The 70541-nt window shown below is 31.7% G+C and overlaps 1 protein-coding gene and 2 long non-coding RNA genes across 4 annotated transcripts in view; 1 reads left to right on the plus strand and 2 right to left on the minus strand.

The window, feature by feature from the left end:
* LOC143067761 (uncharacterized) overlaps window positions 1–6427 on the minus strand; it is a 6860-nt gene extending 433 nt beyond the window's left edge. Inside the window, exons 1-3 of one of the 2 annotated variants that reach the window (XR_012976020.1) lie at window positions 6239–6427; window positions 3118–3207; window positions 1–469 (exon numbers count right to left, since the gene is read on the minus strand). The exon at window positions 1–469 is cut by the window's left edge and continues 433 nt beyond it. This is a non-coding gene — a long non-coding RNA (uncharacterized LOC143067761). The remainder of the gene's footprint in view (window positions 470–3117; window positions 3208–6238) is intronic. The other variant, XR_012976019.1, reaches the window with a different exon arrangement.
* Window positions 6428–10004: 3577 nt separating this feature from the next.
* Window positions 10005–13673, plus strand: LOC143067762 (uncharacterized). The gene is made up of 3 exons (XR_012976021.1): window positions 10005–10364; window positions 11989–12200; window positions 13418–13673. It is a non-coding gene; the product is annotated as an uncharacterized LOC143067762 (long non-coding RNA).
* An 11469-nt stretch (window positions 13674–25142) lies between these two features.
* On the minus strand, window positions 25143–57826 carry LOC143066245 (uncharacterized). The gene is made up of 7 exons (XM_076239236.1): window positions 57789–57826; window positions 56361–56398; window positions 54190–54391; window positions 39917–40225; window positions 39035–39095; window positions 28703–28755; window positions 25143–25171 (listed from the first exon to the last, which is right to left on the minus strand). Exons 1-7 carry the CDS (start codon window positions 57811–57813, stop codon window positions 25143–25145), a joined length of 717 nt encoding a protein of 238 aa, XP_076095351.1. The 5' UTR covers window positions 57814–57826.
* Between the last annotated feature and the right edge of the window lie 12715 nt (window positions 57827–70541).

Below are 70541 nucleotides of genomic sequence, written 5' to 3' on the forward strand. Positions count from 1 at the left end.
CTGCTTGCTATGTACAATTATTCAGTCCACTATATAAGAGTCAAGTCAATAAATTATTTCATCCACTAGAATATTCCTGCAATTCTTAGACAAAACATTTTTCAATCTGTTCTTCAAAGATCCTCCTCGGTACATCTTTATTGGATGGAGCGATTCAAATGAGAAGACAAAGCAGGTTTATTTGGACAACAACATACTAATATTTTTTTCATTCGTTCCTTCTTTCAATTGATAATTACATTGTTGCATTTACATGATCAAGTTCTTGAGCATCTATGATCGTGATGATATGACTCCTTTTTGTTTATAGTCATTATGTTGAAATTTCCTTTTTCTATTAAATGTAGAAAAAAACATTCCATTTCAAATTAATAAAAAAAGTCGCACTGTTGAGAAAAATATCATCTTCCAAGTTTTCTGTTCAGTATTGATCTGTTGAATGATGACCATGAAAACCGAGATGTCTGACCTACAAATACACAAAACTCAAAAATTATCAGTGAAGAGAAATACAGCAATAAAATGACTATTTTATCATGTTTATGAACATTTTAATAAACTTTCATTTAAATATCTATTGTTAGTACTCTTATTTCAGTGCTTTGTGTCTATGATTTACATATTACTGGTTATTGTTTGGTTCCTTGTTGCAGTCTTTTGAGTTAAGCCCATTGCAATAAATTTTTACAATTTGTTCAAATGTTGTGCTGTTATTAAAACCACTGTCTGGTATAGCGTTTGCTCATTGTCAATGGCTGTACAGTGAACTATTTTTGTTAAATTAAGAGGGCTCACAGGTTTCAATCAATTTTTTTTCTTAATACATGTAATAAAAGGTTACGCTATATTTTTCTATAAATGAACTTTATCTTATACTTTATAGAAAAATAGAAAAATTAAATTAAAACTAGAGGCTCTAAAGAGCCTGTGTCGCTCACCTTGGTCTATGTGCATATTAAACAAAGGACACAAATGGATTCATGACAAAATTGTATTTTGGTGATGGTGATGTGTTTGAAGTTCTTACTTTACTGAACAATTTTGCTTCTTACAATTATATCTATAATGAACTTTGCCCATTAGTAACAGAGAACTATATTTGGTAAAAATTTACATAAATTTACCAAATTAATGAAAATTGTTAAAAATTGACTATAAAGGGCAATAACTCCTTAAGGGGTCAATTGACCATTCAGGTCATGTTGACTTATTTGTAAATCTTACTTTGCTGAACATTATAGCTGTTTACTGTTTATCTCTATCTATAATAATATTCAAGATAATAACCAAAAACAGTAAAATTTCCTTAAAATTACTAATTCAGGGCAGCAACCCAACTACGGGTTATCCGATTAATCTGAAAATTTTAAGGCAGATAGATCTTCACCTGTTTAACAATTCTACCCCATGTCAGATTTGCTCTAAATGCTTTGGTTTTTGAGTTATAAGCCAAAAACTGCATTTTACCCCTATGTTCTATTTTTAGCCATGGTGGCCATCTTGGTTGGTTGACCAGGTCACGCCACACATTTTTTAAACATGATAACCCAAAGATGATTGTGGCCAAGTTTGGATTAATTTGGCCCAGTAGTTTCAGAGGAGAAGATTTTTGTAAAAGATTAATTTACGAAAAATGGTTAAAAATTGAGTATAAAGGGCAATAACTCCTAAACAGGTCAACTGACCATTTTTGTCATGCTGACTTATTTATAGATCTTACTTTGCTGAACATTATTGCTGTTTACAGTTTATCTCTATCTATAATAATATTCAAGATAATAACCAAAAACAGCAAAATTTCCTCAAAATAACCAATTCAGGGGCAGCAACCCAACAACCGATTGACCAATTCATCTGAAAATTTCAGGGCAGATAGATCTTGACCTGATAAACATTTATACCCCGTCAGATTTGTTCTAAATGCTTTGGTTTTTGAGTTATAAGCCAAAAACTGCATTTTACCCCTATGTTCTATTTTTAGCCGAGGCGGCCATCTTGGTTGGTTGACCGGGTCACACCACACATTTTTTTAAACTAGATACCCCAATGATGATTGTGGTCAAGTTTGGTTCAATTTGGCCCAGTAGTTTCAGAGGAGAAGATTTTTGTAACAGTTAACGACGACGGAGGACGCCGGACGCCAAGTGATGAGAAAAGCTCACTTGGCCCTTTGGGCCAGGTGAGCTAAAAATGGGGACACCATTCAATCACACTCACAATCCACCTTTGAAAGAAGCATATATATACATTTTTGTAAAGGTACTTTTTTTTCAGTTTAACTAATAGGAGAAATAGAGGTAATTTTGAAATGAAAAAAGAACTTAATTACAGAAATCGCTTAAATTTTACAATTGTTTAGTTTAAGTATTAAAGTTAGTTGAAAATGATAATAAAAAATATAGGTCACTGATGAGCTAAAAAAGATATTACAATTCTCATGCCAAAAAATGGCATTTTCTGAACCAAAGGGAGATAATTTGGAGCTTTTTCAATGATATATACATTTTAAAAGTTGTATGGGGCCAAAACGATTTGATTTTTTAGAATGATTTCTGTACCATATGAAAAGGTAAAAACTAATAAAGTTATAAATAAAATTAGTTATGAAAAAAAAATATTTAATATTTTTCTGAAATTTTTATACCCTCGAGCCTCCTTAAACATTGTTTAATGTCATTTTATCTCTATTGGAGAAAAGTCTTATTTGAAATCAGACTGCTTCTTATTTTTATATCAACCCAGCCATATTATGCCTGTCCAATATCAGGAGCTTGTACATAGTTCAGTGGTTGATGTTGGTTCATATCCGTCATTTTTGTTTTTCATAATATTTTGTTTTTTTATAAATTAGTCTGGTATATTTGAAGTTTGAATTGATGCTTTGTTTCAAATTTTGTTAGCGTTGTCTTTTATAAGATTACTATATCATGTATAGGGTATGAGTTTTTTCATTACTAACAGGTCATCATTGGCCTCTAATAAGTAATTACAATGCTTACATCCACTTAATTGAACTCTGATGGATAGTTTTCTCATTTATCGTACCACATCTTTAATATTTTAATAAATATTTAATCATTACTCAAGGGCTAAAACTTTTTTCAACAGTGGACTTACCATTTAGGCTTTGTTGACCTTTGTAAATCTATTTTTGTTGATAATTTCTTCTGTTTATAGTTTCCCTTTTATATCTTTAATATTCTTGCCCTACACATAAAAGGGTAAACAATATCATTTAATGACAAAAATAACTTCTTATACATAAAAAGTAGGCAATTGAAAATTTTGCCTCATTTGTATATAACTTTGACTTGATTCTCATTCTTGCTGTTTAATATTATCATTGTTTTATGAAAATGAGGTCTTAGTAAAATTAACCTTGGCAAACAGATATCTTCTTTTTTTATATGACACCTTGCATTCATTTCGTACAACAAGTAGACCTATGCTTATAATATCTGATAAAATGACAAAACCAAGAAAACTTAGCATTGACCAAAGAACCATAAAATGCGGTCATGGTTTTATGAATCTGCCAGAGAGACATGCACACCTTACAATTGTTACATATCCTACAAATATAATCTACCTGTAACTTTAAGCATAATTATGATAAACAATGCAGTGTTTCATTGACCAATGAAAATGAGGTCACGGTCATATAAAATATGACAGACAGACATGTGCATCTTACAATCATTCCGTTCACTAAATAAAGTGACCTTATTGCTTACAGTATCTGGAAAATAAACCAAACCACAAAAGCTAAACATTTTCATAGTTCCTTATACCCTGTCACATTCATAATATATGTGCCTGTTCCAAGTCAGGAGCCTATAATGAAGTGATTGTCCTTTGTTTATGTGTAACATTTAACTGTTTTTCCATTTTTTGTACATAAATTAGGTTGTTAGTTTTCTGGTTTGAATTGTTTTCGTTGTCATTTCTGGACCTTTTATAGCTGACTATGCAGTATAACTGGGAGTACTCTCAGATCTGTTCATTGTGTCTTTTTGTGTAGGGATGTACAAGTACCCGGCCACGTCCACTTGTATTTTTGTCCATCTGATGAGTTAAGCCTTTTTCAACTGATTTTTATAGTTTATTCTTATGTTGCACTGTTATACCACTGTCGCAGGTTAGGGGGAGGGTTGGGATCCCGCTAACATGTTTAACCCCGCCACATTATTTATGTATGTGCCTGTCCCAAGTCAGGAGCCTGTAATTCAGTGGTTGTCGTTTGTTTATGTGTTACATATTTGTTTTTCGTTCATTTATTTATATAAATAAGGCCGTTAGTTTTCTCGTTTGAGTTGTGTTACATTGTCTTATCGGGGCCTTTTATAGCTGACTATGCGGTATGGGCTTTGCTCATTGTTGAAGGCCGTAGGGCGACATTTAGTTGTTAATGTCTGAGTCATTTTGGTCTCTTGTGGACAGTAGTCTCATTGGCAATCATCATGATCATACCACATCTTCTTTTTTATATTTGTTCATTGTTAAGGCTGTAGGATGACCTTGAGTTGTTAATTTCTGTTTCATTTGGTCTCTCATGGGGAGTTGTCCAATCATACCCCATCTTCTTTTTTTTTATTGTCCTATGTACTATGAAAATAAAGTAAGATGAAACTTCTCAGTCAGACATATGCACCTAGTTGACCTTTTGCTAATTTGAAAATAATAAAATAGAGAAACTGGCCAAAAAAAACCAAAAAGGTAACATTAAGCAATGAACCATAAAAATGAGGTCAAGATTAAATAAAACATGCCAGTCTAACATGTACATCCCTAAAAATTTTCATACAACAAATATACTTGACATGTTGCATACAATATTAGAAAACCCGACCAAAACACAAAAACTTAACAATAACCACTGAACCATGAAAATGAGGTCAGAGGATAGAAAACCAGATAAATTGACACAAATCCCTGTGGTAAGACAAAATGTGCCATAATATTAGTCCAAATGATAATAAAGTCTTGCATGGCTATTCTGTTCTGTTCTGGTTTAGAAAATCCCTCCTTCAAAGGAGCACTTTGCACAATGACGAATAAATGTTTACATATATATATACCTAAAAAGACATACTAGGTACGCCTCGTGAGATAAGTGTTGGTTACTGTCAAAGACCCTTACGCTTGCTTGGCGGAAGGTTTTTAATTATGAAGACGAGTTCGTACTCCATGAAGAGCAAAGCAAAGCTTCCTTAAATAATTGTTATGTATTCTACAGTGTAGCAGGCATCCATGCATTTACATTTGCAACCACAAGCACATATAAAGTTACTAGGGTCCAATATAAAGTTAGTGTCTAGCTATTTCAACTTTTTTCTTGGACGCCGTCATAGTAAAAAAAAATCCTTTCAAGGTGTAATAATTGTTTGTATTACAAAAAGAAGAAACCTAAATCTTACTTGTTAGTTGTTATGGGCTAACAAAAAAAATTTATTTAAAGTTGGTTATACATGTACATACAATACAACATAAGCTCTAGAGATTTTATCCAACATATATATATATGACAAGCACAATACATAAAACATTAAGTTCATCACTGAGATAGTAGTCTCAGATAGAGGGAGACAGGGTCAACCAAACCCCTATTCAATCTGAATGTAGGACAGAAAGTCACAGGACAAAAAGTCACAGGACAAAAAGTCACGGTCAACAAGTCCCAGACAAAAAGTCACAATTCAGTTTAGAGATTATTTTTCTTTGAACAAGAAAACACTTTTCTTTGTATTTTTCCTGAAGTTTTATTTAAGAAGCAACTTAGTAATTAAAATTTATTCAATAAATATCAATAATAATCAAATAATTGTTATGAAAACAAAATTTCAAAGTGGCTTGGTACTTAAATGGCTTCAATTTGCCAATAAATATGGCCCCATAAATATATCCTTTGCAAGATTAAAATCTAATACATTTCCATTTATCGTGTTTATCAAGCTCTATGAGCAATTTCCTTAAATTGAAAATGAATATATGTAATAAAAAGAAAATATTTCAAGATCTTTTTCATATATATTCAAACCAATTGTCAACAATTTGTTTGTGACTTTTTGTCCTATCAAATTTGTGACTTCATATCCTGTGACTTTTTGTCCTGCGACTTTCTGTCCGTTTACCTTCCATCTAAATCTGACAGTAAACTGAATAATTGTTTTTTTTGCAGTAGTCCGGGTAACGAGTCGATATCTGTTATTAATCATGCAAATTGCGAGTCAACACTTACACACCTTTTTTCAGAATGTCAGCTAAAAACAAAGAATCACTGGTGATAGGGGAGTGTAACCGATGAATTGATCCTGAATCAGATAAGATTTTCCAAGTATTACGGAGTCGGAGAACCTCTTTATTTGATCACACTCACCGGGAGATTTAATAATGAGGCTACTAAAAACATTTCATTTTCCCATATAGTTTTTCGCTATAATTATTTAAAGCTGAATAAAGCTATTTGAAAAATACATTAATTTGTGTTTTTTACTGCTACAAGATATTTGAATAAAATCACGTGAAAAAAATGCTAATTACGCACCAGTTGCTGAGCAGAGATTCATTTTAAGCCAGGAACAGTATATACTAACTGTAAGAATAGAAATTCCCTGTAAAAAGGCAGTCAAATCTTAACAGAATTGTAACTTAATGATACATGTATATCAAGTTCCAACACCTCACCCAGCACCCTGGCCCAGCACACTGAGTTAGCAAAGTGGTGTGTGTCAGTCTTATAATATAAAACTGCGTAGGTTCATATCGTTAGATTTATCGTTTGTTTGGATATTTTTAGGATCGTTGTAAAATTATATATCTTGAACCAGAGACATATATATACAACGTATATATGTCTCTGCTTGAACTTTGTTAAAATACTATTTCAGGCGCGGATCCAGAGGGGGGGTTCCGGGGGTTGGAACCCCCCCTTTTTTGGACGATCAATGCATTTGAATGGGGACATGTAATTGGAACCCCCCCTTTGTCCTGGGTTAGGAACCCCCCCTTTTTAAAATGGCTGGATCCGCCCCTGTATTTTAAATTGTTCAATTCCTTATATTTCATAATTTTGTCAAAGTGTACTTTTTAAAGTTTTAAATTTTAAAGATATAAAAACGAATTGAGGGAAATCTGTTTGAACTGTAATGACATGGTCAGTCAACTGATTTGTTGCAAAGCTGATTACAGGTAATTATAACATACAGCAAATTTCCATTACGACAGTGCGTGTACTCTCCGGTGTGTATAACGTAAAGTTTCTAGAGAACATCCTGTCTACGTGTAATACAGATTGATGACATTACACAAAATTTCTTTTGTTAAATGTGCTTAGGTTTCTGTGTCTATTCCCTATTTCAACACCACAAATTTTTCGAAGAAAAAAAATCAAAAAATCAATTATATGAAATAAAGAAGAAAAGTAGCTAATATCAACTTCAGTAACTAGTAACTGCGCATTGAGTAATCATAATTTCAATATTGCATGAACCAACAAATGGAAGTTTTTAACGACCTTGACTGGCTATACAGCCCTTGCACGGTCGGTAATGAACCAACCCTTGACAAAACGTATACATGTAGGCCTATGTAAAAGTGTTTAAAAAGACCAATTCCTATTGGTTATATTTCACACTAGGACCTTAGATAACTAGAACTAAGCAGTGGTAGATCCAGAAATTTTCATAAGTGGGGACCCATTGACTGCCTAAGAGGGGGTCCCTGCCAGTCATGCTTCAGTGATTCCCTATATAATCTCCCATTTTCCAAGATTAGTGTGTGGGGGTGGGGCTGGAAAAAAACCTAAATCCGCCTCTGCTAATTGGGAAGTCATTTTGTCTGATACACACATATAAATACCTATAAAGTACAAAATGCTTCAAATATATGCGTAAATAATAATGGTACGTCTAAAAACCGTTAAGGATCTCCTCGGTGCATGCAAGACATAAAAAGTCACTTAGGACATGTATTTTAGTGTTGAGGGTATTCATTCGATTCATAACTTATTTCATAATCTTGTAATTTTTGTTTTGATAAAATTTGAGACATAAATACATGTATTGAGACATATAATACATGTATTATATGTCTCTGATAAAATAAAACCAACTTTAAAGAAGTTATTCAAGTTTGAATCGGCTGTCACCTGTGTTTTGCATTGGGATGCCAAAACATTAATGTTATTTACAAAAATGCCAAAACCTGCAAATATATTTTAGGCAAAAAGAGACATTTATAAATCGATGATTTTTACACTTAAACGTTTTTATAATTTGTATAGAAATATTAATAAGTACATGTACATAGTTTTATCAGAGACATATAATATAACTGTATTATATGTCTCTGGTTTTATCAAGGATTTGTATAGTAACTATACACATCCTTGGTTTTATAAAGTCCTTCTTTGCTTCAACCCCCTTGGTGAAATTTAAATGGCGAGACGATAATTAATAAACTATCTATCTATCGACATGCGCCGTTATTTAGGATTTTAGAATACGTCACGGATGACCGATGATCATTTTCAATACCAATCATCATTTGAATTTTGTCAATTGATCTTTAATGATTAGGACTGATTGGTGATGGCAAAGAATGTGTCTCTGTTGATGGTTATAAACACATAGAAGTAAACTTTGCAAAAAAAAGTTTACTTGGAAAAAAATATAAAATTATATGAAAACGCTAAATAAATTTTTCTTTGGTATGTAATAATCGAAGACGTTTAGAAATATAAAGAATCTTCACATAGTTGGGAAATTTTCTATTCAAGTTATATCATTTAAAAACTTTTAGAAATATAGATCTTTTTCGATGTACAATTTGGCCCGCTTGGAGATCTTAATAATTGTTTGCCTACTTTCGTCTATTTATATTGCTGAAATTCTTTAATAAAAAAACTTGTACAAGCCCTTGCTATAATATAATGAAACTCGTCGCCAATATCACCATAAATACTTAAAGAACAGATACAAGCTTATCCTAAATAGTTTGCCATCTAACAATTTAAAAAGAAATTTTGAGTCGAAACTGAAGTACCAAATCTTTTTAAAAAGAATCACCTTTTTTTTTGTAACAGTATAGACATCGAAAATTAAACTCTATATATATATTCTTTTTTCAAAACTCCTGAAATAATTTAAAATTATCTTTAGACAGCTTTCATATGCAAATCTTTTTAGAAGTATGTGAGCGTATTACCCCCCCCCCTTTTTTTCCTTCTATAAAATTTATTTGTAAACGAATTTTGTGTCTTAATTTGTGTTTGCTAATTAACTGCGGTTCATGCTGTCAAAGGTAAAAAATGTCTATTTGTGTATAAGTTATTGATAAAAAAATATTTGAAGCCGCCAGAAGAATAAATCATTTCCTGAACTTAAATACATTTATTTGTAAATAAAGACAATTTGCCTAAAACATTCTCTCATATATTTAAACAATTGTAAAATAATTAATTCAACGACTTTCTTTTACCTTTTACTTTTCTTCTTCAGTTTTTTTTTACCCATTGCTCTTCAATTACTGATCACACATTTTTCGGATGCTTTTTATCCTATTTTCGTATCGAACTTACATGTTAGCAGTTGAACGGAATTAAGTACATTTTTCAGGAATTTACAACTTAAATTTTCAACAACAAAATTCCACACTTTTTTACTGGGATTATTTGTTTCTGTTTTGAAGGCGCCACCAGTGACCCCGTAGCACACATAACCAACACCTCACATGGCGTATTCACGATGTTGAGGTATTGACCTACAATCACATTTATCAATATACAGCAAGTAGGTAATTTGGTGTTGAATGCCAGTAGGTCAGAATTTGTTAATTGAATTTTACCTGTAAAAGGGTCACTAGCTGTCAAATTCATGTTCATCGATTTTAATCAAATTCACATAACATGTGGTGTTGAATTGTTTATTAAAATTCCACGCACAATCTTGGCTGATATGCATAAAACCATTATTTCATGAACCTGCATGAATTTGATATTGACTTATCACAGAACTAAAAAAATAAACCACCGAAAGTCCACATAAGAGATCATAAGAGGGTATAGAGAATAACGGGCAAAGAAAAAAAGGAATAAAGAATAGTGAAAGAAAGAGAATAATGGTAAAAAGTGTAAGTCATTAAAAATATAGCTTTAAAAAAAAAGAAGCCTCTTGCATCAATTTGAGGAATTAACCCAAGATTAATTTTACGGCGGCTTATTTTATTTTGGATTAAAAATAAACACAATTGACAAGTTTCCTTCCCCTGCATTTTCGATCGCACATGTAAATAGCACGTTGGTCTCAAATAAGACACTGATACATTACAACACTTGCCGTCAGTATTTGAAAATATTAATTAAGAAGGTATAGAAAATTAATGCACGCACACTATTATCCACCACAGGCCTAAATCGTTAGTCCGCAAACAACGAGGGTGATAAAAAACCCAGCACTTTGAACACAGCCACCGGCATGCTATGAATTTGAAAGCTTCCCAAATTAGTAACTATCAAGTTCTATTAATCATAGAAAACTGTTGTCCTTCTTTATCAAAAATGAAATTTAAATCAATTTATTCATATATTTGACCGACTAGAATCAATTGGGGAATTTAAACCAATTCCTATTGTAAGTGATAAAACTATCAGATCATAATATCAGGGTGATTGAAATGAGGAAAAGGGGGTTGGGGGGGGGGGGGGGTGGGGTGGTGATCAGGTATTTTGGGGGGAAGAAAGAAGGGAAGGTGAGTCCACCCTCTTCAATTTGAGAATATGCTATTATCTTGTAAACGGTTTATATTCCCACCCCTAAACCATATATATATTCTTGAATGGGACAATAAAATGAATCAATTAAAATTAAAGGGAAGTCCCTGGGGGGTCACCCCACCCCATTCAATTTGAGAATGTGCTATTATCTTGTAAACGGTTTAGATCCCCACCCCTAAACAATATATATTCTTGCATGGGACTATAAAACAAATCAATTAAAATTAAAGGTTAATAGTCCCTGGGGGTCACCCATCATGCCCATCCCCGTTCAATTTGAGAATGTGCTATTATCTTGTAAACGGTCAAGATCCCCACCCCTAAACCATATATATTCTTGTATGGAACAATAAAACACATCAAATGAAATATAGGGAGAGTCCATGGGGGGTCACCCCCACCCTCACATGTTTGAAAAACTTTTAAATGGTTGAGATCCCCAGTGGTTAAGTGAAAAAAATTCCATATCACAGGGGGAGGATTCTAGGGGTTGGTAGTTCAACTTGGAACCCCTCCTTTTTTTTGGACACTTAATGCATTTGAATGGGAACATATAGTTGGAACCACCCCTCCTAAATCTTGGGTTGGGAACAGGGAACCCCCTTTATAAAATGGCTGGATCCATCCAGGCATACCATCTAGCTAGCTATTAAGGCTTTAAAAATATGAAATAAATCAAACAAGGAAATTAACGGTGTAGGCAACTGTTTTGAATTTTAAAAAAAGCCTTTATTAACAATGTTAAATTTTGTGTGCATTTATTTTTGCTTATTTTCAATAACAAATAAATAATGGACAGAATTGCATGATTGATTATTGTAATTTACGAAAAATCTGCATACATGTTATAAAATGGGAAGTAGAAACTGGGAATTTGTCAAAGAGACAACAACACAAGTGACAACCAAAGAGCAGACAACGACCGAAGGTCACCTATGGGTCTTCAATGCAGTGAGGAAATTTTGGCACTGGTCTTCAGCTCATAAATATGTCTCAGAAATGAGAATGATATACACCTCTCATTTGCATTAATAAAAACCTCACAATATGTTCTGAATATCAGAATATACAGTATTGCAAGATACTCTCATATTGTACACATGGAGTTGAGAAACTGTAAAATTAATCATGCTAATTTAACATTTAAGTCCTCGGAATCAATCTTAATATATAATAGTTAATCTAGAATTATGTTTTTATCATTTTTTTATGTTTAGATCATGTAGATTGTCAGCAAGATGAAAAGAAAAAAAAAATATGCAGCTCAAAAGTCAAAATGTGGATAAGCTGAGGTTCAAGGTCCTACTTTTGCAGATTTTCATATTTTGCATGAATGAATTTAAAGTTTATACCATGGACAGCAGAGAAAGAAAAAAAAACTTTCAATTTTCCTGCTTCTGAAGGATAAATGTAAAACATCTTGTTTTTGGTAAGTTTTATGCTCTGTTTTAATAGTGTTGGTGCATTCATCTGTCCAGTCCTTCCTCTAAATTGTATCCTCTTTAATTTCAGTAAGTAGCCTGTGGATTTACATATATATACTCAAAATTTAGTACTAATATTAAGGGATTTTAGCATGACATCCTGTCCAATGCTTGTTAATCATGTTTATGTTCCAGAACATATGAGTATTTAGACTACGCGTACAGTCTGCCCAATTTTAAGAAGTTGGTCAAGTTTATTAGAAACAAATATACATTACAGATCAACATAACTGAAATCTTTAATAGATTAATACAAAAAGTTTAATTGCAGTAGAAATAAAAATACATGTTTGGTTGAGCTCTGGTATTAGACAGTACAAGTACCGGGTATACTCAAATGGTCTGATTGTATGCATATGCATGATATGGTTGGACTGTAAGAGTATACTTATATGTTTCGGACCATAAACGTACGGTCCAAATACTTATATGGTCTGAAACATTTATACATGTCTTAAAATAAGTATCTGACAAACACGTTGGTGTTTGTGAACTTGGTAATAAGTTATTCGATAGAAATATAATGTTTTCAGATTATAAAAATAAAAATATCCCATATTTACTTTTAATAAAGAAGAAGATTATTGATGTATGTATAACTGTAAAATGAGACAGCAAGCCAACAACACAAAAAATAAGTATGAAACAATATATTTTTTTGTATCAATGTTATAATCATGATAATTTCCAATATGTCCGAAGATTTCAAGGTATTTTGACATTGAAATAAAACACAAATTGAACTCTGTCAGAACTTCAAAAGCTTAAAGATATATTGTTTCTGTTGTCTGCATTTTGTATAATATATTGAAATTCTAGTGAATAATGGAATATGTTATTATAATTGCCTAAAGTTTTAACATTGATCTTTATATATGATATAAATAACTTGGGAAAATACCCAAACGTTATAAAGAAGAATAAATTAATTGATTATTATATACCGGTAGTATTAGAATAGGAAGATGTGGTATATTGCTAATTTGACAACTCTCCATCAGAGACCAAAGGATGTAAGAGGTTAGAAACTGATGACATTGGACAACCTTTAACAATCAGTAAAATCCATACCGCATAGCTATTTTTATTAAAAATCATATTATTGCTACATGTATGCAAAATTTTTTATATAATACTTCAGATTTTATTGGTTCTTTTTCAGAAGGATTGAAATTCATCATCTAGAATAAATGGAGAAAACATAGAAACAAGACCAGAATAAATTCAAAGACAAAAGTTGGATCAGCTATTATTTTCATCACTCAGTCAATGATTTGAAGTTCTTTTAAATACCAAAGATATTGAAACCACAATAATGTCAATGTTCTGTGCGCTGAATGACCAAAAAGTGGACTATAAGATCACACAATGCTGGATGATAAGAAACTATTAATGTTTTGTGTGGAGGGATATTGTGAAAAAAATAGATTAATACTTAAATAGCTACTGTAAATTCAAGAATTGTTGTGGGGGTTTATATTTGCAAAAATTGCAACACAGATGTAAACGCAATAATTTAAACTCCCATTTAGAAATATTTTATATGAATTAAACTGATCTCAAAATCGTAAAAAATTAAAATCTCATTTTAGGCTTAAATGACAAAAATCCAATAATAAATGCACGCAATAATTTCTGAATTTACAGTATTAGTATGTTCAGCCTTATATTAGAGTTTTTCATTGATTTCAAATGGTAAATAATAGTGTTTCAAGAAAGTATTCTATAATTCATAAATAAACATATATTGATACTTACATTATCTACTTTGTTGTTTAAAAGTTTAGTTTTGAACAGTTATAGAACAATATGTTGAATTAACATTTCCAAAGAAAAAAGATATTCAATTAAAAAGATTCATCTTATAACAATTTACTACCAAATAGAATACATTGTAACATACACATTACTGTATATTTATATCTATATATTTATAATTTGAATCCCATAGGATTTTATTTTGTCCCATGGGATATTAAAAATCCCATGGGATAATAATAATCCCATGGGATTTTTTTTGTCCCATGGGACAACAAATATCCCATGGGACTACAATTATCCCATGGGACCAAAAAAAATCCCATGGGATTTAACCAAAATCCCATGGGATAATGGTAAATCCCATGGGATTTTGCCCTGTCCCATGGGATATTGAAAATCCCATGTTTTTATAAATCAAATAGAAAAATAAATATAATAGTAACAGTAGAAAACAAATGAAATTATTGAATCCCATGTAATTCCGCACATTTTGGTTATATTCATGACATTGTAGCTCTTATTTGAGGCGGCGGCGGATTTGCAAATGAGTGTTTTGCAAATTTAAAGTGTCCAGTGTTTATTGTTTATTGTCTTTTGTTCTCTTTCTTGAGCCTAAAATGCATATACATTTGTTTTGTGTTTGTATGTATTTTATTTACAACAGCAAACCAACTTTGCCAAATTTATTGAATGTTGTATCTTAAGAAAAAATACTGCTGCCAAATTCCGAATTTTAAGGATTTTTCATATTATTTTATTTTTTCTCTAATTTTTCTCTAATTTTTTTTTTTTTTTTTTTTTTTTTGCTTTTGCGTTTTAATTATTTATTATTTTCTCTTCTCTTATCTTCTCACTTTCTCTCTTGAATAAAATTCTCTCTTTATTGATCAATATTGAAATAATTGATACACAATAATATATTGTATATATTTTATTATTTTGAATACTAACAATTCCTAACAAATTTTCTAAATATACAATTTAATGTTTAACGAGGCCGGGATAAGGTACCGGTACTTTCTGTATCAAACTAACAAATGTGAAAGTTTTCAATAAAGTATATATAATTTAAAAAAAAAAAAAAAAAAAAATAATGTCATACACTAGAACTAAATAAATCGTATCTATGGCATTATCTGATTTGGCTGTAGTATAACTGATTTTGGTTTACATAGCTTCAGAGCTGTAGGGGCAACAGTCGCCGCTCAGAATGGTATATCTGATAGATTATTTAAAATGCACGGTCACTGGAACTCAGATAGAGTCAAAGACGGATAAGTGGTTGTCGTTTGTTTTTATGTTAAATATTAGTTTTTCGTTAATTTTTTTTACTTAAATAAGGCCGTTAGTTTTCTCGTTTGAATTGTTTTATGATTGTTTTATCGGGGCCTATTATAGCTGACTATGCGGTATGGGCTTTGCTCATTGTTGAAGGCCGTACGGTGACCTATAGTTGTTAATGTCTGTGTCATTCAGGTCTTTTGTGGATAGTTGTCTCATCGGCAATCGTAACACATCTTCTTTTTTTATATGGACCAGGAAATTTACAAAAGCGTTTATCAGTTTCTAAGAATCTTGGAATTTAGTTACATGTATATTTCTGTCTACTTTCTTTGTGCGTCGAGATGGTCACTGCGCCATTTAGTATCCAAACTTGTGTTTGTTCTATTGTATTTAGAAAGTAAAGGCTAATGTTGAAGTGTAAATAATTGGACGTGCTCTATTTTTTACACAAATGTTAAAAATAGATGAAGCATTTTAGCACATAAATACTTAAAATTTGGTTAAACAACGTGCATTAAAACATAAATGAATTTATGTACGGTATGCGGGAGGTATTTGAAAAATTGCGTATTAATTTTATAAAGTGGATTTTGTATAAGTTATATACTATTGCCGTTAACCGGTTTGGCGGTCAGTATAAAAGAAAATTGCACTGGTTTTTAGTTATCGAGGACTGGGTAGTGACCACATACGCGCACGTCATATATATATAGGTAGAAGTTTTTTTTTTGTATACAAAATATTTGTATTCAAGTTTTATATAGAACAGTATTTAAATAAATGTGTTGTAATTATTTTGTAGATTATTTTGTTGCAGAACTTATTGTCCAAGATTCTGACATCTTGTGTTTTTGATGGACTTATTATTTTAGTTTGATGAACTAAACAAGATCAGATACATGTTGTATTAGAAATAAAATGTAAGGTGGTCACTGCGCCATCCAGTATCCCAATTTGTGTTCTATTGTAGTTAGAAAGTAAAGGCTAATATTGAAGTGTAAAAAATTGGATGTGCTCAATTATTTACACATATTTTCAAAATAGATGGAGCATTTTAGCACATAAATACTTTATGTTTGGTTAAACAACGTGCATTAAAACATAATTGATTTTAGTCACCATTCCTATCTACATGTTTTCTGACATGATACGTCTAGAACCTGTTTTAAACTATTCTGATTACAAATTGAAAGCATTTTAGATTATTATAAAGGTAAAATTTAGTAGTTGATCATTTAGGCGAGTGATATGAGAGCCAAATTTACATTTTTAATGCACCTACCTAACACACGGCTAAATTATATATCATTGGAAAGCTAAGAATGTGTACTTTCTAAATATCCCGGTCGTCAAAAGGAATTATGGTGCATTTTTTTTTAAATCGAGGTCAAAGGTCATGGGTGCAATTTCAATTCACGGATACTTCTAGTAGAAAAATCGAGTCAGAACAAATGCAAAAACGAAACAATTATACAGAAATGCTATATTACTGTTGGAAAAATATATTTCTATCATAGTATTAATTAATTTTGGTTGATTTTAACGGTAACGCATGTTACGTAACGTTTCTTCTCGGAGACTTTTAAAATTAACCATTAAGTCACACAAATGTATTGCAGTCGCCCTTGCATTATCTAAATCTTATAATACCTCCATATCATTTGATTGCACGTATTTACAAACATATATATGCAAATTTGATATAAATAATTCGAAACGAAATATTTGAAGCAAGGGGGAAATATAACATATGACGTATTTTTAATTGTTTAGAAAAGTTCCATGAGGAGCTGTACATTAAAATTGAGGAAGCGTATGGTCTCCTGTTAGTTTGAAAGCCTACCAACCGCTTCAAGATCAGACAACCATAGGGCACATTTTTTAAATGTTGAGTCTGCAGGATCATACCGCAATTTCATTTACATAAAAAAATCAGATATGATAAGAGTACTACATTGTAACTAACATAAGTAAAATGAGTATAGTGCTATTAGTATATTTTTTATCAACAAAATTGTGACAATTTTAATATAACACATCACAAGGAAAATATGATCACTCATTGTACGTCAAACCGTGTATCTTGAGATATCTAATTAATCAAACAACACATGGCAAAGTAGTTTGTCCTTTTTTTAAATTACGCTAGTGATGACGTTCGGCTACTTTGGCACTAAGTATTACTTGTCTTTTTTTATATCGTGTTTTACCGCTTCAAACGGAAGACAATGTTATCTTAATATTGAACCTTTTATTTGGCTTTCTTATGTTAAAATGATAGGGACAGGCGCAAAATTGCGACGGGGTTAAACATGTTTTTGGAAATCTCAACCCTCCCCCTATACCTATACCAATGCGTGAACAGATCAAATCTTGTAGAAAGTTGGATGACATCATACCGGACCTATGTTGCCTTTTACCCAACCAAAGTCATACGAAGAACTTTTGTTGTTTCTGTAGTTAGGTCGACATTGTCTTGGATAAAATTTTGACCACAAGAAGAAAAATAATGCCATGTAGAATGTATGACCCATTTTCAATTTTTCTAATATCCCGAGTAGTCAAACTTGTTAATAGTTAACCAAAGGTGTGTCCATAAATACGGTGCATTTGTAATAATAAACCTAAATGAAAAAGAGTAAAAAAACAAGAATGTGTCCATAGTACATGGTTGCCCCACGCGCACTATCATTTTCCATGTTCAGTGGACCGTGAAATTGGGGTCAAAACTTTAATTTCAAACTGAAATTAGAAAGAACATATCATAGGGAACATGAGTACTAAGTTTCAAGCGGATGTAACTTCAACTTCATAAAAAAACTACCTTGACCAAAAATTTTAACCAAAACTTTAACCTGACTTTACACTATCATTTTCTTTGTTCAATGGACCGTGAAATTGGGGTCAAACCTTTAATTTGGCATTAAAATTAGAAAGATCATATCATAAGGAACATGTGTACTAAGTTTCAAGTTGATTGTACTTCAACTTCATCAAAAACTACCTTGACCAAAAACTTTAACGGACGGACGGACGGACGGACGAACGAACGAACAGAATGAGGCACAGACCAGAAAACATAATGCCCCTCTACTATCGTAGATTGGCATACAAATCTATAGATAATTATACATTCTACTTAAGCCATACATCTAAGAACTTTGTCAATAGGAATATCGTACGCTTTAATAACTGCCGCAGATGCGCCATCATCCAAAAGACAATACAGAAATGTTTTTAAAGCAGGTGGCATAATTTCAATTGAATAATCCAGTGAAATGTTTTTAGATAATGGATATTCATCTGATTCGATTACAACTTTACCCTTTATCTGCTTCCGTAAAATACTAGTAGCTGCATAAAGTGCTTGCAACCAGTTTCGCAGTCATTGCTCAGATCTTTAAATTTTACAGACTTTATATCACAGTCATTTTAAACGAGTAATTTTCCGTCATTACGGCATAAGACAAAATTATAGAGCTACTATATACAATAATGGATGTACCTTGGCCTTGTTGATGCTGTACTACATGTAACTATAAATTGACCATATATTTTTAGTTTTTGTTGAAGCTGATAATATGTTGTGTAGTTTTCTCGGCGGCGATCCTTGGGCAGAAATTAAGCCCGGTTAACTGATCAAATAATTAAAGTTGTTAAGCAGAATACTTCCTTGTGTACAGGTACGTCATCTTTAATCGTCAAAATGTTAGTAAAAGATGTTTTATGTTCAGAATTAAATAGCTCTTTACTTTCTGATTTCAAATTTTGAATAGCAAATATTTAGCGATGCAAGCTCGATAGTAAACTATAAAGATTTCATAGTAAAATTATCATGAGTTATTTTGTAAATCAGATCATTGTAGAAGATACATTGTATATGTAGTAACACTCAATACAGCTTGAGTTTGCTCCTCAGAGGATACCTATTGAAGTTGTGTAACTTGCTTATAGGCTTTATACATTTGCAAAATATACAAACAGACAAATCAGAATGAGTTGTAGATCTACTGCCCTCGTTGATATATGAGAAGAGACTGGTCGGTAGAATTGGTACATGTAGTACAAAATATTTGTACAGACAAAACAGAAGATGATAGATTGTGCTTACTTTTGAAATATTTATAGCAACTCTTATGATATTTTGTATTTTCAAATGGGATGTTTTAATTTTTTTCATATTCATCGACCAGTCTTCTGTAAACTTCATCTTTTCGTTTTCCCACTGCGTCAATACAACCGTATCTTCATTTAAGTGTTTAACTACATAGTTTCTATGTAGTAAAAACATGACATACTATGCATATCTGTGTCAATCAATGGATAGTTTTTGCTTTTTAGCATAGGAATGGTTTCATTGTGAACTGGACTGTGAAAAATTGACGCGACTCGGAAGATTTTCTACAATTTTCCGATACGATTCCTTATTTAGAAAGGGTTGAATTCTACAGAACTCAAAAACTATGTTTTACTTTGATTTGAGCTTAATTTCGGACGATTTTATATCTGTTTAAGCTACACTGAAGTTAAAGATAGAAATAGAACCGCTTAAATATGATTTATCGTACTCTAATATCACTAATAAGTACACGGAAATCGACTAATATATTCAGTAAAAAACGATAGCGAAATAGAAATGAGATTCCGGAAACTATAGTGATTTTACCCAACAACATAAAATTACAGAAATTCGTGATTTTAAGAAATGTTGAGATAAAGTCTTGATCTTGAATTGAAAAACGATAACTGATGAGTAATTTGGTGTGTTCTAAAACGGATAGAGTGCAAAAGCATTTAATAAAAAAATAATTGTAGATCCGAAAAGGTCAGGATTATGAAAATTTTCGTACAAAATGTCAAATATTTAGAAGGAATGCAAAAGCATGCGGACTTACAGTTGAAAATATTGTTTTTCATTATTTTAAGAATCTAATTCACTCAATTATTCTGTCTAAAAGAAGAGATACAACTAATTTCCTTTGCTTGAAAAACATGTCGTAATTTTATAATTTTCAACTAATTTCTGAAATAAACGTCAATTTTACAAAAACTGCACCGTACGATTTTGTGACGACCAGGCAAAAATCAAAGTTAAATCATTATTCTTTCATTTAAAAAAGAAATTAGCCGTGTGTTAGGTGGGTGCATTAAAGTCCTTAACTAGACGTCTTTTTCAAATATTACACTCGCCTAATTTCAACACTCAAGACTATATATAAAGTATCTAATACTGCCGTTGTCTCCAGTCCATATCTTACAGCATGCCTATTTGTCAATAAAAGTTCACAATTTTCTAAATTTTCAAATAATCAGTTAGTTAACACAACAATATCATCTCTAATCATACATCTGACATAACTTAGCTAATATATGAACATGTTCGTAAAAGTAGTGTGTATGATGTTAATGTTAACAGTCTGATATATAAATTCACTTAAAGTTTATATAACTTACTGCTAACATATGTTTTAGCATAACTTCCAAGCGCAGTTATTGTTTTCTTAAAAAAAAAAACCAACCTTTAGAATATTAAAATCAAAGCATTTACAAGTGAAATTGACTGTTGAATGACCTAGGGGTTAGATTTTTTCTCTCTGTTTTATTAGGGTATTTTTGTATTCCTAGCTCGTATTCTTTTATGCCGGAGTCACAAAAAAAAACGCTCTTTCAGGTGTTACGGCTTACAATAGGGTTATGGACAGGAGAAAAAACACCCAAACAACAATATTCATCAAAGATCTATGAGGTTCAAAGAGTAATTTTAATACTTCTAAACATTTGAATTACACAAATTAGTACAATTTGAATTTATTTCGCTTTCAGAGTTTTAAACTGTGAATTTACGCTGTGTCACTATATATGTTCTCTCTTTGTTTTACCCTTTAAAGGTTGCACTTCTGTAAATATCACTACAATCTGAATCATTAAAAGTCTGAAATGGCCGATATCTCTACTCGACCATATTCCGAAGCAAGCTTGTCGGCTCTCCGGACATTCCCGAAGTCCTACGTTTAATTGATTGCCGAATTTATGAGCTTCGGTCCTTGCTTAAAAGTTGGTACTCGACTGTACAGATTTGTAGTCGACCTATTAATTATATTTCATCACTTTAGTTTTTAACAACATATATTTCCATCGGCTAGAAATTTGAACAACAACTTGAAATAAAAAAATGTATTGAATATATAAAAATAAAAATCACAAAAATACTGAACTCCGAGGAAAATTCAATCGGAAAGTTCCTAATCAAATGGCAAAATCAAATGACAAAACACATCAATCGAATGGACAACAACTGTCATTTTCCTGACTTGGTACAGGCATATAAACGAGTTGACCGATGGAAATAGTTTATGATCTGATTGAAAAAATATTATATAGTTTATTAAGTTTTCGGTTCTATAATTTTTTATAAACATGATATCATATTCACCTTGCATTAAAAATCCTAGAACTTTCGACTACTGTTCATATATCTGAATTTCAATGGAACTAGCAATTCATGCAGCCAAATATATTTGCTTAAGTCGCTTTCCTGTGATTTTTTTTTTGGATTTTGCCTCTGATGATTCCGATAAAGGTAATGGAGCAATTTCGTTTTGATTGCAGGTTTTATTCCACTTATTTATCTTGAGTCTGTTCTATAGAAAGTTGTAAATTCTCTCTAATTTTCCTTAGGACATCTTTAAATATAAACACGATCTATTTTTAAAACGTCTATTACATACGCGCGTTTCCAATCCGACATCTCATTCGGGACACTGGTGCCTATATTATACATACTCGTATGTGTAAACGGATGACCAGCAAACAATAGGTTAATGTTTACCTATTCTTGTCACTAGCAGGAACAATGGACACTTCGATATTAAAAATATCCACATGATCAACGCTTTTACAATTCAATAAAATTACAAAAAGAAGTGTGTTTTTTTCGAATTACACTTTTATTCGTTCTGATATTTGTATTAATCAGTAACTCCCACGTTTATTCATACCACCACCTACGTCAAGATATTATCTTCAGATTTCAAGTAAATCGATAGACTATTTGTACATGGAATTATATGGCATATTAATCTTTTGTAATAAAAATTCATAATATCTAATAAAATTTGTAGATTTGGCTAATAAAGTCCTTATATTTGTATAAAGTAACATTCGTTTATAGTGAAAAATTGTTTTAACGTTGAATAAGCTACAATTAAAAATTGCTTGCTAGTCCCTCCCTGTAATTATTATTAGTTAACTCTGGTTAATTTCCTAATCAATATATCATGAAGGGGAGATAAATAATTCGACTTCCATTTATAAAATTGAGAATGGAAATGGGGAATGTGCCAAAGAGACAACAACCCGACCATAGAAAAAAAACAACAGCAGAAGGTCACCAACAGGTCTTCAATGTAGCGAGAAATTCCCGCACCCGGAGGCGTCCTTCAACTGGCCCCTAAACAAATATATACTAGTTCAGTGATAATGAACGCCATACTAATTTCCAAATTGTACACAAGAAACTAAAATTAAAATAATACAAGACTAACAAAGGCCAGAGGCTCCTGACTTGGGACAGGCGCAAAAATGCGGCGGGGTTAAACATGTTTGTGAGATCTCAACCCTCCCCATATACCTCTAGCCAATGTAGAAAAGTAAACGCATAACAATACGCACATTAAAATTCAGTTCAAGAGAAGTCCGAGTCTGATGTCAGAAGATGTAACCAAAAAAATAAACAAAATGACAATAATACATAAATATCAACAGACATGCCAGCTCCAGACTTCAATTAAACTGACTGAAAGATTATGATTTCATCATATGAACATCAGGCACAATCCTTCCCGTTAGGGGTTTAGTATCATACCATCATAACATATATGAGAAGAACATAACCCGTGTCATGCCAACAACTGGTTTTTGAATAAATGTGTTTAGTTCCGATGCAAAGACCCTATAAGTGAATCAATATTAACGCCAAAATATGCAATCTTTAATGACCTGACAACAGTATCGTAACTATATCCCTTCTTAATAAGTCTATTCAAAGGTTTTGTTAGTTTTGAGGTGAATACTGACACCTTTGTGCTTTATAAAGAATATTTCCATAAAAATTGGATGTGAAATACCTGAACGTATAAGAAGTCTGCATGTTGAGCTATATTTACGAATGATGTCCTTATACCGATGATAAAATTTAGTAAATGGTTTGACTAGTTTGTGATATCGAAAACCCTGGTGTAATAATTTTTCAGTAATACATAAATTTCTCTCGTTAAAATCTAAAACATTGTTACATACACGAGCGAATCGTACAAGTTGAGATATATAAACACCGTAAGATGGTGACAAGGGAACGTCACCATCTAAAAATGGATAATAAACGATAGGAAATGAAAAATCATCTCTTTTATCATAAATTTTAGTATTCAGCTTTCCGTTAGTGATATAGATATCAAGATCGAGGAAAGGGCAGTGGTCATTGTTAGTATTAGCTTTATTTAAAGTAAGTTCAACAGGACAAATTTCTTTAATATACATACTGAAGTCGTCATTATTGAGAGCCAACATATCATCCAAATATCTAAAAGTATTATTAAATTTGTTTATCAGATGTTGTTTCGATGGGTCTTTGCTTATCTTTGTCATAAATTGTAACTCATAGCAATACAAAAACAGGTTCGCAATAAGTGGTGCACAGTTAGTCCCCATTGGAATTCCGATAATCTGACGATATACGGAATCCCCAAAGCGAACAAAAATGTTATCTAGTAAAAATTCAAGGGCATATATAGTATCAAAGCATGTCCAATTGACATAGTTTTTTTGTTTATTGCTACTAAAAAATGACCTAAAAGAGTTTGAACATATATATTCACATTCTGACTTTGTAAATGCCCATTTAATTAGGTGTGTGAATTTTTTCTTAATGAGAATGTGAGGCAATGTGGTATACAGGGTAGAAAAATCAAAACTTTGAACAGATTCAAAATCACCAATATAAGCATGCAATTTATCAAGTACTTCCAACGAGTTCTTGACACTCCAAAAGTAATTAATTCCACTATTTTCGAAAGCCTTATTTGAACAATTTATTATCAGGTTTTTAATTGTACCAAGTGTACTGGTAAGAAGAATAGACAATTTAGAAGTGGAACAATGGCTTGAAGACGAAATAAATCTATATTTGTAAGGTGTTTTGTGTAGCTTAGGAAGCCAGTACATAGTTGGGACTTTCATTGTGTTTGGCTCTGCTTGTAAAGCGGTTGCTAAAAGTTTATGTTTGTTACAGATGTCGTTTTCTGAAAATGGAGTCAGTTGGAATGTTGGTGAATTGGTGATTTCTTTTTCAGAACCTCAATGTAAAATTACGTCAAACAATAATAATATTATTAGCAGCTTTATCGGCCGGGACAAAAACAAATTTCTTGGCTAGTTCTTTTAGTTTATGTTTGGTACGAGAAATAGGTTTTTTGTGGTTATTGTTAATAGTAAAATGTTCTTTAAAATGTTGAATACGTATATCAACTTCAACTATCTTCATTACTGAATTAAAAAAAGAGTCCAAAGATTTTTTGTCAGCTTTTTCCCGTTTTATCCATTTCATACAGTAAGTATGGAGTGAGTCGTGGATGATATTACGACACTCATTCCAATTAATAATTGACGGGGGACGATATTTAGGTCCTTTACTGAGGAATGATTTTAACTCTCGGTCTTGAACGATGTTAAGATCTCCTGTTATAACATGGGAAATGGGTCCATAAATATATTCGGAGGTACTACAATTACATGAAGTAGGTGTATTTTCACTGATATTAACATCTTTACACAGTTGACTTTAATTAAACACAAATTTCAGGGTAGTCTTTTTCTAAAATTATAAAAGATTCTTTATATTGGTATGTAATCATTTCAAACGTTTCAAATTTATGAAATAATATTCGTACGTCAATGTTTTTGAAACACCAGTAACAAAATCTGAAATATATTGAATTGATACATTTTGTAATTATTCAAAATTATATCAGAAACCTATAATTAATTATAAAATAATGAACCTGTTGAAGGGAGACCATACTCGCATAACTTTTTTCGAATCGCCACATAGTACAAAGGAATGTCACTCTTGCATACAAATGGCACATCAATATAATTAATTAACTGTGCAGTCGTGCTCCACCTTCAATGAAGATTCTATATTATAAATATAATCAAAAGTTGTTAATCTATAGGATAGTGAAGACTAATGAAAGCTAACCCACTGTATAAAGTATTTCATTGAAATTCTTTAAATCTTCCTCAGAAAAATGTTCGAGCCACTTGACCTTCATAGCACATAATTGACGTTTTTACACAATATTTTAATAAAGTAGTTCAAGATTATTTGCTTCTCAAAGTGTACTTCTTGACGCAACAAAAATCGTATGCTTGCATCATCTTACCCAAATACAGATTCAATTAAGTCCTGAAAATTTCGACATTTGTTTGTTTATCGTAATCAAAACCGGTTTAAACAAATCACAAGTACATGTTAAGATCCGACTTAATACCTATATTCCGATATCGTCAGGTAAATTTGCTATGTAGTACAATAAAAAAATATGATTAAGAGTGTAACGAAGAAAATGATGTTTTTGTAACTCTTTGTAATGTACAATTAATCAAATGTATGATCCTAATTTTTTTGTGAAAACTAGTTCTAAATTGTATATATTGTATACTTATTTTAATGTATTTGATGTTTTATATTACTTGCTTCTGTCCCTACATATGTATTTGGTGATGAGAAATAAAGATTAGGATATATCAGAGGCGGATTTAGGGAGGGGGCCTCCCCCCTTTTTGGGAAAAAAATGTGTTGCTTATATAGGGAATCACTGAAGCGTGACTGGAGCGGGCCCCCTCTTAGGCAGTGAGAGGGCCCCACTTATGAAAATGTCTAGATCCGTCAGTGTATATTATATGAAAAGACCTATAAGACTAGAAAAAAATACAAGCTTACCATAACTGCCTAAAAGCACTGAGCCAAGGACAAATAAACATACGTATTTTCGTCCTGTGTACATGTGTGACTGTCGTCTTATGATATACCAAACACCTAATTTAAAAAAATAAACGTAATCGTTTTTGAAACATTTCTGCTTTTTTCATAACAATTGTTTTTAAACGAATAGAAAAACCTGAATAATACAGGTGAAAACACTATTGTACATAAATAATTCAATTAATGAAGGAACCGCTGTTCGAAATTCATAAATCGATTGAGAAAAGAACCCCAACAAATCCGGGATACAAACTAAAACTGACGTGAACACATCAAATATAATAGGAGAACTACGACACAACAGAAACACAACACTCAATACGAATACATGCGTTTAAAATATATTAAATGTTTGAATCCTTTCGAATCAATTTAAGGCTTTGAGGGTGCACTGGCTGCCAAATTATATCCTACCGAATGTATTTAAAATCTCAAATATGATTTGGTAAATACTATGAATGAGCTACAAAAGTTCCATCGAAAACAATACACAATGCCTAACATATTTATCAAGTATCAATATTTCGTGTGTATGACTGAATGGCATATAACTACTATAACAGACCTTGGAACACTGTGTTAGAGATGTATCACCGTTATAATAAGGAAATTAATATAATATAATTCTTGTATGATTTGATTATTAGGGAATATGTTTATTTGATTAGTCGATAGGGCTTCCAGAAGTGGCGTTTTACGTTATTTATTCATAGATAGACAACGTTGACAAAAAACTACTTTCTGTAACCAATGTAAACAAAATGATTGCAAAACAACACTAACCGACTCGCCATTAAAAATATTGATTTTCAATTCCCGTACATCGCTAAATCAAATTATAAACACAAAACTGAATGATAATAAAATATTTTTGTAGTTCATTATTTTTTTTAAAATAGCAAATTTCATGGAGAACGTTTTTTTGCATTAATCAAAAGATATTTTCATGCGCCAGGCCAATTCAATGACACAACAAAGCCAACTTATTTTGACTTGTCACAATCGTTGTCTTTATATTCACAAAAGTCTGAGTGGAACCGTTCGAGCTTATTGAAACTAATATTATCTCGTTCAGGGTTATCAATTTCCAATAAAAAACGAACTGTAAAAAAAATAATATATATTTGTTTGCCAGTGAGACAACTATCCCCCAAATTTTAAATGAAGTGGATGTACGCAATTATAGGCCACCGTACGGCTTCATCAATGACTTGCAAAGGCACATACATAATTTGGCGGGGTTATATTTACTGCAAATATAATTTTATTTTTTTTGTTTTTAATTTTTTATCGTCTTATCTTAACAATTAAACTAATACAACTGCTAACATTGCTATTAATTTTAAAAGCTTCGGTACATACAAGTACGAAATATTTGTTTACCCTGATGAAAGTAAATTTGCTGTAGAACACTCCTTCAAAAGTTAAAACAGTGGTAAGCTGTAGGGAACAAAAATAGCTCTTTCGGACATGAAACTCTTGGATGGCTTACAGTATGTAAACCTTACCGATTCACGTAAACGGGAAAAACTAATTCCCCAAAATGAATATCCTGTGAAAAAATTAACTTGATATAAGCGTATACTCACAAATAAGGCAGCAGAAAGATAATATGGCCACCATAATAAAAATAGAATAAAAGTGAAAGTCGGTATCCTGAATATATTCCAATTCTGAAGAAAAAAAACAATTTATTTAGATTGACATGTTTAAATGGAACTTGGTGTAAAAGAACTACAATTAGCCGGGTATATTACACATGGAATGAATTATAAAAAAAAATACGTTGCTAGGTTTCCCTTATTAAAAAAAAACCAAATACCGGCATTTACTCTTTCGAAATCATGATGCATGATTCCTTGCATTTGGAGATATACAGAGCATGCGTTTGACGTCAAATTTCGCGTTCAGTAGTGAACCTGACAAATTAAAATCTACTAAGGATTGACCGTAATTTATGAGTGATTTACTAAGATCCCATCGACCGATCGTTTAAAACGAAATGGTTACTCCTTTTTTTAGTTGATGCATGTCCTAACTTGGATGATCTAAAGGAAATATATTGTGTAACATCTGCCGGAGTCGAACAAATTACGTTTTCAAACTTTCTTGCCTGGTGGAAAAAAACCATTTAGCAGCTTTTTTAATGAATGCTACACTGTAACCGCATCATTTGCAGAAGGAAAAATCAACGTTGCAGTCTACTGTACAAAATCAACATACGCATTGATAATGGAGTCAATCATTGCATAAAGAAAACGAATGAATGAGATTAAGGCTGCTATGATTTACCAATGATAAATTGTTAACCAGTACATAGGTAGTGTCAACAAGAGATGTGTTAATGTTCATACTCACCTTCCGTGTTTACATATATAGATGTATGTCGGAATGATAAAGTAACTTTCTCACTAAAAAGAAGATATAAACAATGCTTAAAGTTTTATTAGATGAAAAGTGAAAGTACATTTTAATTGAAATTAAAACAGAAACGGAAACGGAAGACACCAAGAGGACATTTAAAAATCATAAGTCGAAACAAAACTTACAGAGCCATGGTTATAACGGAAAACGACAAAATGATATACAAGTTTAGCAACAACAACACATCAAAACCTTAAAGTGGTCGCAGGTGCTCAAGAATTGGAAGTAGATCCTTGTGCAGTAATGACATCCGTTATGTTGCTTATGGTAAGTACAAATAAAGATTATATTTGATCATGGTGAGAATTAAATCATCCAGTGAAATCTGAAGACGTACATTTTACTTTATTGCGAGTTTTTGAAAGCGAATAGTATTCTGTTTCCTAAGTTTTACTGAATTTTAATCGCTTTAGTAAATAAGTGAAGTCATTTTGTAAATGCACACACATGAAGTTTCGATTGTTTTAAAGTTTTATATAACCATATATATCAAAATAAAAGCTTGAAACAACATTTGTTGTTCGTAAAGTGAGAATAAGAAGTATGAACAATTTCGAAAATATCATAATGGAGAAGTCGACCAAACTGATTTTCTGAAAGCATATGTATATTTTCTCAAATATCAAAGTATAGTAAAAATAAACTATGTGTAAAAATTAAAAGTGAATTAATCCCTATATTTAGATATTTCATAGGAGTTAGACAGGGCGATATATTAAGCCCAAATATTTTTAAATTGTTGAGAAATGATATGCCAGAAACTTTTTCATCATGTACTGTCCCTGTTGATCTAAATGACAACCGAATTGATTGTCTTAGTATTGATACGAGACGCCATCTTTGTGAATAGTCGATGTTTGTTCTGGTGGGGTAGGACTGTTTGTTAAAAAATCGTATTACAAATTATTTGATATTGGAATGTTAGACACATCCTTTGAGGGTATTTTGTGGGTCTCTTTCAAACATAAAAATTCAGACTTTAGATTTTTAATGTATGTGTAGCATATTTGTTCCCGGAAAACTCAACCCGGTAGGTTGATAAAGATGTATTTTTTGACACACAGGTGTATGAGCATCAAAATTCTGGTCCCTTTTTCATTTGTGGAGATTTTAATAGTAGATGTGGAGATGAAAACGATTATGTTGTTGTTGTCGATGATCTATGTCCGGGCGTATTGCATTTCCGCTAATTTTTCAAAGTCCAAATACTACATTTCCGCAAATTTAAGGTATACGTTTCCGCAATTTGTATTCATTACTTTTCCGGAAATTTACCTGGTAAATTGTACATTATAAATATTTGAATACTTGAATATATATAAGATAAATTATTATTTTATTCTTTTTAATAAAGAAAAGGTTCTGATCTGTCTTTAATATATCTACAATATATTAGATATAACTAGTTGACTCTGGTAGGGATTAGTTAAACTTCATTGAGAAACCCAATGAAAATTATTTGTTTTAAAAGTGTTCACCTTATCCGTAGACATAAATAGGTAATCACACTCAACATTTGATCACACATCAAAACGGTTCTGGTACATACAGAAACGAACAGAGGAAAGAAATGCATAATCTACGACGGATTTTCCTATAGATCGTCAAATATTTTGAAGAATGTGGATACAGTTTACAGGTATGTACAGTTCTACAAATATTAACTTTTCTCTGAATAAAATGATGTAAATATTTGATTTAATGTCGTAGGGGTGTATACAATTAAAAATGATAGAATTTGTTCATACTTTGCAAAAACGTTGTATATATTGTGAACGTTAATGTAGTAATCGTAGATCAGCCGAATATAGCGACCGAATTATTCGGGTCAGCTAAATAGCATAATATGAGAAAGATTCATTGAAAAAAAGAAAATATTTTAGAGTTCCCTCCCCTTAAAAATCAATATTTTAAAGTTAAAATTTTATAAATTTATTTCTTGGAATGAAAATTCATATTTATTATCTGCATTCTAGCATTAAAGTTTGCTAACTTAATTGAAAATATAGACCTTAGGTTCTCTGTTAATTACAATCCAAAATGGCTAAAGACACAAATATCACCTTAAGTTTGAAAAACTAATGGCATGAAGACAACTCATTATTACAAAAAACTAAAATCGAGAGGTAACTACAAGATTTTTTAAGATGGCAACGGTTAACCACACTCAGAAATGTATCTAAAAAAGGGGCGAAAGACAGTTAAAAGACACTCATATCAATCTATTGTCATTGTATATTTCAGTATAAATCTGATTTGATATATTCTTATTTGTTTTCTCTTTTTGCAGATGTATTCACAAAAAGGTTGTACAGCATCTTTAACAACTGATCCCGACTGCTGTTGTGAAAACCAAGAATGCCCACAGCCACGAGAGAGATGAACACAAGGCAGAAACACGCCAGCTTCGAGTTCGTGTTCGACAAAACTCTTTGTGACATTTCCCAGCGATCGTCACAAGTGATTATAGGTGAGCTTCAGAAAATGGAAGAAAATCTATTAAATCATCAAGACTTGAAAAATGTTGCTATGTCCTTATACAGAGAAAGGCGAAAGCAGTTTCCAAAGTTACCTAAAAGAAGATTAGAAATTCAAGAGACATTAAGACAAGTGGATTTGAACACTAGCAAAACTGAATGTTTCACTTTAGTGAATGATTTGGATTCGGAAATCGTTATTTTTTCATGTTTCACCAACTTGGAATGTCTATGCAATGAAATGACTGATATTTTCATAGATGGCACATTTAAATCTTGTCCGAAATTCTTCTACCAACTGTATTCGATACATGGATGTAAAAATAGTAACTACATTCCTCTTGTATTTGCGTTACTTCCACTTAAATCCAAGGAATGTTACATCAAAATGTGGGATCTGCTTATAATAATTGATGTGTGCACTACCCGAAAATTAACTCTCCAGCCCGAGGTAGTTCATATTGACTTTGATTGTGCAATGCATACTGCTATTACGAAAACATTTCCTGCTGCTACAATCAGTTGCAGATTTCATTGTGGACAAAGTTGGTGGAGAAAAATTCAGTCGCTAGGTCTTAGTGCCGATTACAAAGACAAAGATTCGGATTTTGGTAAATGGCTCACACATTTCTTTGGCTTGGCTTACTTGTCAACTGACATGATCGAAGAATGCTTGGCTGAGTTAATAGCCGATGCTCCATCTGACGACAAATGTATGAAGTTTGCCGATTATATCTTGGAATTTTACATAGATTGCAATTCCAGATTTCCACCAACCATTTGGGCATCACCTCGTGATCCCGAGGAAAAGAGAACGACAAATGGTGCCGAGTCTTTTCATGCCCACCTGAACGAACAGTTTTACGCTAGCCATCCTAACATTTTTGTTTTTGTCGATGTGTTACTAAAACTGCAAAAAACATCTTACATAAAGATGAGAACTCTTACTGTCAAAGCACCTGTTCGCAAATACGAAAAGGAAAAGATGGACTTTCTTCTAGAACAAAATTCAAAACTTGTAAACGGTCAATATACTACTGTGGACTTTGTAAGACGTGTTGGGTACAAGTATTCTGCCAGAACTGACTTATGAACTATTATCATTCAAGATACATCTGATTAGTGCTGAACATACATGTACGTTTGCATACATTTTTATGATGAATTTTACTTGCATGCTATGATGACCTTTAACTTAATAAATATTTATTTTTTATTATGGCTTTGCTTTATCAACAGGTATTCCTTAATTATTTGCGGAAAAGTAATAATTTATTTTTTCCGGAATAGTTAATTTTTTTCGGGAAAAGTAAGATATTTATTTGCGGAAACGTAAACTTTTTTTTTCCGGAAACGTCATCTTTTTTTCGGAAAAGTAATGCCAATTTGCGGAAACGTAAAACGCAGCTATGTCCAAGAGATGTAGTTGATTTTAAATGTAATTCTTATAGTACATGTATTGATTTTTTAATTAGCGAACTAATTAATTTAGTGAACTGTTGTATACTTAACGGTAAAAACTTTGTTAACAATGATTATACATGTATACCAACAAAAGGCTGTTCAGTGGTAGACTATTTTATTGTACAATATGAATATTCACATTTATTTAGCAATTTTGCAGTGATAAAAGCCAATGACCTGGTGACCTTGGCGGGATATGATTTATCGGGTGTGGATTTAAAGTTGATTTCTGATCATTCATTGATTAAATGAAATTTTTATATCATTTCAGTAGAATTGCTTAAAAAGAAGAATTAGAACTGTCTAGTTTAAATAAATATGATTGTAAAAACATACCAACCGATTTTATGAATATATATATTTAGAAATTGATTCTTTTATAGACACGTTTGATATGATCAAACAAGAGCAAAGTTGTGTAAATGATATATTTTCATCGTTTTGTAAAATTGTAGAAGGTGAAATGAATGACAAACTAACATGTAAAACTGAATGTATAGATGGTAGTAGTGTACACACAAGAAACATAGAATTAAAAATCCTTGGTGGAATGATGATTCAAACAAATTATGGGTTGAAATGTGCAAGGCCGAAAAAACGTGGAATAAATTTAATAGTAGTTCACGTGATTCTGAATTGAAGTCGGTTTATGTTCAGAAGAGAAAATATTTTGACAGGGAGGTTCAAAAATGTAAGTGAAAGTATTGGTTTAGTTTGCAGCAGGACCTTTTGTTGGAATAAAAAAAAAACAACAGCAGTTCTGGAAAAAAATGGTAAAATTGGGGTAGCGGAAAACCGGAAGTCAGTAATTCCCATGGAGGTCATAGACCAAGATGGGAATATTAATTCAAAACTGACAGTTGTTTTAGATTAATGGAAGTTGGAATATATTAATTTGTTAAAATCAAAAGATTTAAACCAAGGTTTCTGAAACGCAAAATCATGCATATACGAACAATACTTTTAATGACTTTTTATTGACGGAACCCATTTCGTTTGTTGAAACAGCTAGTGTCATTGAAAAAGCAAAGAAAGGCAAATCTGCTGGATTTGATAATTTACAAGTTGAAGTTTTGCAAAATAATTGCTCAACCTTGTTTTTGTACCATTTATTTGATTTTTGCTTTAGGTTCCAAAAAACGCCAGATTTATGGAACAAAACTATTAATCAATCCTATACCTAAAGCAAACATGACAGATCCGCGCGACCCCTTGTCTTACAGAGGAATTGCGTTAGCTTGTGCTTCTTATAAGCTTTATTGTAATATTATAAACGAAAGGCTAACGCAATGGATAGATGACAATAACATATGAGTCGACGAACAAAATGGTTTCCGTCAAAATTGAAGCACGATAGACCAAGTGTCTTCTCTTACAAACATAATTGAAGTCAGAAAGAAGCTTCGTAAATCTACTTTTTGTGCAATGTTGATTTTAAAAAGGCATATAATACCATCAATAGAAATATACTATGGTCCAAGTTGAATGTAATGGGTGTGGCTGAAAAATTTTGTGCTGCTATAAAGTCTATTTATTCAAATGTATTATGTTCAGTACGATTAAACGGCCATTTATCAGAATGGTTTAATGTCAACAGTGGTCTTAAACAAGGATGTCCACTATCACCTTTGTTATTCAATTTATATATAAATGACCTAGTTTCATTCTTAAAATCATGTATGAGTGTGGTATTGATATTGATGATGAAAAAGTTTGTATTTTGCTTTATGCTGATGATGTGGTTTTACTAGCAAACGATGAAAAAGAATTACAAATTTTGTTAAATGCATTAGATATATGGTGTGGAGATAATTGTATGACCATTAATTCCAAAAAGTGTAATATTGTGCATTTTAGAACCTTCTGTTAATAAGTCACATGTTGAATTTAAATGTGAGAGTGATATCATTGAATATTCATCTACTTATACATATTTAGGTTTAGTTTTTTAAGTGAATTTTCAGATTATAAAATAACTGCTAAAGCTGTTGCAGCTTCTGCAAATAGACCACTTGGCCTTGTTATAGCTAAGTGCAAAATCTTAGGTGGTGTTACTGATAATGTCTTTTCAAAATTATATTAGAGTTTGGTGCTTTCAATTGTTGAATATGGTGCTGGTATTTGGGGTTGCAAAAACTTTTCTTTTATAAATGCAATTCATTATAGAGCTTGCAGATTTTTCTTGGAGTGGGTAAATATACTCCAAATGCTGCAGTTGCAGGGAATATGGGGTAGATACCTATCTTTCAAAAACAATGGCAATGCTTAACTCGACTATGGTGCCGTTTGAACAAAATGTGATCTGATCGTTTGAACAGAAAAAATTCATATGGACAGATATTATGAGTAAAAAACATAAAGTGTATAAAAAAATGGAATTTTTATGTAAGGAAAACATTTTCTGAGTATAATGCAGAACATTTTTGTATCATTACAGAATATGTTAATAGTACTTCAGTTGTCAATACTGTTATGTCTAAAATGTTTAATATTAAGTAAATATGTCGAACAGTGGCAAGGCAATTTACAATCAGAGAAAGCTTTATCTGGTAAAGGTGGTAACATACTTCGTACATATAATCTATTAAAGAACAGTTTTAAAACGGAAACTTATTGTAAAATTCCATACCATTTTCGCGAAGGATTTCTTTTGCCAAATTTCGATGTGGTGTAGCACCACTAAGAATAGAAACTGGAAGATTTGAAAAAATAATTTTAAAAGATCGAGTCTGTGATAATTGTATGGATATTCTAGAAGATGAAGCCAATGTTATTTTATTGTGTCCTTTATATGACGATTTTAGAAAGAAGAAAACATTTGATAAAGCAACACATTAAAATAGAGATTTTATGTCTTTTAATGATAAACAGAAATTAGTGATTTTATTTACAGATACTAATATGATTCGTAGCTGTGCCAAAGCCTGTAATCTTATTTTAAATACACGTAAAAATGTTTTATACTGTAAATAATGTTAATGTCAATATGTTTTATAATGAATGAATTTTTTATATAATTTTTAATGTTATATTCTCTTGTAATTCTGTCCAGAATGGCTCTCTTTTTATATTTATATATTTTTACAAATAACTTAAGTCTCATCTCTCAATAATAAATATGATACAACTTTACATTAAATGTTACATTTAATGTAATGTTGTATTATATATATTATTGAGAAATGACACTTAAGGGAGTTCGCTTCTCGGTTTCAAAGTAATTAACTTTTCAAAACACTAGTTTATATTGATAGGGGATTAATAAAGGAACCCAAAGAGCAAACAAATATATAGATCACCGTGCTTGTTTTCAAGATATTAGCGATTGAAATTTTGGCGGGAAAATATTCTCTCTTGATTTTTCATAGCTTTATCATTGACAAGTTCTCAAAAACTATTAAAAAATAATTAAAATTTTATAAGACTTTTACAGATGCCTTATCATTATACATGTAAAAGATTTACAAAAAGAAAAATGGGGGTCACCAGGCAAATTTTTTCAAGGCATTCAAATGGATCAAACCAGAGGATTCCGAAAAATCTGACAAAAATCCAAAACATGACAAGCCAGCTTCCTTAAGTTAAATAAAATATTGAATTGAATTGAATTGTATGCAGATGATATTGTTATTTTTTCTGAAACACAAGGTTGTTTACAAGAAAGAAGGGATAAGTTACAATTACATTGCTCAACATGGTGTAAACCTTAATAAAACAAAAGTTTTAATTTTTAACAAACCTGGAAAACTTGTTGATTGCCCAGTCTATTTGAATGGGCAATAGCTTGAACGTGTAAAATGTTATAAGTACCAAGGAATTACTTTTGTATCTAGTGGTAAATTTACACAGTGTAAAGGTGAGCTATACAAGAAATCTATGAAAGGTTGTTTTGGATTACAACAATGTCTAGCATCATCAAATCCTGGTGTCAAAACTTTAATGCACCTTTATGACCATACAATTAAACCTATTTTAATGTATGGCAGTGAAATATGGCGAATGTTTTCAACCACTTCAGTGGAATTTAAGAAGAAGAACGATGGTATTTTAGAAAAAGTTTATTCAAAAGACATGTCTGAAAAGTCACACACAAAATTCATGAAGTATGTTCTTGGGGTTACCAGAAAAGCAAGTAATTTTGCTGTTATGTCTGAATTGGGAAGATTTCTTGTATATTTTTCAATTTTACTGGCAATGTTAAAATATACTCATAGTTTAAAGAACACAAATGATAGTTTATAATATGATGCATATATTTGTAATAAAAAGTTACATGCAAACAATATCACTACATGGTTTTCTAGTATTGACTATTTAAAGACAGAACTAGAATGACCAAATTTAAATGTAAGTGTTGTCCGTTTATGTACTATAGTTAAGCATAAATTATGTACAAGTTTCGTAATCATTGGAAGGAATTTAGATAAAATACTGTTGAATCAGGTAGAGGTTATTTTTTTTTCTTTCAATTAAACATTTTCTTTGGTACAGAAAAATATCTGCAATTAACACATTACATGGGTAAAATCTCTTTGTTCTTACTGTGCTATAATCTGGATAATGCACAGCAAAGGTGTGCATTAACTACATCAGATATACTGCACAGTTCAAATCTATTTTTACTTTTAGGGGCGGTTCCTGGATTTTGGAAGGGGCGTTATTCTTTAAAATTGTAGTGTAGTGAGACTAAAAGCAATATTGACGACTTGATGCTAAAACACGATACTGGAGTTTATAACGACTTTTTGAATATCTATTCCCACAAAGTGACTATTTCTGGATAGAATTTAATGAGGATTGGCCGGATCATATTTAAGTTTGTGTCAAAACAGGGGGGATTAGCTGGAGACCAATCAGACTTCATTTAGATGGACGTGTCTTTAAAAATTAATAAAGTAGAAGTAGAAATTTGTGGGGTTGGGGAGTAAAAGATTGGATGCATTTTCTGTTTATCTAACTTTTTAAATTTAAATAATATAGCATCTTCCTCGGTTCATTTTTCTCTAAGCATATCATTGAGGGAAAGAAATTCAAAACCAATTAATCCAAACTCAATAACATCGGCCTATGTTATGATTTTTTCCATACACCAATTTGAAAGTACACAATTTGTCAAAGTCTTAATAGACAATAATTAAATAAAGATTGGGAATAAATTTAACAGAAATGATAAAAAAAATCTACCATTAAATCGCAATTTTAGAATCAGTCTTAATATAATAAAAGTTAATTTTAAACTTACCAAAGTCATATTTCCCCCTTTCTTTAACCTACAAGAAACCTAGGTTCCGTGGACTCCTACCTGGTTCGCTGGTTAATAAGGGTCACCCAAGCCGTGCAAATTAAATCGTATATACCGACTTGCTTGGTCAATAACTATAACTTAAAAAGAATTTAAAGATAGACAAGCACTGTGCCAGATCAGAATAAGTGCACACCCCCTAAAAGTGGAGACGGATAGATATGCAAAAACCTATATCGATAAATCACAAAGATTATGTAAAAAATGCACCTAAGATAAAGTGGAAGACGAAGAACATTTTATATGTCAGTGTCCTCTTTATAACTTTTTAGGAAAAGAATTTTATGATAATATTTTAATAGGTTGTAAAAATTTTGAAAAGTTAAGCACAAGTGCCAAATTTATTTTGCTTTTTATTCAAGAAAATCTGGAGGTATTGAAAAGTATTACAATTTACATTAATAAATGTTTTGAACTGAGAAAACTATCAATATAGTACAGATATTGTTTTATTTAAGACGTTGAGAATAATTGCCTGTTAAAAATAGATATAATTGTTATGCCTTTTTTTCTAATATATGTGTGGCTCTGATCTGGCTGTGGTTTAACATCTTCGAATTGAGATGGTTATATTAATATTTATATATGATTTATATCAACATTATTGTGTCAATTATAAAAGGTATTGTAATAAATTACTTTGCTCTTCATGGGTTCTTTAATGTGAATAAAAATATCTTTTTTTATCTTAATATTTAGCATGTCATTACTTTTACTTTTCGGATTACCTGTGTACCTAAAGTTATTAGAATTAACCTGAAAAAATAAATGCATACGAATGTAACAAAAAGAGCACGCAAACGTAAGTTAAATGATTAGTACGCGCAAATATATGGAGCTCTACAATGTACGCGTTCTTAAGATACGTTTTAATAGAATTACTACACATACATGACATAGTCTATACTACAGATTAATTTTACCTTTTTAACGGTCTTTGTTATTTCTATATTAAAAATACACCAGAGAACCCCCCTCCAAAAAACAAACAAAAACAAAACAATTCTCGTCACAAACACATACCTATGGGCGAAACAGCTTCCGTCAGCATTTAATATACTACAATTTCCTATACAGTTGTATCCTGAAAATTGAAAAAAATATTGACAAAAAATTGAACAAAACGATAGAAATGTATCGGATTAAGGTAGATCGGGTGTCTAAATTATAATCCATAGAATGTTTTAATAATTTGCCAAAATGTAGTTTATATCATGCTTAAAAAAAAAGAATGAAAGAATAGGTCACGGGGCTTATTTTCACGCTACAGGTTGTTCAAAATTGACAGAATTTGTATAGATTATACATGGAAAACCCAATTTTCTGCCATAAAACGAAAACTACACCATAGAATTTTGAGATAAAATATGAGAAGATAGCTTTAATAGTATGCTTTCGGATAAGAAAAAGAAAAAAATGGGGTCACCGGACCTGTTCCTTGCTACATAATAAAATAGGTAAATTCACATTATATTGTAAAAATACCTTTATCTGCCCTTACATTTGAGTTGCCTTCCCTAATGTGGAAAAGTTGGAAAAAATTGAATCCGATTAAAGTTTTCAGGTTTTTTGTAAAATACAACCAGAAATATGATAAAACATGTTATTTTCTATATTGAAATAAACATTCTTACACAGGAATTACCTACTACTCTCAAAATTTGCACATTCTATTAAAAATATAAACCGATATATCTGGTATTTCAAAATCTAAGATGGAGGAAGACACCCTAACTACCTTCATGAACATAAAATAAATGGTTTTTTTCAAAAGATTTATCAATCTTATTTTATTAAATACTTGAATAATTAAAAAAAAAAAAGCTTTACATCTACCATACTTATTTATTTTCAGTTAAGTTTTAATTTCAGAATAAAGTAAATTGTAAAATGCGTTAACATTACCTTCATCAAGTTCCATATTTATGCCACATATCTTTTTGTAGCAAAAGCAATCTGGTAATTCAGACGGAGAACAACATACACCACCATTCATTGCATAACCTGCTTTATAGTCACACTTGCATTTTCTGTCCTTACGATCAGTCCCAGGGTCACAAATTTCTTGTCCCTCGCCACTACATGTTGACTTTATTGATACACATTCACTTATTTCATACGATTTTATAGGCCAAGGCTGGAATCTATCATCTGGACAAGGGCCATAGTCTATTGGATTTCCAGTCCCCAAACCATTGAATTTTGGATAATTACCTTCAATCATTTAAGGTCTATTACAAAAGCAGTAATAAAACATTCATATTCAAATAACAAAATAACTAATCTGAATCACAAACTTACAATTGCTTTAATAACTTGACAATATTTTCATTATCTTATCAGAGTCGTGGTTAAAACCCTGGTTGTCAGATTTTTTTTTTTTATCTTCGTTTGAATATATCTATTTAACAAACCTGCTGCTATGAAATTAACCTCGTTTCACTTTCCTACAAAGGCTTTAATATTAGACAAGAGTGTACACGCTTCATTTTTTCGCCTTTGTTTTGGTAACCATTTATTTGTGTTCATATGAATCTTTACTACAAGCAAATGAGGTCAAGGTCAGATGAACCAACCTGGAAATACATGTTTTTCTTACAATCATTCATTGCCAGAATATGCTCCAAATATGGTTGACATCAAAGACACATTCTTAACCAGGAAAACTGTAGTATTGAACAATGAACAAAGAAAATGAGCGCAAGGTTAGACAACCCCTTCCAAACTGACAAGTTTATCTTTAAATCATTACTTCATTAAAATATAGTTGATATGTTGCATGTAGTATCTAAGAAACAAACTTATACAGGAAAACTTAAGATTGATCTATTACTCGATTTATTTCACTTGACTGGGCGGGGTTTAATTGGTTCGCTCATAATAAACCAGTCCATCTATAGAAAGGTGTTTTAGGATAAACTCATTAATGAAGTGTCCATCATTCTTTTGTAAATTACTTTGATGACACTGATAGGTGATTAGAAATCGTTAATAATTATAACGGCAATCATCCTTATCACACACATCTTCAAATAGACTGTCCTAATGCAAATTAAAATGTAAGCTCCGCCCGATCAGTTGAAATCACATTGGTAATATGAACCATGATCAGATAATTATAACCAGGCAGACATATACACCTTACAATAATTCTATTTATCATCGTGTACCAAATACAATTGACCTATTGTATACATTTTTTGAAAAAAAAGCCAATAATAGTACAACTTCACATTGAGTAATGAACCGTAAAAAGGAGGTCAAGAAGTCGGAAAAAACCTGCCAAAGCTGACGTGTACATCGTAGAATATTTTTAAACACCAATTAGGGTTGACCTTTTGCATACAATATTGGAAAAAAATCAGATCAACACACAAAAAACTTTAACCACTGAACCATGCACATAAGGTCAAAGTTAGATTACACCTGACAGTTTGACATGTACACCTTACAATCCTTCTTTTCGCCAATTATAGCAGACACAGTGATTATAGTATTTGAGACATAGACCTGACCAAAAAAACCTAAGCTTGTTCTCTGATCCATTTAAATTGGGTTTAGGGTTGAAGTAAAATGAAAACTGTCTGACGAGCATGTGGGCCTTGTATATACGCACAAACCAAATATGGCTATCATATTACTTATAATAACAGATATTAAAAATACATTTTTTTCAAGGAATCACAGAATCATGAAAATGAGGCCAAGGACCATAATCATATGACAGATGCAAACCTCATGACACAAGGCTACTATATACCATTGAAGGATTCAGGTCTTTTACCTTCTGTCTGAAATAATTAGTTTTTACGAAGTTAACGCTACCAAGGCTACCGCCGCCGACGGATCAATATCCCGATGTCGATCTTTCTGCGACAGATGTTGTATGCTCGACAATACAATCATCATAGATACCAAAATTAAGTTATAACATTTATTTTAATGCCTTAAGTGCCCCTCGTTTACACAAGACTCATCAGTGACGCTCGAATGAAAAAAAAGAAGTCCAAACAAAGCACAGAAACTCGGAATATTCAACATACATTGACCATCAGTCGATGGAGTGTCCAAACTGAATGACTATAAATCGTCAAAGATACCTGGGCCCGTATGCATTAAGCTACTCAAGTTAAGATTTTCCTTGGCTTATAATTTGTTGTACAATAGGCATTCATCTAGATAAGACCCATTAGTTGCACATAAATAAAAAAAATAGAAAAACTGAATCAAAAAGGAAGTTGAAGAGCATTAAATTATAACCAAAAAATAAAAACAAAACAAAACCGGCAAGTTGTGCCAGTTACGTCATATACAATCCAAAACAAGGGGTAAACAACAGTAGTGTTTTGTGTATCACAGTATTTATCAATATGTCGACTAACATAGCATTGTGTCATTTATATTTTATGTTGTCATTTAATAGTATCTGAAAACAAATTCGTTAGTTTGAATGTATATTTTATGTAAATTTCCTGTTACAAAACTTTGAATTTTTCTAAAAAACTAAGGATTTTTTTTATCCCAGGAATAGATTACCTTAGCCGAATTTGATGTTGTCTGTTTCCCGGCCGTTATTGAAGGTGTCAGACCACCAATTACTCCCTCCAATTTAGAACGTATGTAAAAGTAGCCCTACTCTGACACAAAATAGTGCTTTTGATGTCCTTGTTTACTTAAACTAACCAACAAATTTGCAGAAATGAAACTTTTGGTGAAAGAGAAATTTATCTAGATCATTTTGAGCCAAACTTTACTTGTCTATGAGTTTGCATTTAAAATTGAGGATTAATGCGCTCCATAGTATACTAATTTTAGATTTCCAGAAAACCAGGTGTTATTTTTATGAGTACCTCTGTTTGAAGGTCAGTCATTTTGTTAGAAGGCTTTAAAGGTATGGTGAAAATTGGCATGTAGAAAGCTGATACATGTACAATTAGGGATATACCTGGTTTCTATGAAGTTAAACTTAACGTAAAATATTTAGAAAGCTGTGAAAATTGCAAAATTTGGTTGAACAGATAGGGATTTTTAATTGGTGATCTGAAATTCTTGACAATACCGTCCGGTATGGGCTAATTTTACTATTTCAAACAGACAATTTCCGAGCATGCGCATTCACCCTGGTCGTTTTAATTCTTCGCTTCAAAAAAAGCCCCGAAACTGTTGACTGAAGTAATTTTGAGTTGCCCAAATTGAAAATAAGAAACTAACATATCATCTGAACGATATTATTCAGTCTTTGAATATGAAAATTCTATATTCTCAGATGGCAAGCTTTTGAAGTGGCCAATTTGTCCATTGTCTATGTTTTACTCGCAGCACCAGCTGCAATTACACATATAGGAGACGAAACAAACAATGACCACACAAGCATTTTCAGCTGTCAGAAATGGAAGAGCATGTAAACACAAGTTTGTACGACTTTGCCCCCCGCTGAGCTATAGAAAAACAGTACATAAACGGGTGTTACACGGACTCTTTTTAGACGATACACGGACTCTTTTTAGTTGTTACATGGACACTTTTTATGAATAGAATCACTCGTGCATGAACAATGAGTTCATGGGCACGTTAACTTTCAATTAGATTTGAACTTTGGTTCACCGACATATTTCCTGTCTTTTTTTAAATAAAATAATTACGTAATCATCAATATTTTTTTTAAAAACATTTCCAGTAAAATACTATTCATATCAGTATACCAACAGATTCGTACATTTAACTTCAAAAAGGGGGAGGGGGTATGTTTTTCTAATAATTTTTTTTATTTTGATCCCAAATTTTATGAGAAAAAAAAAATACTATGGTCAAGCAGATAACAAATTAATGACCTGCATGATTCCTGATTTTTCGAAAACCGTTTATATATAATAGTGCTAATTTAAAAAAAGATAAAATATATATATATATATATATAAAACTCGTCTAAACATCAACCCAACAATGTTAGATCTGTAAATTTGCTTTCGCAAATTTTTGGTTCTTCCCTCGCCGGGATTCGAACCCATGCTACTGTGATATCGTGACACCAAATCGCCTGCACTGCAGCCGTCCCGCTAGACCACACGACCACCTGGGCTCTCAAAAAAGAGCTTTCGGTGGGCATGTGTTACCTTTCCACGTCAGTTTTAATCTAGCGGCGTACTACAGTACATGATATATAAGGCATGAAGATGTTATTGTTACAGATCAGCTAAATTATCTATAGTAAAGGATCCTACAAATTAATGTAAGATACAGTCACAGAAAATAATTATATTCATAAGTACGTCTGAGTCAGTGACAACCCTACAACAGATGTATCCATCGGATCGCCATCAATGATGGTGATACATGGCTGTGTACATAATGTATATACAACTCGTCTAAACATCAACCCAACAATGTTAGATCTGTAAATTTGCTTTCGCAAATTATTGGTTCTTCCCTCGCCGGGATTCGAACCCATGCTACTGTGATATCGTGACACCAAATCGCCTGCACTGCAGCCGTCCCGCTAGACCACACGACCACCTGGGCTCTCAAAAAAGAGCTTTCGGTGGGCATGTGTTACCTTTCCACGTCAGTTTTAATCTAGCGGCGTACTACAGTACATGATATATAAGGCATGAAGATGTTATTGTTACAGATCAGCTAAATTATCTATAGTAAAGGATCCTACAAATTAATGTAAGATACAGTCACAGAAAATAATTATATTCATGAGTACGTCTGAGTCAGTGACAACCCTACAACAGATGTATCCATCGGATCGCCATCAATGATGGTGATACATGGCTGTGTACATAATGTATATACAACTCGTCTAAACATTAACCCAACAATGTTAGATCTGTAAATTTGCTTTCGCAAATTTTTGGTTCTTCCCTCGCCGGGATTCGAACCCATGCTACTGTGATATCGTGACACCAAATCTCCTGCACTGCAGCCGTCCCGCTAGACCACACGACCACCTGGGCTCTCAAAAAAAGAGCTTTCGCTGGCCATGTGTTACCTTTCCACGTCAGTTTTAATCTAGCGGCGTACTACAGTACATGATATATAAGGCATAAAGATGTTATTGTTACAGATCAGCTAAATTATCTATAGTAAAGGATCCTACAAATTAATGTAAGATACAGTCACAGAAAATAATTATATTCATAAGTACGTCTGAGTCAGTGACAACCCTACAACAGATGTATCCATCGGATCGCCATCAATGATGGTGATACATGGCTGTGTACATAATGTATATACAACTCGTCTAAACATCAACCCAACAATGTTAGATCTGTAAATTTGCTTTCGCAAATTTTTGGTTCTTCCCTCGCCGGGATTCGAACCCATGCTACTGTGATATCGTGACACCAAATCGCCTGCACTGCAGCCGTCCCGCTAGACCACACGACCACCTGGGCTCTCAAAAAAAGAGCTTTTGCTGGCCATGTGTTACCTTTCCACGTCAGTTTTAATCTAGCGGCGTACTACAGTACATGATATATAAGGCATAAAGATGTTATTGTTACAGATCAGCTTAATTATCTATAGTAAAGGATCCTACAAATTAATGTAAGATACAGTCACAGAAAATAATTATATTCATAAGTACGTCTGAGTCAGTGACAACCCTACAACAGATGTATCCATCGGATCGCCATCAATGATGGTGATACATGGCTGTGTACATAATGTATATACAACTCGTCTAAACATCAACCCAACAATGTTAGATCTGTAAATTTGCTTTCGCAAATGTTTGGTTCTTCCCTCGCCGGGATTCGAACCCATGCTACTCTGATATCGTGACACCAAATCTCCTGCACTGCAGCCGTCCCGCTAGACCACACGACCACCTGGGCTCTCAAAAAAAGAGCTTTCGCTGGCCATGTGTTACCTTTCCACGTCAGTTTTAATCTAGCGGCGTACTACAGTACATGATATATAAGGCATAAAGATGTTATTGTTACAGATCAGCTAAATTATCTATAGTAAAGGATCCTACAAATTAATGTAAGATACAGTCACAGAAAATAATTATATTCATAAGAACGTCTGAGTCAGTGACAACCCTACAACAGATGTATCCATCGGATCGCCATCAATGATGGTGATACATGGCTGTGTACATAATGTATATACAACTCGTCTAAACATCAACCCAACAATGTTAGATCTGTATATATTAATATATTCAGAAAAGTACATACCCGCCCCCCTTTTTATAGAGCATGGACATGAATAGTAATTTTGGATAATGCTGAAAGTGAAGAAATGATGATACCGACGTTTTAAAAAAAGACAGGAAATATGTAAATAAAAATCAAATCTCATCAAAAGATAAAATCCCTATCAACTCACCAATGCACGATTGATCCTATAAATAAAAAGTGTTCGTGTAATACATGTCCAAATAAGCAGCAACTCTTGAAGAAAATCATTCAACTTATGTCAGGCTTCAATTTTGGACGGTTGCCTGCGATTGGTCATAAAGTAACACGTGTTTAATTAATCGCGATCAACACTTGCAGAGACCGAGCATGATTTTTTTTTTTTTTAAGTATTTGTCTTAATAATATATACTAGAACACACCCGTGATATCGCGGGTCCGTGACTGAATTAAAGTATTTAACTATGCGCAAGCATTACTTTAGTATTAGTATTGTCATCTGATAAAGTCATGCCGATTATAAGATACACAGTTTTCTCTGCTTTCAAATCTTTCTGTTTGAACCCGTCGAACTGGAACTTATCAATTATTGATAATATTAATTATTTGGAAAACAAAAGTTCCTGGAATGGAGTATTTTTTAATCAACAGCATTGTCCTATATTAGTTATAAATAAAGTTGAATTCTTTGATTCGCTGTTTTACGTCATATGCTCGCTAACAAATTGAAAACTGTACCTATACGCCTTATTTTTAGTCCAGATTTTTAGTATTCGTATTGTTATCTTAGAAAGTCTTACTTATTAAAATACTACAATAGGTAACAATTCGACAATTTAGTAGTGTCAACCCTGTGATTATGACCCGTGTATATAGCATATTCATCCTGAATACACCGTTTGTTGGCGCGCCTGTCAGATGCGGAACGTACAGATAAGGTAATAGGTAACAGGTGAATATACTATTGGTATCGGTATCGGACTGGACCCGGAACTTCTTAATTATTGGCAATATTAATTACGCGGAAAACAAAAGGGCCTGGAATGGTGTAATTTTTAATCTACACCTTTATACTATATTAGTTATATATAAAGTTGAATTCTTTGATTCGTCGTTTTTACGTGATGACGGCTGACAAATTGGACCTCGTAATTTTAGTATTATAGATGTTACAGGGAATTTGTAAAATCAGGGATTTTGTAAAATCACTGGACTAATCAGTGATTTTGTAAAATCACTAACAGTTTCAGTGGTTTTGTAAAATCCCTGAAATTGTTAGGGATTTTACAAAATCACTGAAAATAGAGCTAGGGATTTTGTAAAATCCCTGATTACAATAAAGTATAACATGCTATTAGAAATGTGTTTTTCTTAATATAAAGATAGACCAAATGAATGATCACTAATGATTTAGAAATATATTTGTTTAATAAATCAAGACATAAAAATATTTTTAAAACATCTTCATCTGATGAATATCGTTTTAAACATTTTTTTAAAATCTCCACATTGAAGAACTTCATACCTTCATTTATCAACAAAATATTTTAATTACTTTATTTCGATTAAAAGAGTTGAGAAATTTTAGAAACTTATTCAAAGTTAAACCACTTTGTGATAGAATACATGTGTCTGATAAATGACCAAAAGTAGGCAAAACTTTGTTTATTTTTGCTTGGTTAGATTAACCTATTCATAAACATGCAAGTACAAAACAAAGTATTATTACCAATATTTTCTGTTGTCTTTTTTTATTATAATTTTGTGAATATAAATGTTATTTTGTAGGCAGCAAATTAATAATACAACACTTATTTGCTTTTTATATTTCAATTTTCATGCAGCAATAAGATGCTCTTGATCTGATATGCATGTAATATTTGCCACTGGATCACATACTCAATTTCTTATACCTTACATATGTGTTTTCTTCTCTAATGACAGCAATCAACCTAATGTTCAGTTTTTATATTTGATTTAAAAAAATTGATATACATTTGTAATTGGTTTTATTTTCTACAGTAATTATACAGAAAAACTATAATATACAGTATAAACTTTCTTTCAAACACGGTAGTGATAAGAGCTTGTTTTGTCTTCTTTCTGTGGCCCATTGACAAAATATTCCAAAATGTTTATCATAGTTTCCCTGGTTCCATATGTTGCACTTTAATTTTACCTCAATAATTTGAAGTAACTTTAGTTTGTATGTTTGCTCTTGATTTCAAGACATTTGTGCCTGATCGAGCCATTGTTCTACAGTATGTCAGTTGTTTTGTGCATGAAAACCCCTCACTTAATATTAAAATAACGACTAGATTAACCTCAAACTTATCGAGTGTTACTGTTGCAGTCTTTTTTTCACAGAAATTCTTAATAAAAATGAATGAATGTATTTTACAAATTCCCTGAATTTAATCAGTGAATCTGTAAAAAAGATCTTAATTATTTCAGGGATTTTGTAAAATCACTGGTCAAAATCAGGGATTTTATAAAATCACTAATCAGTTCAGTGATTTTACAAATTCCCTGAAATTTCAGTGATTTTACAAAATCACTGATTTCACAAATTCCCTGTAACATATACAATAACAGAACAAAATCCTTTTTTTCATAACATTTCACTCACTAATGAAGTAGAAAATTCATTCTTTTGATACATTTATATTGTTATTGAATTTAATAATATGTTGAATTCAAATCTATCAGGAGCGGTTCCAGTCATTTTAAGAAAGGGGTTCGCAACCCAGGAAAAAAGGGGTTTTCAACTATTTGTCCACATTCAAATGCATTGATTGTCCAAAAAAAGGGATTCCAACTCCGGCACCCCTTCCTCCACTGAATATTAAATTCATGTATTTGACAGCAAACGTGCGATTTTCCCGAAATGTTTAAAGGGGGATTGGGGAAATGAAATGGCACCCAAGAACGGTCGACCTGGTGTCAGGTCAAAAAAATGTAAACCTTATTTTAATCAAGATTGTTATTTAAAACGTAAAGCATATCGTAAATGTAAAAATCTCCACTGGAGATTACAAAGGGCTGAAACAAAAGAAAATCTCATCGCTAGTAGTAGAGAGTATAAACGTACGCTTAACAAGCAGTTTAGAGAATATCAGAAGTCTGTTATAGACAAATTGAAAAACTTGCGTAAATCTGATTCGAAAGCATACTGGTCTCTTTTGAACAAATGTTATACAAAAGGTAACAAAGCTGTAAATAAAATTGCTATGGATGTATTATATGATCATTTTAAAAATCGTAATGCTCTTGATGAGCAGGATGATAATGATATTGTATTACCTAATAATATTACTGATTATAATATGGAATTAAATCAAGATATTACTGAAGACGAAGTATTATATGCTGTCAAATCATTGAAAAACAATAAAGCATGTGGTGGTGATCTTATATTGAATGAATTTTTTAAATATGGTACAGTAAAGTTAATGCCTGTTTTTGTAAGAATATTTAATATTGTATTTCATAGTGGTATTATACCTGATAGTTGGTCAGAAGGTTATATATGTCCAATATTTAAGAATAAAGGTAATCCAAATGATGTGGATAATTATCGTGGAATTACTATTTTAAGTTGTTATGGTAAATTATTTACTTGTATTTTGAATAATAGGCTTCATACATATTTAAAAAAATTCTGGTTTATTGTGTGAAGAACAAGCAAGGTTCAGAAAAGGTTATAGTACGGCAGATCATATTTTTAATTTGAAATGCTTGATTGATTTATACTTACATAGAGGTAGAAAATTGTATTGTGTATTTGTTGACTATCGAAAAGCTTTTGACTCTGTCAGAAGAGTATATTTATGGCAAAAACTGTTGAAATGTACCATTGATGGCAAAATGTTTAAGATTATAAACAGTATGTATAACAATGCAAAGTCTTGTGTGAGACAAGGCAACTCTTGTTCAAACTTTTTAAAATCCAATGTTGGTGTACGCCAAGGAGAAAATCTATCTCCTGTATTGTTTGCCATTTTCTTAAATGACTTGGTCGAATTTATGTCACATTCATATAATGGTTTAGTTGATATGAGTATTGCAGCACGTCTTCTTGATACTGATGAAGTCGCTGTATATTTTCGTTTATATTTGTTATTGTATGCAGATGATACTGTAATTTTAGCCGAATCGGCAGCAGAGTTACAAGCCTCATTAAATGCCATGTATTTATATTGTCAGACCTGGAAAATGCAAATTAACATATCCAAGACAAAAGTTGTAATATTTTCAAGATCTAGACTTAACAAATGATATCGGATATGTTCCTTACGTCGTAACTACAATCCCCTTCCCTTTCATGAATATGACCTACCGAATTAGACTATTTACCGGATTTGTAATCACTTAAGCAACACGACGGGTGCCACATGTGGAGCAGGATCTGCTTACCCTTCCGGAGCACCTGAGATCACCCCTAGTTTTTGGTGGGGTTCGTGTTGTTTATTCTTTAGTTTTCTATGTTGTGTCGTGTGTACTATTGTTTTTCTGTTTGTCTTTTTTATTTTTAGCCATGGCGTTGTCAGTTTGTTTTAGATTTATGAGTTTGACTGTCCCTTTGGTATCTTTCGTCCCTCTTTTTTTAACACAGATAATATGAACTTTAAATATAGTGGTGAAAGCCTTAATATTGTTACAAATTTTCAATACCTTGGTATTATATTTTCATGTAAGGGTAATTTTAATGACGCCAAAGCACATCTTGTACAGCAAGCAAGAAAAGCCATGTTTATAGTCTTAAGAAAGGCTAGGAAGTTGAATTTACCAATTGATATGCAATTAGAGTTATTTGATACAATGGTTGTACCTATTTTGTTATATGGTGCAGAAGTATGGGGTTTTGAAAATTGTAATATTTTAGAAAACTTGCATATGCAATTTTGTAAAATAATTTTGAAGGTTAAAAAAAGAACTGCTCATTGTATGATTTATGGAGAATTGGGTAGAATACCATTACATATTCTTATTAAAGCTAGAATGGTTGGTTTCTGGCAACGTATCATGTGTGGTAAAAGAGAAAAAAAATCATATACACTGTATTCTATATTGTATCAGCTTAGTAAAAGGGATATCTATCACTCTAAATGGTTGTTAGAAATTAAAAGTACTTTATATGAATGTGGATTTAATTTGATAGGGGATGATCAAATAATTGCTAAATCTGATAATATTAGTAAGAATGTCAAGAAATGTTTAAGTGAGAAATTTATGTTGAACTGGAGTAATAATGTTATGAATTCTGCAAAATGTCTTAATTACAGAATATACAAATCTGATTTTTGGTTTGAGAAATATTTATCGTTGTTACGATCTGATCTAAGAATGTATTTATGTAAATTCCGTTGCCTTAGTAATAAATTGCCCATTGAAACGGGCAGATTTTTTAATATTGATAGTACTGAAAGACATTGTAATCTTTGTAATGCTAATGAATTTGGTGATGAGTTTTATTACTTATTCAAATGTATCTTTTTCAACAATGTAAGAGCTAAATTTTTACCTTTAAATATATGTAATAACCCAAATATTTTAAAATTTAAAGAATTGATGAATACATCAGATTTATTTACACTTACTGGAAATAGCAAAATTTTGCAAAAGTGTTATTAAAACCTTTTAATACATGTGCTTAATCATGTTACTATAATTTGTACGTCCTGTCAAATATCTGCATTAATTATATATACTATTATTGCACCTTTGTTAACCATGTTGTTCTAATGTAAATATGTTCACACTTTTATTGTTTGTTAAAAATGTTGTACTAACATACCCCATGTGGGGGCTTTAGTGAAATAAAATGTCTTATGTCTTATGGCACATCCTGCATTTTTTCTTCAAAGTGTAGATCACAGCCTGTTTATTTCAAATCAATTAAGGCCCCCTCCCGCTTTCCGTTTCACCCATTAAATTAAACGTTAGCTTACTTACCACTAAAATATTTCTTTAATATATAACATTTCAACGAAGTTGCATTTAAAAAAATTCTCAAACGTGATAACATTAGTCTTATACTTGAAATGGTTCTTTTATTTGTATCAAATTATTAGATTCCTGATTTTTTTTTCTAGAAAAAAAACTCCGTTGAAGGAAAATGAAAAAAAGGTGTTTATTCTATAACTTACATTTACTGATTTGAGGCCATTTAAGTTTCTCAAATGTTCAGTCTTGCAAAATGTAATACTTCTTCCTTGAAACGTCGTACACGTCAGATACAAAACAAAAGTAACAAAAAAACAGGCCGGAAACAACCTGCCGTATAGTTTTTTCTGCACTTGTAGTCAGGTCAAGGTCCTCGGCTAGCGCCGCGGACCTTGACCTGAATACTCGTGCAGAAAAACTACCCGGCAACGGTTGTTACCGACATGTTTCTTTGATACCTTTGTATTGTATCTAATACATAATGTTGTTTTTAACATTGACTATGCAAAAATAGTAGCCTGGGTGAGAGACAATAGTGCACGACCTGAAAGGGAGTGCACTTTTGTCTCAAACCCCGGCTACTATTTTTCATAGTCAATGTTAAACACAACATTTATATCATTATTATACTGACTGTTAACTATTTCAAATAGTGTTAATTGTGTATTTCTATGTGCTTCATAGTATGAAAAGAAGCTCTGTATGTAACTTTACATAATATATGCTGTCTTAAAGAAATTTGATTTTGTCTTCTTGACTGTTAGAAAGAGTTACAAATAAGTAGACTCAAAAGTAAATGGATTCATTTATTTTCGTGGGTACCAATTTTCGTGGATTGCGAAAAACTCACATATTCGAGGATATTTAAATTCGTTGTTTTGGAAAAGTTTGCATGCATTCCTTAGGGAAATTTGTATTTCGTTGAACATTTAAATTCGTGGTTCCCCTGTTCCCACGAAATCCACGAAAATTGATATCCAACGAATATTAATGAATCCACAGTACGTGTTTTGAGGCGAAAGATTGATCTTAAGTCTATTTGAATAAAAATCATTATTGACTAGTTAAACAAGTAGAATCCTGCTAAAGCTGGTGCTAGATGTTGTCTTAAACTTGCAATGAATTACCTATGTTTTGCTCATTGTTGAAGTTATGAACTTATGTTCACTGTAAGATGAAGCAGTACTAAAAAGGCATCGTGTCATAGCTTTTATTGTCCGGTATTGTTTTGGATTTTGTCTTTGTTAACTCCATACCCCTTCCCTTTCTTCTTCTTACCATTTTCCGAAGTAAAATAACTTACAAAAACAGTGATGTGATCATAACTATTTAAGTATTCAATCAATTTTAGCTACAACGGCATCAGTAAACAGAAGCAAACAAAGAACAAAAACGTAGTACTAAAGACTCTGAAAGTGTCAGAAAAAAATAAATGATATCTACTATTTTCCCCTTGTTGTATAATAGTTAATTAATTGTCAGGCTAATGAATCCAACAAATTTCTCTGTCAAAGCAACTAAGCTCCGCCTTTTCACGTGAAATTGACAATGATTGACGTGAAAATCAATGGCCGTTTGCAACAGCAAGGCATACTATTTTCGCAAAGTGCAGTTAATGCTATATATTCTTTAAAAAACTGTGCAAAAATAGATCAATTTTACTGTAGAAGGACATTACTACAGGAAGTATAATAATAAATTGTAATCCTAGTACCTTTGATAACTAATATGTTTAATCGGCTTGATCAAGATAAAGATTTGGTTCTAAGTCTAAAAGCAACACATATTTTCAAAGTCTGACAGATCGTATTAATTAGTATTGGTAAAGAAAATTCATGACAAAGACGACTTTTCATGTTTGTAACATCTGTGTTTCGCTGTGGTTACTGCTTTCACGAGTAAATGTTCACATAGATCTTAACTTGTCATCGGGTTGATAACTTACTTCAAAAAAGTTTCTTGAGAAAAGAAAAAGTGAAACCAGTTTGTGTATTTTTTTAATGTCGTACTTTTTTCATGTTTGATTGTTGTTTTTGCTCTAGTACAAGCATGCTAGCGGAATTCATAAAAACATAATGTTACCTGGAGGAAGCTGTTTATGTTCAACACAAGTTTCTACTAATAATTGGAGATGCAAGTCAAATAAACAATGGTACTTTTCAACTGTAGAGCAACTAATTAGTTTCGATCTTTCTTGTCTTTCTTTAAATGTACGTGGACAGCGATCAACCACTGTGCGGTTAACTATTCCGAGGAAGTTTGCATTTTTTGGCACCAATGTTACCTGTAACAAATAACTAGAATCAGATTGATAAGATATAGGTTATTCTTGCAAATATGCAGGAATGATTAAAAATGATATTTCTATTTGCATACTATTTTACTTTGTCACATTTTTTTTCAGTTCTGAAACAGCTTTCAGAGTTCTCAACAGTAGCCGAATACATTTTCTGTGGATAATTAGATTAATTTTGCCAATTTTATTGCAGCATGCAGATACGCATTTTTTTCAACTTTTTCAACTGATGTCTCGTCAATGATGCTCGTAACCTAAATAATTGAAAATCCGAAACAAAATACAAACGGTGAAGAGTTCAATGAGGATTATAAGCATCACCAATATTAAGGGCAATTAACGATACAGTTACAGGAAAGGTAATGACGTTGCTAACGTAAATAGTTATTTTTAAACTATGACTTATCGGGAAAAGATTTAAAAGTTTTCGACTGAGTTTTATCATTCAAACTTATTAAGCTTAAAAACGAGTTCATGGACCCCTCTTTTTTTTTAAAATAAAATTTGGTTTGATTCCGTACATTGTAAGAAGATTATATGTGCCAAGTACTTAATTTTATGAAAACATCAATAGTGCAATTTGTTTAAATTTGATAAATATACAGCAAATATTGATGTTTTTGTCTACATTCATGAACATTTGATAGATATCGGTTATTTGAAAAAACAAAATGCACAAATTTAAAGAACATTTATGTAAAACAGAATTTACAAATAATTTAACAAAAAACAGCTTGTGTTTGTTTTTTAAAACAAAAAAGTTATGCATTTCCGTCGAATGGAATAATACGTCCACAAATCCAAATGTTGAGCAGATATAAAATTTCTAGCTCATTTTACTAAAAAAAGTAGCGCATGAAGGTATATCTTTATAACATATTCGATTTAATCGAACAAAAAATTGTCAGCAACATTTCAATATGGTATCAAAACTGTATCGTATGCCTTTAAAGTCTTGAAGTTGACTTTCTTAAAATCTATTAACGTAAGAATAGCATATCAAATGAATAAAGTTGTGAATGAATTTTAAGGAAACCTACAAATGTCATACACATATGCAGGGTTAAGGCAATAATAATAATAATAATAATAATAATAAAAACATCTGGAGGACAATGCATGGTCTTCTGTCTTCTGTCTTCTACACGTCTCAGCGATATGTTTAGTTATCCATTGCTTCGATTCTAGAATAAATCTAATAGAGATTATAAAAATTGTCTATACTTATAGGAGTAAATTCAGTAAATAGATATACGTCATCAGGGACCGCCCATTTAGGGGGACCACCTATTTAGGGGAGAGCTTTCTGTCTAAAAGTGAAGTCATGTGCTCTTCTGATTGGTAGATAATGTTTGTAATAAATATTTTTTGGTAGATGGATCAAAACTAGAGTTGAAAAAAATAAAAATAAATGCTGAATGTACTAGTTTTTTTTACTACAGGGTTTAAAAGTAATGGGGGTCAGTATGGGAATTCAGTGCGAATCTACATTGTTTGTAAACAACGCCATGTGAATGCCCAAAAATGCCGCATGACCCTATGTTTTGATTGTTGCAAAAGATAGGGCTACATGTGTACTTTCATGAATGATATATGAAAGTTTCTAATTTCTAAAGGTAAATCAGGTGTAAATTTAATTCCATACATAGATTATTATTATATAAAAGTCAATGGGAGGTTTTTAACTGAATTTACCCCTATATCAACATAATATATCTGGGTGATATACTAAAGATTTACCAATAAGTGAAATCGCTAACTGTTCTTGTTGTATAGGACTAAAAAACTATAAAAATGACAGCATACCCAATTAGTTTTGAAAACTTGAGATGAAATTTTTATTAAACAATGGTCTTTCTGTTCCAAATTGGGAAAACTACTTGATGATTTACAGTCAAACATTGGAAAATGAATAAACTTCATCAAAGAAAAATACCTATATTGTTCTGTTACTTACAACTAGGAATACAATAAAAACTTCCATTAGTTTGTAATCTAAAATAGAAATTGCAGTGTTGTTAAACTCTGTTTACTTAACACATAAATGGTTTATAGTGTAATACTATTAATAAAACAACATTAAAGGTACCAATGTTGATGCTATAGACGCGCATTTATTCGATTGGTAGACCAATTTGTGTTGTTTAAAACACAAGCAATTCTGCAATCATTAATTATATACAACGTTGGTAATTATTATATCTGAACATATCTATGATACAAATATCACTTTAAAATCAGTAACTCAAAATTAGACGTTCATTTGCATAATATGGTTTCATGTATCCGCATTGTCGCTTGATAGCGCTACATAGGGTATTGAACTGACTGTATTACTTCATACAGAATTAGCGTACGAAAATTGCAAGTGGAAGCTTGAGCTGAATATAAAACCAGTACATACATGTAGCCAGAATCACAAATGGCTGACATAGTCGAGCGTTTCGTCTCGTCATGTTTTATAGACTTCTCCTTTTTAATTCACCTAAGAGGTCGGTATTAGTATACATACTTTTTTGCCATTTTTGCAATTCTTTCCTATGTTTATGCTTAAACACTCATATATCATAGATGCAGCATCAATGCTTTTTTAATTGGAGTTGAATTACTAACATTTGACATTCAGGTTGCATTTCTGTGAATATTGACAATGCAATTATCTCATTGGGAATCATTCTGTATCTTCTAAGTTTTATGGGAACGGCTAATCACTTGTTTTACATTGTCATTTTATGTATACTAGTAAACAAAGAAATCATGAAACCCTTGCGAAGCAATATATAAACAAATGTGTCAAATTACAATGTACAATGTTCTTTTTAGATATACTATGATTTGAGCAATACCTTGTTTGATTTTTGTTTTGTTTAGCATGATGTGTAAGTTATTATGCATGGCATCGATTATTTAACAAGTTGTTGCTACTATTTGTACCATCAACTGAAAAGTCTTTTTTGTTCAAAGTAAACTTTGGTTTACTAAATCACTTTCAAGACTACAAATTTGTTTATTTGTAAGACAATGTTGCATACGATGGCATGTCTGGTCTGATTTACTGACCATTGCTTTATATGTTGACAGTCTTAAGGATATAGTTTTACTACAAGTATCTCATAAAGTTCAACCTCTGATAAATCCTGCGATTGACATGTACACCTTACGATTATTCAATGCATTGGATTATTTGATTTACATGAAACAAAAATAAAAACTATATCGCCATTTTACTTGCTACATGTTTCGTCTTTGAACGAGTGAACATATCTATTTATATAACCGACAGAAACATATTTATTTTGAAATTTTTATTGTATTTAACCTTAGCTTTAATATAAATTTTAACAATTACAGGTATGCATGTAGTTTCTGCTAGTTTCTGTCTTACCTAGTTTCTTCTTCGATTCCTGCATACAACTTCCCGGTTTTAATTTGTAAATAGACTGAATTTAATCGGGTGGATTTATTTATAGTTCAGGTAGGTAATAACTTTAAACAGTTTAAGTGACTAATAAGTACGAGAATTAACCGGTGAAAATATTTGTTTTCCTTTGTTTCGTTTTTTTCTAACAATAATAAGCAACATGTTTGACTTTCCTTTGAATTATGTAACTTTGTGACCCACTTCCTTTTTTTGAAATTATAGTACTTACATATCATAATTTCTTGTTTGAAACATAACCACCTCTTAAATAAACTCATCAAAGATACCAGGACTAAATTCAGTATATACGCCAGACACGCGTTTCGTCTACAAAAGACTCATCAGTGACGCTCGAATTAAAAAAGTTAAAAAGGCCAAATAAAGTACGAAGTTAAAGAGCATTGAGGACCAACATTCATAAAAGTTTTTCCAAATACAGCTAAGGTAATCTATACCTGAGGTAGAAAAGCCTTAGTATTTAAAAAATTACAAATTTTTATAAACAGTTAATTTATAAATGTAACCATATCAATGATAATACTTACATACTATATATAATGTAACAGATTCAATAAATAAATATATATAATTAACAATCAATTTCACACAATCTTTCGTTCTCATCATTATTAGTGAAAAATTATCCAATACATTATCCTCTCATTATTATATATATATATATATATACACACATAGATTGAAAGGGGGGCCTAGATAAAATGTAAGTGTACTTGTATTGTTTAAATATGTATTCTCATTGTTTGACCTCATGATGTAATTAATGAATCCAACGAATAAACTATAAATCAAAATCACTAAAGAAATTATGTTTTATTTGGCTGTAAATTTGTCATGGCATTATTGCAAGAAAGAAACACAATCAACTTGTCAATCAAAACTTGATGACGATTGAATTACTGAAGGATTATCCAGCAGTAACAAAGTTATATCAGGAGCCACTGGGTAGTCCATAGCAGCTTAAAGTAAATTCCGCCTGTCCATTCACAATACAAAAAAGCTCCAAACTCAGTCTGTTATATATGCCATGACGCTGGTTCTATAATCATTCTTCCAAAACTGAAACGATAAATGAAAAGCAGCAGAAAATATTCATAATGGGGAAAAGGGAGGGCGGGTAAATTCTATAGCTTTGGTCAAGCTCCGTGTAAGGTTTGAATTCAAATGACCAAACCACACGAGGTAAATTGCACGGACTAACATTTCGCGGGCTAAACTAATTAGCATATTAAAGTGACCAGTATAAAATGAATCGAACACACCGTCAATTTAAATCAATAATAGGCATACCAAGTTATATAATTACAATAACTGAATTTAATTATTATTGAATTAAATTCTATTATTGTATATATATATATATACACACATAGATTGAAAGGGGGGCCTAGATAAAATGTAAGTGTACTTGTATTGTTTAAATCTGTATTCTCATTGTTTGACCTCATGATGTAATTAATGAATCCAACGAATAAACTATAAATCAAAATCACTAAAGAAATTATGTTTTATTTGGCTGTAAATTTGTCATGGCATTATTGCAAGAAAGAAACACAATCAACTTGTCAATCAAAACTTGATGACGATTGAATTACTGAAGGATTATCCAGCAGTAACAAAGTTATATCAGGAGCCACTGTGTAGTCCATAGCAGCTTAAAGTAAATTCCGCCAAAATTACAAGTTGAGTAACTAGTTGCACAACTTGTAATCCGCCATAAAATTTACCGCATGACAAATTTAACAGCAAGAATCACCATCAATCAACTTCAACATCATTATCAACTTCGATGTCATTATCAACTTCAACATCATAATCAATTTCAACATCAACAATATTAACAACATCATTATCAACTTCAACATTACCAACTTCAACATTATTATCAACTTCAACATTATTATCAACTTCAATATTATCAACTTCAATATTATTATCAACTTCAATATTATCAACTACAACATTATCAACTTCAACATTATTATCAACTTCAACATTATTATCAACTTCAACACAAACATCAAAAACTTCAACATCAACTTAAATTCAATACTTAGAACTTCATTAAATTGATATTCATGTGGCAACATCAACATAAACCCCAGCTAAAATGCAATACTGTCAACATCTAAGCTATGTTATTCATTGTAAGGGAAAACCAAACAATGAGGAAATTTAAAGAAAATATATACATAACATTTTCAGAGCTCCTGGAATACACCCAACTATCTCTAATCCGAACGATGCACCTATAAGTTTAATATGACAGCTCCTATGACAATAAAAGAGCCAATTACCCAAATATCTTTCAGGTACCCTGTAATTAAGTGTTTCAACTATACAAGGTTTGTTCATACATAACCTTTTTAAAGTGTATGAAAATGTCCATCGTCTTTGTGTCTCAGCAATGTAGTCCGACATCAACCGGACAGGACAAATTGAAGTAGTTTATTCTTTTCCAGAATTGTCGTTACTGAATTACCCAGCTGATCTGTTTTCTGAGAAGGAACTTTTATAATAAGTGACCCTGAATAAGCATCAAATTATATCTTGGATCGTTTTACAATAAGATTTTCATAAAAACTTGAATTTGCAATTTCTCCAAAACTAAGAAACCCAAAATTCTAGCTGAAAATGAAGCTTTGAATAAACATGTTTCATATATTGAATAACAAACTAAATTAAGCGCATCTAAAAGTCTAGTTAATAAACCAATAGTAATAGGCTTACGACAGACGTGTCGCTTATGTCACTGAGCATCTTTTGAACAATAAAAGAATGAGTGTCGTCCAATAAACCATTGATCTTATGATTAACATAATGCCTGAAAGGTACGCATTCCCAGTGGAATAAGAATAGTCATCCTTAAACATGTCAGCTACTATTAACTAAATGTGAAACGGGGCATGGCCATACGTCATACAGGTTTAGTTTATGTTTAAAGTTTTGAAATTAAATTAGTCCATTTGATACGTAAGCCAAGTATTTGAATAACTCTTACACTACCGATAAAGAGATTTAAAACAGAACTCGACAACCACTTGTCACCCAAAATATAAGAAATGCCATTATAATTTCTAAAATTATTTTCCAAACACGTAGATTAGAAATAGGTCGATAATAAAAAGGCCCCGTAATTATACCATTTTTCAATTCACTCATGATTTTTCCAAGCTAAATTTGGATCTTGTAAAACAGACTTCAATGTTTTGCTTGTATGATGTGCTCGAAAACCATATTTAAAACCATTATATAATAAATTTGCCAATATTTTAACGGGGTAGTCAGTCAACATATTCCCTTAAACCGTAGTATTAACAGGGGAGCAACCAAAAATACCAAATATCATACTGTGATTGCAAGCTGTAAACAAAATTATAAAATTTGAAATGATTAAATTGCATCCGTGGAACATTTGCCTGCTGACAGGGAAATCTTTAATTATTTATCGAAAAACGAGTATTTGGGTTAAAATTTCCATGTGTATTCAAAAACCTGTTTGACTGCTCTAGCACTGGACTGATACCTTGGTGCAAAATTGTTTGCATCAGGTGCCCTAGGGTAGTTTTGATACCTAGGAGCAGAATAGTCCGAAGTTACAGAACTTCGAGGATTATTCTTGTTATATGAATAATTTGTACAGTACATCGAAGGATGGAACTGGCTACATCTTATACATGAATTCATGGCTGTATACACAATTCATACGAGTACAAACGGCCTTAAAATTATAATCGTAGCAAGGACTAATAACTGTGTGAGAAGTATAAGAAGATGTCTGTGGAACATGATTTATGCCTACTGCAATAAACGGAAGCCATAGCTGCCCATCAATGACGTCCCATGCACGCATATGATCACGAGCTTCTCTAAGTCGAAATTGCATGTCAAATTTATAAACGTTCTCAAAAGGTACACCCCCTTATAATCGTCATGTAGCTAATCAATTCATTTGCCAATTCCGGGAATCTTTGCAATAAAATTTTCATATAATTTAAAAACCCTTCAGTCCACTCACCTAAGTTAGATAATGATTTACTTTGAATATTTGTTTCTGTCAATTAAAATGTCTCCATCTTCATCAAAACCGAGCACTTTTTTCGGTTGATCAATATTTGAAACAAATTTTTTTTTTTTTTTTTGTAAAGTAATTGTGCCAAATAATCTAAATTCCATATTTGGTTTATAATTTTTTGTGGTACAAACACATCAACATCAGTATTAGTAGGTATAACTAAAATCTCACCGTTTTGTACAGAATTACGAGCTGTGGGCTGCCCTGGGTGTACACATCCCTGATCAGGAACTTGTTGTTCAGCGGGCTGCTGAGGAAGTTTGAGGTTCAAATGAGTTGTGGTTGTAGAATTGGCTGTAGTGGTACAAACGGCTGTTGTGGTTATAACTGATGTGGTGGCATTAATTGCTGTTGTTGTGGCATTAATGGCTGTTGTGGTGGTATTAATGGCTGTTGTGGTGGTATTAACGGCTGTTGTGGAATGGCTATATTTTGTCTTACAATTTCAGCTCTCTTTGGGCGAAGCCTTCTGTTTACCGGTAGCTGTATTTGATTTTGCCTACGTACAGCACGGTTTGGCAGCACCCTCTCCCCTTTTCCTCTCGGCATACTGGCTTAAACAAATAATTACAATGTTAGTCAATGCATTAGTAAAATAGTATATCATTTGTCAATGTTACATCCCTTAATCAAACAATTGAATCAATATTGAAATACAAATATTTCAATTTTTACCATTGACTAATTAGTATTAAGATACAATGGCAATAACCAAAGTAGAAAAAACCGCAAATGCTTGATTGTGGCTGTCTATGTCCAGTGGCAGATATTTCAAGTATATTCATAATGATAATATCATATTGATAACGAAAGTCATAAAAGAAAATAATTATTGTATCTACCGAATATCAATTGAAATGGCCTTCGTTAATGAGAAATATTCCTATCCTATAATCGACTATAATACATGAAAACTATGAAACAATTAAATCGAAAAGTATATATATTTAAATAGTCAACTAACATCCTTGATGGCTCGCAAAAGTTTACAAAAAGAAATGATTCATTAGGTACGGAAAGTGATTTTTTTTTTTTTTTTTTTTTTTTTTTTTTTTTTATCAACTGATCTAAGAAAACTTGACCTCATTTTAAAGGCATTGTGAAGACATTTTCAAAACAGTTTCACTTTTATCAATACACATAATAACAACGAAGAAATTTTCAAAATGGTAATGTTTTACTACTCTGGAAAAACTGTTGCCTCTCTTTAAAAATTAATAAATTATATATATATATTTTTACTTTTTTTACTTTTTTTTTATTTAATCATTTGGGTTATAGCTTTTGTTTATTTTCTTCTTTTACATCTTGTTAGTCAATTTCAATCCTCCATATTAAGTTTTTTGGTCAAAATAGAAGCTTAAAGCATGAAAATGTCAACCACTCTCATGAAATTCTATCGTCCAAAGCCACATAACATGACGATTTTTGTTTATTCCTTTTTTCAGAGCATCAGTTGGTATATTGAAAATGTAAAGTAAAACTTTATTAACATTTGAATGTAAAGAAACAAAATATGAAATATTACTCTTTATATACAAATGTATATGTTTGTGTGTGTGTATAAAAAAGATGTGGTATGATTGCCAATGAGACAACTCTCCACAAGCGACCAAATGATACAGAAATTAACAACTATAGGCCATCGTATAGCCTTCAACAATGGGCAAAGCCCATACCGCAAAGTCAGCTATAAAAGGCCCCGAAATGACAAATGTAAAACAATTCAAACGAGAAAACTAACGGCCTAATTTATGTACAAAAAATGAACGAAAAACAAGTATTTAACACATCTACAAACGAAAACAACTGAATTACAGGCTCCTGACTTTGGACAGGCACATACGTACAGAATGTGGTGGGGTTAAACATGTTAGCAGGCGCCCCCCCTGACCTGTGACAGTACAACATAAGAACAACTATAAAAATCAGTTGTACCATGAGAGACAAGAAAAGATTTGAAATATGTCATCTGTCTTTGTATTGTCATGATAGTTTTAGAATGTTCCCTTTTCATTAACATTTAATGAAATATTCTTATTCTTATATAGCATGTATAGTGAATGCTTATAAATAAAGATAAACAACAACCTTTTAACAATTATTCTACTGGACTAAAATACCTGTTGTACTGAAAAACAATGAAAATAATATAACATTATTCTTATTCCAGACATTTCAAACAAGTAATTATGTCAGATCACTGTATTAAAATACTTGTATGTATAAAAGTAAAGTAAATTCATATCTGTATATCAGTTACAATATTTATACAGTGAAATCTGTAAACCAATCTCATTCAGAATGCATTGAATGTGAATAGCATTCGTTGCCATACCTAGATTCATAGATTGTTTTCTTTATGTCCAGTGGCACCTATTTCATGCATATTTAGACTAAAAAGAATTTATATATACATTTATGTTGAAATTAATATGTGGCTTTAATACTCACCGGTTACTTCGCGCTGCAAGATTTGGATTTGGATTAAGAATAAATAACATGGTAAATGTTCATTAGCGTATTAAGACAGTTAAACAATTAGATATAACAACTCGCACAATAAGTATAACCATCTACTCAATTTACAAATATAAATATAAAATAATATCCAAGAAAAGATTGACAATTTACGCAATGATAGAATTTAAATTCAGTTATAACACCAAAGAAAAAGTTCACGACTATTTAAAGCATTTAACAAAGTTAAAATTATTTAAGAAAAAAAAAACCAGATTAACAGTTTAAATTGTTGAGCTATTATTTTTTATAAAATGTTGCTTAATTCTAAAACTAAAAAAGAATACTCATCTTTTCTTCTGTGTTTTAAATTCTATAGCTTTGGTCAAGCTCCGTGTAAGGTTTGAATTCAAATGACCAAACCACACGAGGTAAATTGCACGGACTAACATTTCGCGGGCTAAACTAATTAGCATATTAAAGTGACCAGTATAAAATGAATCGAACACACCGTCAATTTAAATCAATAATAGGCATACCAAGTTATATAATTACAATAACTGAATTTAATTATTATTGAATTAAATTCTATTATTTAACATTTAATGCTTATCTTTCAATCACTGGAACCTATTATATATCTATTTAAATTTTAGGTAAGCATTTTTTCCCCGTAAATACACGTTTAAACAATAATTAATTGCAAATACACATTATTCTTGACTCATTTAGTTTGTCTAAATTCTAGTTAAAATTTGAACACAACATGGTTGAGTTATTAACCTTTTGTTATCTTTACAAATGATTAAGAGCAAAATTAATACATTATCTTACAAATATCTACCCTACTACTCCCAACGACAAATTAATATGGGCCCGCAACGAAGTTGTTGGTGCCATATAGTTTACCCTTGTCCGTCATTCCGTAATTTTGTCATTCTGTAATTCCGTCATTCCGTCATTCCACAACAAATCATTATATGGAGTTTTCTTCTAAACGCATTGAGATATTTGGCTGACTTTTGGTATGTGAGCTAACAATGATGAGTTACAGATCAAGTATAAGTTTTGTTCCGCTCCGATAATTCTTGTCGAAATTACGGGCTTTGGACTTTGATAAGTTGTTGAAAATCACAGTTATACGGAGTTTTTTCTTAACGCCTTGAGATATTGGGCTGATTTATGGTATGTTAGTTAACCATGATGAATTACAGATCAAGTTTAAGTTTAGTTCTGCTCAGCTCATTTCTTCCGAAATTGAGGGTTTAAGACTTTGAAAATTGTCGAAAATCACAGTTATATGGACTTTTCTATACGCCTTCAGAGCTGATTATTGATAAGTGAGACTACCATCGTGTTTGTGTCCACATGTGTTGTTTAAAAAAATTGCTGTTTTTAAATGTTTGAGACGGGACCATTCGTGTCGTTTTGACACAATTAGTTGTGTTTATTACTTATTTGGCACAATATATTTAATCTTGAAAGGAACTATTTATTTGATTTTTAAACACATCAATAAGTGAGTAACTGTCAGAAAATTCTAACCCTAATAATTCTTTAATTATCTTTCAAATTGGCTCAGAATATAAAACAAGATAAATAAAACTTTTATTTTGGCCGAAAATTATTGTACAAGTACATTTAACAAATAATCTATACACATACATGACATAGAGTATACACAATTGCGGGCCCTACAAAAATAACCCGCACAAGTTAAATCTGTCAAAAATGACTCACAAGTACAATAATTTAACATTAGGGATGGGTGGGAGGGTAACTAATCGAAAATATATCTAATAATGATTACAAAGTTACTTAAAAGTACTCACTGAACATATATACTATAGATAGTAGAGAATTTCGAAATGTTGAAGAAAACGAACTTCGCATATAATTATGCGTTTTTAGAATTAAAAACTATACAATTATCTTTGGCTCAGAATAAGATAAATAAAACTTTTATTTTGGCCGAAAATTATTGTACAAGTACATTTAACAAATTATCTATACACATACATGACATAGAGTATACACAATTGCGGGCCCTACAAAAATAACCCGCCAAACAAGCCCGCAAAAAAAAAAAAAAAATAACTAAAAAAAAAAAAAAAAACAAAACAAAACAAAACACTCTTAGAATAGCAATAAATCAGACCCACAAACTGATATACACTTGTGTAAGCCTGACGAGACTCAAGAAATCAAAACGATACTTTCTTGTAAATCTCCTACTGAAGATCCAAAGAATGTGTTACTTCTTTGAAAATCTTCTGACTCAACGAATAAAGAACTTCATTGTAAGCCACATACTAGAATGGTTATCTACAAAATATGAACAAAGAAAAAATTAACATACTACAAATTACAACTACTTTATTAAACATATACAATTTACAAATGCGAAATGACATGAATAAAACACATTCTAAGCTGGACAACTCCAGCTTCATTTAAATGAAAACCTCCATCTTTAATTGCAAATAAATCTCTTTTAGGAGAGCCCTTTGATAAAAATCTTCTATAAGACTTAATAAAACTTATTTTCTCATCTTTACAAATACCAATTAAGGCTTTATTAATCTGAACAACCTTATTTCCTAACTGAACAAAATCAACTGGTCGCGGTAAAATAGAAGATATCAATATATTTATGTCTCTATTTCTATTTCTTATACTATAGATCAAATTTCTAAATTTACATAAAATAATCTCTGGAGTATGTTTCTCTACATCATTGGTACCAAAATGTAAAATAACATGAGAAAAGCTATCAAAATCATGAAGATTCATATACTCCTTATCAATAACATATTTAATGTAACTTAAATTAGCTCCGCTAAAACTCTGTACAACCGTGTCTTTCATCCCATCCAAATATTTCCCAATACAGTCGCACAAGATTAACACCCTCTTCTTCATTACTGCAATTAAGGGATAAATTTAGTCATAGCCTTAGCAACAGAGACTTTTTCAGATAAAGAAAATTGAAGATATAATTTATAGGCATCACTTGCCCAATCACCATGAACTTGTATTAACTCTGCAGGCACCTTAGATTCAAAGGCAAACGTCGCACCCCCTCGGTGGAAACTATGGGTAGAAAATAGTCGTGGATTCCTGCCTATCTTACTAATAAACGCCTTAATATACTGCTGAAAATCTGTACAAGTCACAGGAACTAATTTGTGTTTACTAGGAAATAAAAAGGCAGGACGATCTCCGGCGGCAGGAATTAATTTACACATATTTCTATATGCTCTCAATGGACATAATGCAGATCTAGTATTTTCAATCAACGGTATCTTCAAAATTCGATTACCCATCTGTATGGTTTTTGACCAATTAAAAATTACAATAGCAATATTACCCTCTAAAATTACTTTATTTCTAGTTAACTGTTTATCTTTATCAAAAGACATTTTAGAATCAGGTACTAAATTAGATTTGCGCGCCATTAAGAAAAAGGCAAATAAAAATAAACACCATATAGTGCACTGCTTTGGATCGTCGTGATTTATAAATCTATTAATATCTAATAACTTATCTACAGTAATAGCTTAAGCTTGTTGTGGTAAATGCTGTTTCTCTCTAGTAATCCCTTTCAATAATAACTTGACAGAAAATTCATCTAAATGAACAAAAGGTTTGTCTAACATCAAATGCATAGTTTTAACCCCACATACATAATTTTTTATAGAACTGACTGATTTGAACGATCTACTCAAAAATTGAATAAACAAACAGATCGTTTTTAATGAAACAGGACATTAATTTAAATTAAAAAATGTACAAAAAAGCAAAAAGGCTCGCCACTGAACCAATAAATTCTTTTTTGTTCCTACAGCAAAGGCTGATAATGTCGATATCTTTACATCCCTTTCTAGTTCTCTAATTTGTCTATCTGAAAACGTAATTTACCATTCGTGAATAAACTGAAACAACCCATTTAGCACTTCAAATTCTTCTAAATGTATATATTTTGTCTCTTCAAAAAATGTTTTAGCATAATTACTATGTAAATGCCAGCGAGACAAAATATCAGCTAAACGATTGTCAACACCTGCAATGTGAACTGCCCTCAACTCAAAATCGTTAATGGCAGCTACAAAACAAATCTCACGCAAGCAAGATTGTAAAAACTAATTCCTTGATTTTCCAGTGTTAATTACTGTTATTGTAACCTGGTTATCACATTTAATTATAATTCTCTTTCCTCTCAATTTAGTTCCCCATAATTTCAGGCATACCACTACTGTTAACATTTCTAATGCATTAATATGAAGCTGTTCATTTACAATAGCATCAGGGAATTCAACATGAAAAAAGTATTCTTTGAACATGCCACCACAACCTGTCATGCATGCATCAGAAGAGAATATTTCATCTGGTTTCGACCATTCCTCTATTAACATCATTGATACACCGTTATATAAAGGTAGAAACTTTTCCCACCATTTGATGTCTGTTTTAACAAGTTCAGGCACCTCGCTCCTTTTAACATCTTGATAAATATATCTTAACCAATTAAGTATTCGAGAAATAAACACTCGTCCGGGTCTAACACAACACCCGACAAAATTCAGTTTTCCAACAAGCGATTGAATTTCACGCTTAGAGGCGAATTCTTTTCCTACCCACTCCAATAAAATTAAATCTATATCTGTTAATCCTTCAATTGAAATTTCTAAAGTCATTTTAACTGAGTCACAAATAATTCCTAAAAACTCCATTCTAGTTGAAGGACCCACAGCTTTATGTTCGGACTCTTCAATTCCACAGGAAGCTAACACATTTTGTAATTCCAAAAAGGTTTTTTCAGACAATTCTGGAATTTCTACCCGGCAAAGTCATCTAAATAGTTTATGATATCAAACCCTAAAGATCTATAAATATAAGCAATAGCGTTTGTCAATCGTTGACATATTTGTGCCGCTGATCTTAAGCCCATAGACAGCACAATATCAAAAAATATATGCCCATTCCAAGCAAATCCCACTATTAAAAAAGCTATCTCCAATATCAATTGGTATTTGTCTGTAAGCCCGGGCAAGATCCCGTTTGAAAAGATGAGATCCACTTCCCTTTTTCTTTATTAACGAAACTAAATCATCTACTCTTGGGTATGTTAAAGAAACTGGTTCACCTAAATAATTATCTTTATCTATGAATTCATTTACCCCAGTTCCACCAGCCGAACTTAAGTCTAAAATGATCCTTCTTTCCGTTGAATCATTTTTAGGAACAGTATTCAATGGAGATAAAATAATACCATGATCAAACGGATTCACATGAAAAGGGCCAATGATTGCCCCCTTAGTAAGTTCTTTTACCAAATATTTCTCCATATCATTTGGAAACTCTACTGCCCCACGATGATTTTTAACTTGTAACACCTCTTTTTGAACCTTAAAATCTTGTAATAAACTCATAGATTCCTTATTTCGGTGAAATCCAATTGGAAATCCAAATTCTAACAATTTACAAATTTCTCTGTCCGAATAATCACTCAGCATCAATTTAGAATAATCCACATTTATTTTTGATAGTGTTTTTATTTTACAGTTTTCAAAATTCAATTTTGACGATTTAAAAACTAAATCGTGATCATGTAAAAGCTTGTCAGTTTTCAAAACATCATATTTACCCTCATATACTAACTTACAAAGATCGTTTTTACAAGCTTCATAACTAGCCTTCTCTTTTTTATTACCACTGTATTTTGATAAACATTTCATATTAGGGTTATCTCTCTTCAAGCTGTCTTTCATGTATTGAGGGTAAAAAATCTCCGCATCAGGATCAAGCTTTTTAATACGATCTAGTCAAACAGGAAAATTAGGACAAGTATTAGAGCATTCTGGATGATTTAACTTTTTATTATCCTTTTTCCAGCAAACTGCACAAATGTGAAAGACAGTCTTATATTGACCTTTGAAATTAATTTGATGCGGCGTGGATTTTGACGTACACCGATTTCTGTTATATAATGTACAAAACCAAATACTTTCTTCCTTTTTTGTGAAGTCTGATTTAAATGTCTTACCACCAGACGAGCTCTCCGACTTAGATAAAATGTAAGGACTTAAAACCGGAACTTCAATACACGTAGGGTCATCTTTCCAAGATATTTGGCCCAATTCTATTTTACGTAGCCATGCTGC

The sequence above is a fragment of the Mytilus galloprovincialis genome, chromosome 3 (genome assembly GCF_965363235.1).
Source record: "Mytilus galloprovincialis chromosome 3, xbMytGall1.hap1.1, whole genome shotgun sequence".
NCBI lineage: Eukaryota > Metazoa > Mollusca > Bivalvia > Mytilida > Mytilidae > Mytilus > Mytilus galloprovincialis.

What these genes read in the sequence shown, in the direction of transcription:
- LOC143066245 (XM_076239236.1), bottom strand. Translation starts at nt 57,813, where the DNA reads ATGCAGGAATCGAAGAAGAAACTAG. An exon ending in TTTTTATTGTATTCCTAGTT is followed by an intron (nt 54,392 to 56,360) that starts GTAAGTAACAGA and finishes TATTTGTTACAG; the next exon opens with GTAACATTGGTGCCAAAAAA. An exon ending in TATATATGTAAACACGGAAG is followed by an intron (nt 25,172 to 28,702) that starts GTGAGTATGAAC and finishes TTATAATTTTAG; the next exon opens with AAAAAGACTACCCTGAAATT.